The sequence below is a fragment of the Amia ocellicauda genome, chromosome 3 (assembly GCF_036373705.1).
Source record: "Amia ocellicauda isolate fAmiCal2 chromosome 3, fAmiCal2.hap1, whole genome shotgun sequence".
Classification (NCBI taxonomy): Eukaryota; Metazoa; Chordata; class Actinopteri; order Amiiformes; family Amiidae; genus Amia; species Amia ocellicauda.
The window spans coordinates 23,154,255-23,213,425 of record NC_089852.1 but is presented as its reverse complement, the minus strand read 5'-3'; the positions used below and the strand labels follow the sequence as shown (position 1 = coordinate 23,213,425).

The window sequence follows — 59,171 nt, the reverse complement described above, 5'->3', positions numbered from 1 at the left end:
ATTATACAGTCCATTCCCTCACCCCAACATCTCATTTCCTGCTTTACTACACATTTTTTTTCAATGCATGCACAGGGTGCAATTTTTTTCCCTGCTTCCTCCCATTTTTCAAGGGTCACGTCTTATTTTGAGCGCACAACTGACCTTCTCATTCATTTGTAGGCAGTGTCACGTCTGGCGCAGTAATATGCTGAGCCATATCAGTTCAGATAAGCACTTGGACGGAAAGACTCTGCCTTTCAAATCATGTGCGAATCAAGGCTTCAGTAGCCAAACAGGAATGAAATAGATAGGGGCAAAATAGAGGACAGCTTTCTTTACTGTCACTCCCGTCAGTCAAAGGTAATGGCTTTATTGGCCAAACTAAATGGTTATCCCAACCTAATCTTTCGCCTTTTGCCCCATGTCGATTGATCAACATGCATCAAGAACAGAATGCATTTCTTTCCATATACAGAGCCACCTTTTAATGTGTGATGAGCAGGTTATTTGGAAGAATGAAGGAAGGAGGTATGCAGTAGCATTAGAATCATAGAATAATTTCCACTTTGTATTTCCCGTGCCATTTGTTCTTGTCCCATGACATGTAGGTTGGCACAGGACGGTCCGTGTAAATGGCTGAGCTGTAGATTTGATTTGACTGAAGGTTACCTCATTTCATAAGCCTTCTGAATATGAGAGCAGCTGAGAATAAAAAAGATATCAGTCCTTCCGTTCACTCATTTTAAAGTTAATATCGGAAGTTGTAGTCTACTTCTCCATACTGTAGACCCCCACCCCCCCGGCTGGATTTATATTATATTGTATATTTTTAAGTACATATACTGGACTAACACACATTCCTCTGGGAAATCTGACATGACATTTAAAAAACAGTAATACATTAGAATTAATTGAAATTAAACCATAAAATTGCTTCCATTCAATTTCACCACACTCACTGCAAGAATGCCAGTTATGGCTTTGCTCTGGACCTCTCTGAAAGTTTTACTGTGTGGTTTTGTCTAAGATTCTCATTGCTCAATAGAATTGCTTCTGAATTGCCTTAAAAATATATAAATAAAATAAAATAGATCAGTCAGGAGCACCTCTAAATAGGGATATCATACTTCACTGGCTTTATGATAAAGAATTTGTAATCTGCTTTGGCTGGTAATGATAAAGATAGATTCTGATAGCGGGAGCAGATTGTGTATTGAGGAATTAATTACCTTTCACAGGAAAAATGAATGCAACCAGAAGGCAGGCAAAGTGGATTTTTATTTGATCTTTCCCTGAATTTCAACCAACATTGAACATCCAATGTGGAAATCATGCAAGGGATTTTCTACATCAGCGTTGCCCTGAAATACAGTTGGCAGATAACATTCCTAAATAAATGTAGGTTAATGAGTTATATTTATTCCATTGAATGAGCCACCGAATCCCACTGTTTCAAATAAAAATACCTTTCAATCACAACTGGATAGATAATGCTTACATAGCTAACTTTTTACTGTCATGGTCACACTTTACAATAAGGTACCATGATTCCTCATGAATTAATATATGAATAACACATCAGAACTCAGATGATGTTCATGATGTATTGATGTTTAAATCCTATGGTATTCATATATTAATTGATGAGGAATCATGGTACCTTATTGTAAAGTGTTACCCATGTAATAATAGTTTTAGTGTGGATTTAAGCATTTAAATCATGGGAATACAAGCTCATCCCAACTCCTCTACTTTTACCTCATATGTCCTTGACTGCAAAGTAAAAGGCAGGAAGTGTAGTGTGACACTGCATGAAGAATAATGACCTCCACCAGTCATTGGAAAGTGCTGTTAGATATCCCATGAGCACTCTGTACTCTGTACCAATATATGCTGAGATGGTCCAGAGAATCAGAAGTAAAACCTACCTTTTTACACATGGCTTTGTAATAGTCACAGGGACTGGTCATTTCTCCATACGACAGAGGCAGACCTTTGGAGAGGCGAAGGTGCTAGGAACACACAGCCCCTTAGCTCTGCTCCTTGTCTTCCAGTTCTCATCCCCACCTGACCTCTTCATCGGCCCATTGGACTCATTATTCGCTCATCTGGACCAAATGAACTTTGCCCCCCAGGTTCTGAAGCAAGTAATGATTTAAAGATACTTATAAACACTGTAGGAATATGCCTGTTGGGGATCACAGTGGCAGCACACTGATGTATAGCCCTGTAGAATGGAAGACTGCATTATAAAGTCTGTCTCCACTGAAGCACAGAGTTTTCTCTGCTATAAATGTAACGATACACAAGACATCATTCACTGGGCAGGCTTTAAAGAAACCTACAATTCCCCTTGGAATTAGATGTTTACTTACTCAAAAATATGCAGGGATGATTCTGTGGTAATCGGAATGATGCTCTTAATGTTATGCGTATTTCACAGATTCATAAATACAAGCCAAAAGGTTTCCCTAATGCTGTAAAATCCACTAATAAAACACACCAGTACTTCACTAATAACCCCTTTGGTGTTTGTCTGGCAGCCTCACAGTTTAGCAGTAGCAGGGTGTTAAAACATTTCCAGTCCCCCACAGCTGTGATATCTACAATTTACAGTACTGAGTGACTTTGATAGATACAGAGTTGGCAAAACTCTAAAGATTCGTCATCTCCACTCATCAACAGCGCAAATTCTCACAGATCGTATGCAGTGGCAAATATCTGATGGTGCAAAACCAGCAGATGTAGTAGAAAATGAATTATTTTTCAATCTTTGCTTGGGGTTCTGCAGGTGGAGCAAAACTAGAGGATGTAAATCTCTCTATATATCATTGTAAATTGATTTCATGGGCATGTTTGCCCAGGGTGAATAGAAAGGACCTAAAATTGCATTATTACTTTTTCTCGTTATGAATGTTTGTTTGTTTTTGTCAAAGGCAACTAATGACACCATGTAAAATGGATACCCGCAAATTGAACGGAAAAATCAACATCATTAGCATCTGTGATCTTATCATTGTTGGGATTAATCTGTCATAATACTCTTTCACACACACACACACACACACACACACACACACACACACACACAAAGTGCGAGGTGAGCTGTACAACCTAACCTGTACTGATGTCTCTTTAATGTACCATGAAGCTAAGCCATTGTAAATCGTTGCAGGGAGCTCTGTAAAAATTACAGGAACAAGATAGATTATGGGATGAAGAACCATTAGGAGTGGAAAACCTCTCCATGCTCAAATCACTTCTTTTCCTTTTTTTTTTTACTTTGGAAAGAAAAAATCTAATTTAAAAACCATTACACCAGTGTCCTTCAGAAATACCCTCTGATTTGCAGGGTTCACTTTGGGAGCTATTTGTTCAGTGTCACAGCCAGTGTAGGTGCTAGCACAACATTACCCAACAGGCTGGGGAAAAAAATAACAGCATGTACTGTCAGAGAAATCAATCAGATCAAACCTGGATCTCGGCCAAGTTACAAATCCAAAGAAAAGAAAAGTAAGGAAAGAGCCAGTGACTGTTTTTAAACACCGCTGTCGCCCTGAGCTCTTGCAAACAATTTCTTCAAAGTTTAAATGTGTAGAGGTCAGTACAGCAGCAGATGATGGAGTAGCAACTTAACTATACATACACTGGATGATCCAAAGGTTTTGCTCTGGATCGTAGCAAGATTTAATCCCAAGCATTCTCTCTGACTGTCATGAACCAGTCTGGCCCTGATTTAATCAGACTGCATGTCAAAGAGACTACATCACACCAGTGATGTTCAGTATCCATTCTTGGTGTACCACATTACTATTTTTGTTTTTTAAGTTGCTACATACAAGGAAACAATAGGAATCGTGTGGAGATATGTGTCACTGGAACCAGGGGTCTGCAGCCTTGGATGGCTGTGCCATCTTCTAGTATTCAGTCCAACTAGAACTCTGATTAATCTGGATAGCATTAACATTGTTTCGAGGTCTTTGATGGACTATGGCTTTTGGATCAAGGTGCACTAGCTATAAAATAATTTGCAGCCATTGAAGAACTATTACATGTTAAGTTAGTGGGTTAATAATACCAAAATAAGCACACTAGGAGCTGGGCGCTGGGAACAAAAGACAGAAGACACTGCAGCTCTCTGGGAATTGAATTTGAAACCCTTGGGTTTAAGCCAAACCAGTGAATGAACAAACTACAAACTACAAACAGTACATTTGATGCTTGTACACATGCCTTTTTGTTACAACCAGGGCAGAAGGTTTCTCTTAGCATGCATGGCAAAGGCGGTTTCCAGACACAGAGTGCAAACAATGAAAGAGATTTGTGTTTGTTCAGTGCTTACGTCTTAATTAAGAAACTGTTAAGGCAGGTAGATTAATTTAAACTAAAAAGCGTGTGGCAGAAGTCATGAACCCTGGCCCACAAGAGCCAAGGATATTTGTCTACCCATCTGAGCTCTTAATTAGATACCTGGAGCTTATTATTTGCTTAAGTGAATCAATGTAACCCCTTTACCCAGGTTTAAGCTGCTGATGATTTAAACAGACCTATAAAACCTAGTACACTGTGGCCATAGAGGACAAGCATCCAGTAGTAGACAAATTCTGGTCCATGTGGTGTTGTTTTTTAATCTCAAATAACAATGTGTTTTAGGTGACACACATGTATTCCAGATATGTCTGCGTGTTGCACACATTCAATCAGGACGCAGCCCATTGTTCACAGGTTCGGAGCAGCAGTGCCGATGTTAATGCACCCCTTATCTGGCTCTGTCATGCAACATGCAATGCATCTTAGTCTCTCGCATGGTTCATTGGCTTTCAACCAATGCGTCACTCTGGGTGTGAGTATTAGATCCACACCACAATGACTCTAACTTTTTAACCTTGCGTGCATTTCTGTGAGATGCTTCTGCAGAGTAGCACTGTCCCTGAGATTTTTCATCCTGTGTCTTCAAGTGGAAAGCAAAACTAAACAAACAAACCTCCCACCCAAAACTTACTAAACAAAACTGTGCTCTTTTCAAGTGCGGCTGCCTCTATCTGGATGAGGCAAGTGTCAAGTCGTGTTAAATCTGTATCTCTGTCAGAGCCCACTGACTGGGTCTTTGTCTAATGTACCAGCCACCTTAAATGACACTTTTGGACTGTATGGGCAACTTCTGCCAATTTATATTCAAAGAAGAAGTCTTAAACTGCAGAAACAGTCAGCTGTTGGCAGTGAGGGTATAGACCATACAAATGTCTCCCACTAAAACCTAGCAAATAACTGCTACCAACATGTCAACAGTGAAGGGGAGGTGAAATCGATACACCAATATAAAAAGGCTTCTTTTACATGTTGCTCACATCTACTGTGCCCACTAATCACAAACACTCTTTTGTGTGACTGCTATACAATTAAAAGAGGCCAGGTGTATTTTCGTGGCATATTATAATCGCACAGGATGCTTTAAGGGTTTGTTTTTTTCATTTCTTCTTCTTTTTCTTTTCCAGCTGTACTATTTGGCTGTGTTTTTCCACATTGTATCTTTGTGGTGGCCATTGTTTCCCTACACCTCATTGGAATACTAGATCAGTCAAATTGACAATTTCCCCTCACAGACTCACTTTAAAATATTTTTTATATTGATGTGTTAAAAAAACAAACCATAAAACTCTCTCATACCCATACTTTCTACCAGGGGCATTTCTAGACTTCAAGTTTTAGGGGGCTTCGAAACGATGTCCAAGATTGGGGGAGGGGGGGTCTATGGGGGTGCTGACGGTGTTTTTTCTAGTGTAAGAGTGGGGTGGAGGGGGTTGCTGACAGTATTTTGCAGAGTTACTTCTTCATTCTTGGATTCTTTTGTTCTATTATTTTTAGGGGGGCTGTGAGAAAATATAAGGGGCGGCTGACGGTGTTTTGTCGGACTGTGTGACCGTGCCGTTACTTCATAATCATATTATTTTTAGGGGGGCTGAAGCCTAGCGACGCCCCTGATTTCTACCCCTAGATGTAACCTAACCCTCAATATGTTCACTTGTTGCTCCCTATTGATATAGGGTTTTTGGAATGGGGAGAGGATGCGAAGCAAGAGTAAGAAATTACCAGTAAACCTTCTCCACTTGTTTACAGCACCATGGGAGATCTCAAAGAGCTACAACTTAGTCTTTTCATTTTCCTGTGAGCAACTTCAATGTCAGCACTACAGACACAATTTCTCCAGTGATAGGGGTTGCATCTGAAAAGGTACATTCTTTGTTGTAGAAGATATATATTTTTATTTATTGGTTTAATTGCAGCCTTTCTGACAAGAAATTGCTCCCTGTGAAGAACTGGAGTCCTTCTCGGTGGTTGAGAGAATTGTCAGCTTGGCTCAGAGGCATATGAGATATTGCTTGCCTCCACTGTCTCTTGCTATATTAAAGTATGCCTGCAGTGCCCATAGCCCTGCCTGCTCTACCATCTCTCTGGTGCTTTATTAATGTTCTTATCAATTACATACTTTATTATGCTCAGCTTAATCGATAGGCAATGCCATTAAAGGCACAGGATTCTGTATTATTCATGAGTACTTGGGGGAGACAGTTTAAAGATTGAAGACCGCCAATCTTAAATCAGAGTCTACGTCTGGAAAGCTTGTAGCCGAAGGGAAATAAAAATAATAATAATAAAAAAAACATAAGAAAGGTTATTACAGAACACATTAAAACGGTCTTGCTCATTTTGTTTTTTTATTTTTCAATCAACCATTTCCATTCAGGTTTTTTAATTCATAAACCAATTCCCCATAAATGTCTCTCTCACTGCAAAACATTCATTTCATTAATTAATTCATTGTATTTGTTTTAATATATATATAACTCCAGTAAGCAAACACATTAAATCCACAAAATGAAAGAGATGTGTTAGTCTGGAAATTAATTACATTAATTTGGACTCTTACCTGGAATGACAATGGAGTTACAATTAAGAAATAATGAAAAAGCCTTATATAAGATCTCTCCCCATTCTCTTCAGTGAATTGTCATGTAAATCTAATTATGCAATAACTTGAATCACGTCCACCATTTTCTAAGCCTGTATGATTTATATTATAGACATATGTATTTTTATTAAAATGTAGAACAAATACATTATTACTAATTTCAGGCCCGTGAATTTACCAATATTTCTTCACCCACAGTCAGGTATTTCTTGAAATTGTATGAACTGGAAAAATGCATTATTATTACAATTATTCATCATCATCATCATAATTTTGCATGTCTTAATTCAAGGTGACTGGCATTCAAAAAACACAATTATGTCCTAAAATTATTTCCCAAAGGAACTGCCAAAAAATACATTGTGTACAGAATGCCTTGACAGAAAACTGCAACATAAAGCAATTAACACTCTGTGCGATGGAGCATGACAATAACAATAATACAGTTCAAGATACAGTCACTCTGACAAATACAATTTCTCCTCATGCAGGTGTTATAGGGAGGCACAGTAGAGAATGTGTTCCCTTGTGTCTCAGTTGTCCAGGGAGTTGTATTGCGCTGTACTCCATGGGCTTTGCTAAGAAAAAAAACAGTTATCTGTGGGAAATGCAGCCGTGCAGTCTCCAGACAGCAACATTGCTTTAAACAGGCGCATTGTACCTTCAACTACTTGTGAACTACTCATGGATTTTCTGAGTTATTATTTTACTTTATTTTTAAAATTAGTTTTTTCTTGCAATGTGCTAAATAACAGTCTAAAGTTCAACATTACATTTCTCCTTTGCAAGGAAGGCAGTTTTTTTAAGGGTGGTAAAAAATCTCTTGGCTGTACCAGATCTGACCTTTGTTTATTTCTTCTGGAAGCTACCAAAGATCTCCCGAAGCAGGTAGTAGATATAACAGCGGCACTCAAGCCGCAATGCTTTCTTTCTCACCGAGTCCCAGCGGCCTTGGCAATCGATAGCTGATGTGAGCAGTGTGAAAACTTCACTGATGGGCTTCTGGTCCCAGTGGAGCAGCACTAGGCAATCATTAGGTTTCAGATGTGGCAAGGGCTGAGCCACTGGAGGATTAATCTATGTAATATATACAGCCTCACTGCTGGGCACACACAGACAGCTTGTGTATACCATACGGCGAGGTGTGGTAAAGTGAAAACTGGATATATGTTCCCCCTTTTGTCATAAATGTGGGCCATGTAAACAGCCAGTCCCTGGAGCTTAGGAAGTCTTTGAAGTACTTCTGTTAGAGCTGTGTCCTGTCTGCTCCTTAAAGCTGGAAAGGAAGCTCATACGTGTTAAATATATGAGGTGAATGTGTGGGTGGAAAATGAGTGATGCTTCTATGATATCTAGTATGTATGCACAACCATTATTGTTTTTATACTGATTCTCATTAAACAAAAAGACAACTCCAAGAAAAACATAAATTTAAATGCATACAGTGAGGGAAAAAAGTATTTGATCCCCTGCTGATTTTGTACGTCTGCCCACTGACAAAGAAATGATCAGTCTATTATTTTAATGGTAGGTGTATTTTAACAGTGAGAGACAGAATAACAAAAATAAAATCCAGAAAAATGCATTTCAAAAAAGTTATAAATTGATTTGCATGTTAATGAGGGAAATAAGTATTTGACTCCTTCGACTTAGTACTTGGTGGCAAAACCCTTGTTGGCAATCACAGAGGTCAGACGTTTCTTGTAGTTGGCCACCAGGTTTGCACACATCCCAGGAGGGATTTTGTCCCACTCCTCTTTGCAGATCCTCTCCAAGTCATTAAGGTTTCGAGGCTGACGTTTGGCAACTCGAACCTTCAGCTCCCTCCACAGATTTCCTATGGGATTAAGGTCTGGAGACTGGCTAGGCCACTCCAGGACCTCAATGTGCTTCTTCTTGAGCCACTCCTTTGTTGCCTTTTGGGTCATTGTCATGCTGGAATACCCATCTACGACCCATTTTCAATGCCTGAGGGAAAGAGGTTCTCACCCAAGATTTGACGGTACATGGCCCCGTCCATCGTCCCTTTGAAACGGTGCAGTTGTCCTGTCCCCTTAGCAGAAAAACAACCCCAAAGCATAATGTTTCCACCTCCATGTTTGACGGTGGGGATGGTGTTCTTGGGGTCATTCCTCTTCCTTCAAACACGGCGAGTTGAGTTGATGCCAAAGAGCTCGATTTTGGTCTCATCTGACCACAACACTTTCACCCAGTTCTCTTCTGAATCATTCAGATGTTCATTGGCAAACTTCAGACAGGCCTGTACATGTGCTTTCTTGAGCAGGGGGACCTTGCGGGCGCTGCAGGATTTCAGTCCTTCATGGCGTAGTGTGTTACCAATTGTTTTCTTGGTGACTATGGTCCCAGCTGTCTTGAGATCATTAACACGATCCTCCCGTGTAGTTCTGGGCTGATTCCTCACCGTTCTCATGATCATTGAAACTCCACGAGGTGAGATCTTGCATGGAGCCCCAGACCGAGGGAGACTGACAGTTATTTTGTGTTTCTTCCATTTGCGAATAATCGCACCAACTGTTGTCACCTTCTCACCAAGCTGCATGGCGATGGTCTTGTAGCCCATTCCAGCCTTGTGTAGGTCTACAATCTTGTCCCTGACATCCTTGGACAGCTCTTTGGTCTTGGCCATGGTGGAGAGTTTGGAATCTGATTGATTGATTGCTTCTGTGGACAGGTGTCTTTTATACAGGTAACGGTAATTAATTCCTTTAAGAGAGTGCTCCTAATCTCAGCTCGTTACCTGTATAAAAGACACCTGGGAGCCAGAAATCTTGCTGATTGATAGGGGATCAAATACTTATTTCCTTCATTAACATGCAAATCAATGTATAACTTTTTTGAAATGCGTTTTTCTGGATTTTTTTGTTGTTATTCTGTCTCTCACTGTTAAAATACACCTACCATTAAAATTATAGACTGATCATTTCTTTGTCATTGGGCAAACGTACAAAATCAGCAAGGTATCAAATACTTTTTCCCTCACTGTACATACATGACAGGGGCGTCATGCAGCTAAATGTTTTGGCGGGGCACAGTCGGAAAACAAATTACAATTGTTACAAGTGGTTGGTATTTAATGCTTTTAACTACACCTATAGGGTATCTCATGTTATTTAAAGTGTACTTTAATGTACTGCTCTACATACATATTCAATAGTATTGCTCTTCTGTTCTTATTGTATTATAGCCAGCGGTATTTCTGATACCAAAGTGTAAGTAAGGGTAGGCGTATAAATTTTGTTGAGTGGGACCCATTCGTATATATTCATCTATTGCCAGTTGATCTTTTGACATGATTAAACTTGTCTGTTTCTGATTGAAAAAAAAATCCTTAAAAATTGTATTGTATTACTGTATTGTACAAATTACAAGAAAAATCTGGTAAATAAATATTATCGCAACTGAGCTTTTTAGTTCCTCTTGAAAGCATTAGTAAAGCATTTATTTGGTCTTGTACTATTTCTGTTTTGTTTTTTTCTCCGTCACCCTTGTTAAACACCCTACACAATAATCACCACCTCCTACCTTTCTGAACCTCACTGGGGCTGGTACTACTGATTCTACAACTGGCTTCAGGGGAGACTTCAGTCACAGGGGCTATTTTATAAAAACTGTAATATACCGCTCTGCATTCTTGCTCAACATACTATCTTTTTGTTTTCAAGAGGAAAAGGTCTAAAACAAACAACAATAATAAAGTTGAGTCACATTTACATGTATTTCTGCAGCTCCACACAGTTGCATATTACATTGTACTAATTGCAAAAGTACAGTCCCCTCGAGATTTATTGATAACCATTTCAGTGTAACAAAAAGTTGGTTTTAGCAACAACAAAAAAGTGTACAGTGAGTAAGATTTTTGGGATAAATACATGCAAAAATATAACACTGTTCAGGGTATGAATCATTTTTAACCTCGTTTTTGAACAAATATGGAAGTATGTTGGACAAATATATGTTTGATATATTGACATTACTGAATGATGTAGGGGCTGTCACTAAATTGCATACTGTAGCTGGAGTGGCGAGAAATCATATTTGCTGAAATGTTTCTACATAGTTTTGCCAAACAATCATATTCAAATTTTAAATAATTTGTAGGAGCATGTGCCCCCCCCACCCCATGCCCCAGTAGCATGACGCCACTGCATACATGTATACATTCATTAATACACATGCTGTCACAGTGGTTTTCAGTGCTGCCTCACAGCTTTTTGGACCAGGGTTTGATTCTGACCTTGGGTGTTTGCTTGTGTGGAGTTTGCAATTTCTACCTGTTCTGCAGTGGTTCTCTTTGTTTTAGCTCCAACATCCCAGAGATGCTGCTTAGGTTGGCAACTCAAAATTGCCCTGAGTGTGAGTTTCTCACCAACCTGTCGGACCAATGTTTTGAGTTATGGTTGCCGGATCATCTGCAAATGGGGAGCCCTTCATCCAGCAGTGGATTGATAAAGGCTGATATCAATTAATATACATTAACTTCCAGGACAAGAAAATTACACTTTCACTTGTCTTACTTTGAACTTTGAGAGAAAGAGAGAGACACAAACATAAATAATGGGAGTTACATTTAGAAAAAAGCTCCCAAATAATTTAGGACACATTTCAAGACAAAAATAAACATGGTTCGCAAGGGGGCTGTGTGTTTCTGGTGTCTGTTACTGATTGGCTTTTGGGTAAGGCACTCTCCAAAGAACAAAACGACTTACTTTCACATTAGTACTTCATCTTTTCACATTCTGGGTACCAACCAGGGCTAAAAATAGAGCCACAGCAAAACTGTATCACTTAATTCTCGCTCATCATTCAGTGTTAATGGGAAAAGTTTGAATAATGAAAGAACAGGCCGCTACATGTAAAGTGCCAATTACTCAGCACTAGATTCAGCACTCGACTTTATTGTAACCTCTTTCTTCTATTTTTATTTTTTTCCCCTGTGTTGTCATGTCATGTGTGTGCCATTTGCTGTGGTTCTTAATATTCATGCAATTATACGGAAACTTAATTGACTTAATGCCCCCTAAGAATGAGGAGTTCATCATTGTTAATCTGCCTGTACAAAATACACAAGTTGTTCTATTTTTTCTATTGTTCTGTCTTGACAAGATGTGTATTCATCTTTGGTGATTTTCTGCATAAAACAGGGACTATTACACTGGATAATAATAACAATATAAAAAATATATATTGTTATCAATAATATTAATACAACTACTACTAATAATAAGAATATATATAATACATAAGAAAGAACATGAGAAAGTTTACAAACGAGAGGAGGGGATTCAACCCATCATGCTCGTTTGAGAATAAGCACATATGTTTGGGTTTTAAACAAAACAAGCAGAAAAACATCAATAGAAAAAAGGTCATCAGTGACAAAAAGCCAGCAGTTTTGCTTTAATGAAGGTACTTCGGCAATCTTCAAAAGTAGTACACTTGGTAAATGAAACATACAGATGATGTGCTCAGACCCTCAATAAGTCCCATAAAAAACACAATCCATATTTTAAAGGTCTATGGGCAAGACTTCAAACACTTCCTTCAACCAGACCACAGTCAAATAATTTGTGATGATCCAAATTCTTTGGCAGTCTTCTTTTGCAATACTGATAGTTAACTTGGTATTATGTCTGCTTAGGTGGTAGCACTGTATTGCAGTTTTTGTGTTGGTACATGTGCTGTCTGTGTTGCACAGATCTGGGATTGGAAAACTTTTAAGGATCTGCTAATGGGCTGTGAATGTATACGCCTTTGATGTGAAGTGGCAGTTGTGGATGAGTGAAGATTAATCTTTTAGAGGCTCCTGGTTGAGTAGACGGCTTAACATTGTCTGCCTCTGTAATGAAACAGAATTATTGACAGTGCGCATTACGACAGAAAATGTAGAGTGTAATGAATTACAAAAAAGCCCTGCCTTCCCAGAAGACCTCTGTTGCGCTGGTGAAAAGAATTGTTGCAGTCTCTGTAAAGATTTTCTGCCATCATGGATGCCATCACGTTTATATAAAAAAATATTTCCAACCCAATAGCTGAGCAGGATTGTAACTGTGGGCATCACTCAAGATTCTATTAAAATTAAAATGTCTGTGTGGTACTTACTGATCTCTGATCTGAGACACTTTGGATTTGAAATTAAAAAAGCACTTCAGATACATTGTTATTTGAAGCAGTTTTTTTTGTTTTACTTCTCTAAATTCTCTAAATGGATGTTATTTGTTCATGTCGCAGAAGCTCCCTGTGGTCTCAGCTGGTAAATTTCTCCTATCCCCAGACTCAAACCTGCAATGTTTCAGGCTTTGGCCTGTCCTTTTAACTGACACTAACTATTATAATCACACACATACACATACACACACACACACACACACAAAAACATATAATAATTTAATTGCATCCAAGCCCAAACAGTTAAATGTGAGAAATGTCTATGCCATTTTAGGCAGGAAAAAGCTACAGCCAGCAGAGAGGATCAGATGACAAAATGGTCAGGTAATGTGAACCTACCTTCCAGCATGGATTCTTCAAGATTGCTTTTAGTGTGAGAAGGGCCAGCAAATGAACTGCAGTGCCACCTAACACAGCACATTCATATTTATTCTGTGTGACAGCTTTTTGGATGGAGGTTGATAGGCCAACTGAATAATACACTCCCCCCCCCCCAAAAAAAAGACAAAATATCCAAGATCACGCTGTCATCAAACTGGAGGCAGGACAGCTTTGTCACATTATATTCCAGCCAAAGGGGCTGAATAGAGAGCAATTTGAGAAAAACTTGCATCTGAGCAACAAGCACAGAAAGTTAAACAGGTTCATATTTTCAGGACTTTCCTCAAGCACCCTGAAGTTCTGAAAGCACTTCTTAAGGAGATACTCCATTTTATCTTTCCTCCATCTTTCCAAGGGCTTTTTCCCCCCCTCTTATCATAACAGCAGCTGTACCTTTTGGTTAAAGTGTCCTTGGCACTGATTCAGCGTGTTTTCCTTCAATTTCATATGCTCTTCCACCAACTGTTGGGCTGAACTGAGCCTGAACACTATGTTGCTATGGGGTTCCTGCATTCGGGGATAAAGCACTGTCTATTTGTACCTTCTTCTGCAACCATGGTGAAATGAAGCCTGCCACTTACAGACAAAAGCGTAAACTAGCCTTGATTGGTCTTATATATATGTGCCATATTATACATACCATGGACAACACTGCTTCCCAGTCACAAATTGATGCACTAATGTATTGATGAGTTTCACAGTGGTATAAAACCTCATCCTTTACAAACCTCGTTGATTCACACTCGAGATCCACAGTGAAAAGATTATCCGCATGATGTGCAATTGATTTTGCTTATTAATCTTGGAAGAGCACTCTTAAGTAAATTGGCATTTTCATCAATAGGTCTGTACAGAGATCTCTGGGGATGAGCGTCTCTAGCAGTAACCTTTATCCACAGATAACAGGCAACTCATTTTGAAGATGTAGTTAAAAAATAAATAAATACATTGCTTTTGAAATGGATTACAATGAAGTGTTAAAGTGCCAAGTCTTCCAACAGGACTGGCTTGACTGAAGCTGTTGCTTAAGAGAAGAAAAGTCCAAATCAATTGATCTGGATGCTGCCCAAGAAAGCCTTGCTGCCTGCTTTTCCTCTCCTGACTCACGAGAATTCAAAGAGCCAAGCCGCCGGAAGAAATACAAGTTGGCTTGTTTAATGGAGCCAATCTTTTCCCTTGAATGAAATGTCAGTTATGCTTCAGCTATTACATTGTCTTTACTAAAAGCAAGAGCTGCTTTCACACTAGAAAGTTGAACCCGAGGCTACCCCTGGTCAAAAATCAAGCGTTTTCACATTGCCATTTTCAACCCAAGATGAATCTCTGAAGCTTGGGGTAAACTTGCCCCTGTTAGAGACTAGGGATGAGATTTCTAACCCGGTACGAAATGCTCACCTCGGTCTGGAAACCATTAATGTGAATTGTCACCTGTGTATTGTATTGCAAGACCAATGTGAACACAAGCAGGTCTGAACTCATGGGTGAGTTACTCTGGGGCCACTCAACCCAGGATTAGATGGTGTATTGTGAAAACAGCTTTAGAACCAGTTAATTTTAGAGGTAAGGAACTGTCTTGGGGCCCCAAGCTCAGGGTATTCCTAAAACATATATCTAACAAAAGAAAGAAAGAGAAACTTTGGTAAGAAAATAACTATGTTAGATGACTAGCTATCTCAGGAAAAGAGAGGGGTGGCAGCCCCCCCCGTTCCCCCATTCCCCCATTCCCCCATTCCCCCCCGTTGTAGGGATGTGTGAGTTATGCCTATGGAAAGACTTTGAGACAGTTGTTGTTAATCCCCCTTTTTTATTAGTTCCCATATCAGGTCATAAGGTGTGAAAAGTCTAGAAGACAAAAAATGCATAGACATCACCTTTTGATATAAAGGTGCAGAGCTGCTTGGCTATGTGAATTTGATCTTTGCAGACAAACACGTCCTTGAAAAGTGCACTAGAAACTCTCAGAGACAGTCCCTGCAGACTTAGTTCATCTGATCAAATTTCTTGTCTGTATATGGGAACATGAAAGCAGCACAATGCTCCCTCCCCTGCAGCACTAATCTATCAGGCCTTCTGCTTCCACTCCTGTCCTGCAGAAATAAGAAACCCAATTGAGGAATTCCACATTTATGAATCTGTCAGTCAATGTCTTGGGCAACTGTAGTCCTCCTAGATATTTAAATGATAGCTTGAGCATGACAAACTACAATTTGTCTTTTATTAATTTATGTATTTCTCTGCAGAAATGGAGAGTGTGCTTTTTGTTTAAAGGAAACACCTTAGAGGAATAGATTTCAAAGTAAAAGGGAAAAAAACACTGATGCAGTTACATTTGGCCACTCCTCATTCACAGCTCTCCTCCTTTTGAGCTGAATAAGATAATTAAATTGGTTTTGCTGTGTACAATTTTCAGATTACAATTTACCCATATGATTGTACAGGTATTAATGAATTAATGAAAACATTTAATAATTTAACTAGGTAACACTATGTTTAATGCCTAATTTCATCCAGCAATTACATTGCTCTTACATCTAAATTTTGAACACAGGCTGACAGTTTTCCAAGGCTTGAACTTGGAACCTTCTGCTAACAGTCTCTTTCCCTGAACCACTGGGGCACGTAGTCTTTGCACAGCTTATATGGGAGGGTGAAATGTGCCGTCTTTGACTGTGAAGGCAAGAAGTCCAGAGAGAGGCTGCGAGAGAGGAGACAAGGTGAATGATAAAGTAAAGAAAAAGCCCCATTCACAACAAAGAGCAATGGTGCAGATATCACTGTTTGAAGCACCTCCTGATATAGAACATCATAGGATTGAATATAGGTCATTAGAAATCTTATATTCTGTAATTAATCTACCATGCTCGCCACATTTAACTCAACTGTAGGAAGCAAACACTGACTGACTCTCATGAAAGTAAGAGCCAGCAACCTTCCTTCCATCCATCGAACGCATTATCTCTACAACATTAAAAATAACGACAGTATCCTAATTTAGTATTCAAAACAAAGCTGATTTAATTAGGTGACCATAGAGAAATAAATAAATGCATTAAATGTGTCCCTCTGACAAAGATGGTCCATTTGATTAACAGTTTATTATTTAATCCAGTTCTTTATTAGGTGTTTGAACACTAACCGGAACAATGGTTTTGTGATCAGGACACAGATGTTCAAACAGAAGGAGAACTCCCTTTATGGGCACTGGAGTGTTTGCAACCTTTTAAAACAAACACTGTATGCTCGAGATTAAAGCTATTTTGTAGTGTGTGTTATTCAGTGGTTCAGTTTTTTGAGTGGGATTTGCATATCAAAGCAAGCCCACGGTGTACAGCCTACTGCAGATTTAGTTTTTGTATTGTTGGGATATTTTATTTTGATAGACCAGACAAAGGAAAAATAACAACTTCCGCAGACATGTCCATTGTTATTGATATTGAGCTGTTGGAGTGGTGTGTGCGCAAATATTTTTGCAATAGGAGGAGAAGGCTTTCTGTGCATGAAATGACGCAATGGACAGTCATCAATAACAGGACCACTTTAAAGCTGTATTGGATCATTCAATTTTACATTCCCTGATGCACTGAAAATGGTTCAGTCTGGTGAATGAAGTTAACAGGTATCTGGATTAATATTACACGGGTATAGTCACAGAGGGAGGGGAATTCTTCTTAACCAAATTATAATCTCAAAGAACGAATCTCTCGCCATTAAATTCCCCAGCAGAAAATGTAAAACGGTCATGCATTGCTTGTAATGAAACTAGCTTTTTTCCTTGTATCATCAGGATTTTGGGCATTGACCACAGTATATGGCAGGGATCTTACAGACATGGTTGAGATGGTTAGTGTAACTCAGGTAAAGGAGGTCGCTGACCGTGAAACAAACAACACTGTCACTCACTGAACAGGAGTTTGGTCCACTTGTGTCTTTTAACAGCTGGCCGTATCGCACCAATTAAACTAAAGTGTAATATGCGCAAAATTATTTCAACTTTCAGCAAAGTGACTCAGAAGAAAGGTGAACAAGTCTGAACTGTGTCCAGCACCAGTGTTGGCTTGTTTTATCACCACCTTTGTAGTGCACACCACATAAACTGCTCTACAATGGGAGTCTTATGTATTTGTTTTCGGTATTTGAAGTAGGAAAAAGCCAATAGTGGATGTGTTTGAAAGCCGTGGCACATTACACATTACACATGCACAGACAAGGAGCCATCAGATGTTCCTTCAAAACCCCAAGATGACCACCATCAGGAGGCCAGTTTGGTTTTGGATATGGATGACTGCTGTTAGATCACATAATAGACACATTATTAAAGACCAAGTGGCAGGATTCAGAAAAATATGACTTTATACTTCCTCCATTTCAGTAAAAAATGTGTTGTTTTTCTCTTTAGTCCCTTTTTATTAAACTCACTGTGTGAACTGTGTTTGGGATAGTAGTGGGGAAGAGGGGAGAAATGGTGTAAGAGAATCAGGCATCACTCATGCAGTTGAAAGTAAACAAATATTAATAACAATTGGCATGTGTATATATACAGTACACAGAAAATTGCAGATGGACAACTGTTGGAAATACCTAGTAACCTACAGTGCCTTGCAAAAGTATTCACCCCCCTTGGCATTTTTCCTATTTGGTTGCATTACAACCTGTAATTTAAATGGATTTTTATTTGGATTTAATGTAATGGACATACACAACATAGTCCAAATTGGTGAAGTGAAATGAAAAAAATAACTTGTTGTAAAAAATTCTAAAAAAATAAAAACCAAAAAGTGGTGCATGCATATGTATTCACCCCCTTTGCTATGAAGCTCCTAAATAAGATCTGGTACAACCAATTACCTTCAGAAGTCACATAATTAGTTAAATAAAGTCCACCTGTGTGCAAATGGCACATGACCTCATAATATATACACCTGTTCTGAAAGACCCCACCACTGAGAAAGGGGCACCACCAAGCAAGCAGCACCATTAAGACCAAGGAGCTCTCCAAACAGGTTAGGGACAAAGTTGCGGAGAAGTACAGATCAGGACTGGGTTATAAAAAAGTATCAGAAACTTTGAACATCCCACAGAGCACCATTAAATCCATTATTAAAAAATTTAAAGAATATGGCACCACAACAAACCTGCCAAGAGGAATAGGCAAGGAGGACATTAATCAGAGAGGTAACAAAGAGACCAAAGATAACCTGAAGGAGCTGCAAAGCTCCACAGTGGAGACTGAAGTATCTGTCCATAGGACCACTCCACAGAGCTGGGCTTTACGGAAAGGTGGCAAGAAAAATGCCATTGCTTAAAGAAAAAAATAAGCAAACACATTTGCTGTTCGCCAAAGACTTCCCAAACATATGGAAGAAGGTACTCTGCTCAGATGAGACTTAAATTGAGCTTTTTGGCCATCAAGGAAAACCCTATGTCTGGCGCAAATCCAACACCCCGAGAACACCATCCCCACAGTGAAGCATGGTGGTGGCAGCATCATGCTGTGGGGATGTTTTTCATTGGCAGGGACTGGGAAACTGGTCAGAATTGAAGGAATGATGGATGGCACTAAATACAGGGAAATTCTTGAGGGAAACCTGTTTCAGTCTTCTAGAGATTTGAGACTGGGATGGAGGTTCACCTTCCAGCAGGACAATGACACTAAGCATACTGCTAAAGCAACACTTGAGTGGTTTAAGGAGAAACCTATAAATGTCTTGGAATGGCCTAGTCAAAGCCCAGACCTCAATCCAATTGAGAATCTGTGTTTATGACTTAAAGATTGCTGTACACCAGCGGAACCCATCCAACTTGAAGGAGCTGGAGCAGTTTTGCCTTGAAGAGCGGTCATAAATCCCACGGGCTAGATGTGCCAAGCTTATTGAGATGTACCCCAAGAGACTTGCAGCTGCAATTGCTTCAAAAGTTGGCTCTACAAAGTATTTGCTTTGGGGTGGTGAATAGTTATGCATCATTATTTATTTTTTGTTTCACAATTCACAATTTCACAACAAATATTTTGCATCTTCAATGTGGTAGGCTTGTTGTGTAAATCAACTGATAGAAACCCCCAAAAAATCCAGGTTGTAAGGCAACAAAATAGGAAAAACACCAAGGGGGTGAATACTTTTGCAAGGCACTGTAATTCTGGAAAAGAGGCCTCATGGGAGGTGATCCTTATGGTGAATTAGACTGCAAATCATCCACACATAAAGTTTAATTGCTGTTTTTTTTTATGCATAGATACATATTTTAAATTTCTGGCCCTTACTGTACCACTTTGACAATGTCACAGTTAATTACAGCCCTCTTATAATGTACAGCATCAGGGCTATCCTGGGCAAAATACACTGATTGCCATTTTTTCCCTGTGTTTAAAATCTGTCATTGATGTCCTGTGCAATCATCCATGAATCATTGGCCGCCCAAGCGAATGGGAGGCTGGAGGAAGGGTGACAGCTGAGACTCCAGTTGGAGGAGGACACTTCTTTTTGACGGGTTCTATTTTCAGTTGGCCCCCATAGTTTATGACATTTGCTTGAAATCCTTTCTTTTACAGTAGTAGTTGGCAGGTACAAAATTACTTGGGGTGCCTTTATCAAGGTTGAATAAGAAAAGTCAATATGGTAAAGTGTAATAAAGCACTGTGAGGCTTTGTCAGAGATTGGAATGACACTCAAACTTATCAATATCCACACAGAAAATGTCACCAATCAGCACTTAGGCCTCAATAGCTTATGTATGATAGAGATGTGGGTACAAATACTTTCAAGGTCACATTCGCCTGTATTTGTCAAGGTGACACCTTCTACTCACACCTCTATGAATTCAGCTGCATCTAACCCCAATGGAGATGATATTAAAAGCCTTTAAAAGTGTCAGTTTGACAGCGGATGAAAAGATTATAAACAACTGTCGACTGAGTTCTTGCTATAGGAATTGTGATTAGGAAGTCTTACTTCCTTAAGGAAGAGGGCTGAATTGGAGCTAAAATCTGGTCTGAAGATCATGTGTCATATTTACTTTTGTCCACATTCTTGAGCTTACTAAATGTGATATGGATTGTGTATGCTAATCTTTGATAAAGGAACACACCTGCCTTGTGCTTGTTGCAATGGAGGGCCTAATGTAGATGATCAAAAAGATCACATGTATGGATGAGCTGGGTGAAAATGGGCCAATGCTCATTTGAATACAGGCAGACTGTGTTAAAAAAAAAAAAAGAAATCAACACCAGTCATGGATTCACACTGCTTCCAATCAAGTCCTGCTGTCTAGCAGGTTGTGTAAACATGTTTCTTCTTCTATTTGCCAGATTGTGAACAAACCTGATAAAAAGCCAATCAGGGCAGTCCCCCCCACCCCACCCCCTGCGACAATGCCTCCAAGATGTTGCAATTACAGCCTAAAGACAGGTTATTCATTCTCAGGATGTATCACCCATTCAGCAGCACTGAGTAATTTGGTACTCAAAAAGCCAAGGCTATACATTGCATTCTGAAAGAGGAAACTCTTAAACCGACAATGGGCAACTGGACCAATATTTAAAAAAACTTGCTATGATACTACAGCATTGTATACAATTGGGAACAGACTTCACAATGTTCTGGTAGTAGCTATAGCAACAATAATTACTCAAAGCTCTTTTGCTTTTAAGATATTGTGAAACTTTACCCACAAGTGGAGGCTTACTTGTTGAGAATCCTTTGATTCTTTGAACAATTTGGAAAACACTTATTTCTCAGTCAGTTTGAATATCTGATGCTATTTTTTTGGTTTCCTTTGTTTTCAGTACCATAGCTTTAGATTTACAATTACTTTATGAGGGCATCCTTGCCCAAAAGTATTTTCCAAATTCATAGGATTGCCTACCATCACCCACTACACTGCTACAGCACTGATTTTGAAAAGGAAAAATTGCAGTGCAGCTTCACACTTCATTTTAATGCCACCCACACACTTGAGTAATTTTACAGGAGAAGGACCATCAGGCAGATTATGTCTGTGGTACCAGTGGGGGAAAGTAGCTTATGAGGCACAGCGAAAGCGATGTGAAAAGGCCAAAATATAATTTAAAAAAGAGTGCAGTATGCAAGGCAGTCATTATTCATGTTCACAGATCGCATTAGTACTTCTGGACATCGGCCTGCTCTCTGAAGTTGAAATTGGTACAGCACTGGAGAAATGCAGAGTGGATTTAATTAAGAAGGGCATCTTAACTCAAAGGTCTGGTGAAGATGTTTTATACACAACGCCAGCAATCCATTCGGGGAACATGCCTGCCATTAATTCTAATTTCTTGTTCCCACTATTGATTCTGGCCAATGGCCCTTACCGGAGAAAACAAACTTTCCTGGACAATTACTGATAGCGTGAACCCTCAGCTCAAATCACTTACATCCGCAAGCTTTGCAATCCAGTGTGATAATTAATCACCATTTGTTTTCATTGTGTTTACCTAATTGTGTTTCATTGTAGTCTTGCAGGATTGGTGACAGCAGTTTAATTTATATTTTTTGCTTGTAAGCTCTATGTCGAAAATTATACACACACACAAACACGCATACACACAAATGTCCCATCAGAACTGATCTTTTGACTGGAATTGTCAAAGTGAAGTGAAGAACAGAATAGAACAGAAGCAGGATTGTTTAAATCTATTTTGATTCAGAAACAATGTGAAACAGAGAAATTAAATCTTTTAAGATGCTAAAGTTGGTTGCCAGGTCTGTAAGTCTACAATTTCATAGTATTTCTTTAGTAGTCATATAAGACCCCTGTCAAGCAAAATCTGAAGGGTTCACAGTTATATTACTAAAGAGATGCTAACCCAGGTTTAGGCTTAAATACACAGCCCAGATCATCACTTTAATCCCATGCAGCAATATCATGTGGAAGACAACATGTGAATCATGAAAGCATTGTGAAGCAGTAGGTCACCGCTTGTTAAAACTGAGTTTTGTTTCTTTCGTTTCATTTTTTTTTTAAAGCAACCATGCCTCCCTCCCTCCAAAAGACTCTCAAGCTGCAAAGGACCTGCTATGAGGCCTAATGTGTTTGAAACCATGGCAACAAGCAGGATGGACAGCTGCCACATGTCGCAGACTGTCTCTGAGAGAGCATCGTCTTGCCTTGGTGGCTCGTACCCTGGGATTTCTGTGGAGCGGAGGAGCTTTTCAAGAGATGCAGAATAATGAGCTTAGCAGTTTGACACTGAGCAACGATGACCTACCAAATTCCAATCAGTTCTTCAACGCTTCACAAACAAGGGCCTTTGACCTTATCGGAACTATTTTGTTTCTTACAACAGGAGGAATATTGTAAGTGCCACAGGGCAGTATCCCGGCCATTGTGCTCCTCCAGTTGTTAGTAATCTATAGATCCGAGCGACTGATCGTGTTGTTTTCAGGAATGATGCCAGTGGCTCAGCATTCACATTTGTTTAGTTAATTTGTCTTCCTTCAAATGTAGACGTTCCTTCTGCTTCTGCCATTTGCATTTGATATGCTCCTCTGCTGCATCTGTTCACAGTGTAGTCTGTACACAAAAAACATATTGTGATGCTGACAAACCTATATTAAAATTATCCAAGATTCGATTCACATGTATAGGTTTGGTTGTATTGAAACACACTTTCACACTCACCTCTCATATGAGATACGTCGAATTTTCAGTATCACAACTGGAATTACAGTTAGTCTGGAAAATATGCAGGTCGGATTTGTGTGTTCCCAGCCTTGTTTTTGTGTTTAGGTTTTTCCACACTTCTATATGGCCGACAGAGCACACAACAGCAAAGCCTTAACTCAATATATAAGTATATCTGCAAATCAATGTGCATTAGTATGACTTCCTCCCCTAAAGACGAAGGACTTTCACAATCAATTGTAATAGAACCTTTGTGCTAAAATGTGCTATTGAACTTTGTGCAGCTGTCTTGGCCTGTGCTCAAAAATGCCCTTTGTCTAAGACTCAAATTTTGTCTCTTTCTGTCACCTACTGTCACCACAAGCTTATTCACCTGCAGGTCATTAGAAAGGCACCGCCATTCGAAAACTGTACTTAAGTGAGCTTTGTCTTTGTGTTGTTGGTTTCCTTGCAAAGTTGTCATGGCCACAAATTTGTCATAGCTCTGGGATGTTGGGATGTTTGGAGCTCAGTGGTTGATTTTGGCATCCCAGGTGTGACAAATGCTATATGGGTGAGCCTGCAGGGCCAATGATGGTTGTGGGTTCCATAGGGTTGAATTTTGCGGTATTAACATCTCCCCCAAAGTGTCTGTTGCTACCTCTCCCCTTCCAATGAAGAGAAAGGAGACAGCTAAGGAGGAAGGCAAAAGACTAAGAACACACTCTTCCTGTTTAAAAGCACTATATTATATTGTATATTCAACCTCAGTTTTTCCTCCTTATAGAAATGACCAATTGAGAGGACAAACTTTCAGCAATAGAGCAATAGAGTCAAGGAATTGCTTTAGTCGCTGGTCTAACACATGAGGTGTACTTAATAATATAGCTTTCATTTGAGAAACTCAGAGTATTTATTTTGTTAAATCAAATTAAACAGATGTATGTTGAAAGAATCGAAAGGTCTCGCTCACTCTCACGCTCTGCTTCCATTATATAAAGGTTTGTGATACAATTTCTTCCTCATTCCACACCTGTGCTTACCCTCGGAAACTGCCGTGGCATTTCTCTTTTTAAATAGAAAACAAAAGTCTATTTATCAGCTCATTACTCTGCGCTGCTGGAAACTCTCTCAACATTTTTTTTCCTTTTAACGAAAATCCCATTAAATATTCATTATTTTTTTCTTCTGTGAAGTCAGCCAACATTGCTGAAAGGTATGTCAGGAGACATACATTAGCATTCTTCTTGCTCCCTTTCCTTCAGTATGCCGAATTAGTATTGTTTTTTGGTGACAATGCTACTGATGTAACAGGGGAGCCATCTGAAATTATTCTCTACGTTTTATAAATAATTTCCTTATTTGCAGTAGTTCTGGCTATTGTGAGCTGTTGTGAGACTATGTAGTCCCCATAGAATCACATTATACGTGGCGGACTAAAACGAAACAAAACAAAACAAAGCTACCCCCAAAAAACTAAATCCCTAGAGAGGAGAATGCAAATTGAAGAGTACCAGAACATTATTCAGAATTCTTTCCCTCAGCTCTTCGCTGTCTCGTTTCCCTTGCTGTCTCAGTCTGGAATACACCTGAATGTGGAATCACAACTTAAAGTATTAATAATAAGAAATATTAACTCTCACAGTTTCATGTCATACATCATAATGTTTTCAAACCATGTACACCTAATCATGCTGTTTTGACAAACTGGCCCTACTGATCAATCTGATTCTGAAGAAACAGGACAAAAGCAAAACAGGATTAATTTTCACCCTTATGGTTGTGTTCTTGCAATACGAACATCACAAGGTGTCCTTTATGTATGAATAGGTGTTGACTCATCAAGTTGATTTTAAACTGACTCGCTAAAGAAAACTACCTAAACAATTCAGATGTATTCCATGCAATTTTGCCCACATCAAGAGTGTGTGATGTAAAGAACTTGTGGTATAATTACACATAGGGTGACTACCCCTGTATGCATGAGGAACCAAGGAAAAGGCTTAGGTTTTTAATTTGCTTTGCCTGTTACCGGCAGTGTCATGGGATCTTTGGGAGTAGAGCAACCAAACACAACAGAGAGTCGACTCACGTGATGTGCCGGAGCGCAGGTCAATATTCCTATTCCAGTAAGCAATTTCCAAAGCCTGCTTCACAGTTCACAGAAGCGCTGTAATTGAAAAATGAAACATTGTGAAGCAAATGCTGCTCAGCAGGTCTGGGTGTCTGTCAAGGACTGAAGCCTCTCCCTCAGCACCTTGATGGCCTACCTAACTGGTCTGAACCCACAGAGTTAATGTCTGCTGTAGGAAAAATGACTGAAATGAAATTATAGTTTTTTAACTGTTAGAGGACCACATATCACCGTGATGATCAGCAGTGTTGCTGGTAAAATAGATTTCGCACTGTGATTGAAATAAGAAAAACATTACAATTATATGAACTCCATAAAGCGGCAGGTAATGACAGCTTACTGCCCGGTTTAATTATTGATTTATTTGATTAAATAATACTGCTGTTACTAATCCATATGCTAAGCTAGGTGGAAGAAAATACACACACACACACACACACACATACACTCACCTAAAGGATTATTAGGAACACCATACTAATACTGTGTTTGACCCCCTTTCGCCTTCAGAACTGCCTTAATTCTACGTGGCATTGATTCAACAAGGTGCTGAAAGCATTCTTTAGAAATGTTGGCCCATATTGATAGGATAGCATCTTGCAGTTGATGGAGATTTGTGGGATGCACATCCAGGGCACGAAGCTCCCGTTCCACCACATCCCAAAGATGCTCTATTGGGTTGAGATCTGGTGACTGTGGGGGCCAGTTTAGTACAGTGAACTCATTGTCATGTTCAAGAAACCAATTTGAAATGATTCGACCTTTGTGACATGGTGCATTATCCTGCTGGAAGTAGCCATCAGAGGATGGGTACATGGTGGTCATAAAGGGATGGACATGATCAGAAACAATGCTCAGGTAGGCCGTGGCATTTAAACGATGCCCAATTGGCACTAAGGGGCCTAAAGTGTGCCAAGAAAACATCCCCCACACCATTACACCACCACCACCAGCCTGCACAGTGGTAACAAGGCATGATGGATCCATGTTCTCATTCTGTTTACGCCAAATTCTGACTCTACCATCTGAATGTCTCAACAGAAATCGAGACTCATCAGACCAGGCAACATTTTTCCAGTCTTCAACTGTCCAATTTTGGAGAGCTTGTGCAAATTGTAGCCTCTTTTTCCTATTTGTAGTGGAGATGAGTGGTACCCGGTGGGGTCTTCTTCTGTTGTAGCCCATCCGCCTCAAGGTTGTACATGTTGTGGCTTCACAAATGCTTTGCTGCATACCTCGGTTGTAACGAGTGGTTATTTCAGTCAAAGTTGCTCTTCTATCAGCTTGAATCAGTTGGCCCATTCTCCTCTGACCTCTAGCATCAACAAGGCATTTTTGCCCACAGTACTGCCGCATACTGGATGTTTTTCCCTTTTCACACCATTCTTTGTAAACCCTAGAAATGGTTGTGCGTGAAAATCCCAGTAACTGAGCAGATTGTGAAATACTCAGACCGGCCCGTCTGGCACCAACAACCATGCCACGCTCAAAATTGCTTAAATCACCTTTCTTTCCCATTCAGACATTCAGTTTGGAGTTCAGGAGATTGTCTTGACTAGGACCACACCCCTAAATGCATTGAAGCAACTGCCATGTGATTGGTTGGTTAGATAATTGCATTAATGAGAAATTGAACAGGTGTTCCTAATAATCCTTTAGGTGAGTGTGTATATATATATATATATATATATATTGTGAAACCCGGACTCTCCCGTTACTGTCGTATCACCGTCTGTCCGAAGGGAGGCAGAAAAACAGGCTGTGCCGACCAAAGACACAGGATGGTCCACTGACTACACAGCTAAACAAACCAAACCGTGAACTCAAACCCAACACTACCGGCACAACGCTGTGCGTGCTTGTTCTCTAGCCCACCCTTCCTTAATGGGAGGCTGAAGCCTCCTTATATATCAGGTGGCTGGGGTTGATTGACCTTAATTGCTCAATAACCCCAACCACCTGCAGTCCATGAGCAGACAGGGAGGGACAATTAACCCCCTCCCTGCCACACTCCTCCCCTCCACCGGTGTTTCACGTCCCAGGTTTGTTTTTTTTAACCTCTACTTCTGTCACAATATATATATATATATATATATGTAATATTCATAGTCATGTACTCTTTCTCATTTTTTAAACAGTCTAGCATTGCAATTGGTTTAAGTGATAGGAAAAACCTGAACTCTGCTACAGTTGTACTTTTTACAGTTTTACTTTTCTTTTCTCTTCCCAAATATTGTCTCCAGATGCAGTTCCTGGCTCTTGCCTTCGGTCAGGGAGAGTTTCCACGCAGTTGAAGGGCTCATTCCATCCCCTGTTGAACTGAATGATTGTTAAATGCCTCTAAAGTATAGTCCAGTCTAAGCAATCTTCACCGCATTGTAGTTTGGACAGGTGGAGATACTTGACAGCTTCCCACTTTTGACACCCAATGAGTGAGACTCTACCGCCTCTGACCCCTGGGAATCCGAGTCTCAGATCATAACCAATCCAGGAGCTGGAAACTCAGAGATGGAGGATAGCCTGAAGACAGCATGTCAAGAGCAGTGCCGTTTCTCCCTTGTGGATGTCACACTTAATTTACAGTGGAGAGGAATCCAGCAACCTCTGCTTAGAACTACATTAATAGCTGTGTGTAGAGGTGCTGCAGGAGAACACCCAACTGTGTCTGGATTTTGGATTTGCAATGAAGCCACTCAAGTTGTTCAAACCTGACTGTTTTGAAGTTCACTCATAATCTAAAACCTGTAGGTGTATATATGGGTTCTGCTGTCTTAGAGTGGCCAAGAAATACCCAAAACTCTGCCTATGTAATTGATCTGATGTCGTTTTGAATCATCAGCTTTTATTTGTGCCTCTGTTTGATTTGCACAAGATTGAACTTTTCAGGTTCTGTTCCTGCAGCAAGAAGGCTGTTCCTTGGAAGGTGGAGAGAATGAAAATGACAGCAACCACATTTGTGTGGCCTCTTGGCTAGACCTACCCAATACACTTTTCTGCAGAAAACACCAGCGACTCCCATGCTCCCTTACTTGTGGTAATGATTGATTTGAATGACACACTTCTCCCTCACTTCCTACTGGGTCTCCTACTCTTCATTCCAGTCTAATGACTGGATCCCAGTGAATATGACTTCATGACAGGAAGAAGAAGGAAAAAAGAGACCTTTTAATACTGAGACCAATTTCTAGAGGAAACCGTTTATAGCTGTCAAGAAAATGAATTAAAACAGACAATTATAATATGTTATGCAACCAGTCTGGCATAGACTTCATCCCTTCCCTAATTAGTGAGAATTTTAGGTCTATTTTCCACATTTGAAATAAAAATATATGTGTCTCTTAGGTTTCCAATGGACTGAAAAGGTCACCAAATGAAAAGGAGGAATGAGACTGGGTTCAAAGTTAATTTGGCCAATCAGCCAGCCCCAGGCTACAGACCCACTCCAGCAATGAACTCACTGGGGCACGGCAGTGAGAGACGTGGTTTCATAGTGAGAGGGGAAGGAGAGGAACGGCACGTGCTCTGGGTAGCTCCAGCCTTTCAGTGGTAGTTAACAATGCAGGAGACAGCCTGCTGCGATGCCCGCCCGCCCTTCTGCGTATCATTACTGATCCTCATCAGCACAAGGAGCGACAGCGGCCTGGAGAAATCAGTCATCATCGTTGCCTCTAGATTGGCAGTCAGTTCTTATAACACGCCGGAGGAAATGATGCGTATAAAATAAAAGTATAAAAAGAAAAAAGGCTGCATGTCTAGGCAGTGTGCTACACAAGGCAATGTGCTGCGGTTACTATTATTATTATTATTATTATTATTATTATTATTATTATTATTTACTTATAAAAAGGATAGCAAACAGAACAACCATGTCTGACAGCCTGTGTGGAGCGTGTTTAATCAACAGGGCTGTTACTGTTACCCAAGGTGTACACAGCAATTGGCAAACAATTTGGACAGCTTATTATTACCTGCAAAGTTACTATGACCTGAGGAAACTTTAGAAAAGAAAATATGTGAAGTTTTCCATTCATAGGTTATTCTCAGTGTTACAAACACCAAAGGCCTTGTCAATATCAAGCTGTTTATATTGTTTAAAAACACCCCGTTCCACAGCTGACATATTTTAAGAGCTAAAGTCATAGGCAAATAAGTAGGCTACATGTAACGCATATATGCTTACCACTATTCTCCTGTGTCCTTGTGCTCGAGGCTTGCCTACAGCTCATGTTCACTCAGAGGCTGTGCAATGCACCTTTATTTCACATTATCACTGATGTCTGACAATCTACTGACAAGACTGGCTTGGGAATAGGAACCAGTATTTTGGCGAGTTAAAAGCTACGAGGAGTCTTTGTTTCTGAAAGATCAATTCTAAATTTGTTCTATTATTTGTGTAAGCCTGATTTTTTACGAGCAAGTTTTACAGCCCCTTTGGCATGTGGAGTGCAGCTTGCATAACTGATAACTACTGTAGTTACTCAAAGAAAAGGGAGCTGTAAATGATGCAGGACATTTCAGGTTGCCATCCTAGTTTATAAGTCTGTGAATAATATAACATGTCCCCCCCTCTTAAAAATACAATGTCAATTCTGGTCTTTAACCAGAGCTAAAGCTAAACCATTATTGACACAATAAATACAACCCTTAGAACAAAACAGAGCAGACACCAACACAGCCATGGTTTTGGGCATCACACTCACTGGGCCTCACTCAGTGTGGGGAAACTGGGAAGTTTCACTGTGACAGTGGGGTTCATTTGAACCTGGCAGGTTTTTAGTACAATGAGTCAGCGTGGGGTCTTCATACACTGAGCCTTGTGTCAGGAGTGCACTGAAGTGAAAGGTTAATGCTAATTAAACCAGATTGTCCTTCACAATGCCCTGCAAATGAAAAGGTAGATGTGGCAGGTGAAAAACAAATGCGGGAAATCTAATTTCGCCATTGATCCTGACAATTGCTCTCTGTGTTCAATACCATAAGTACAGTCAAGCTGGCAAGAACTGAGCTCCTTCTTGTTCTCCATTAACGTGTCATGAAAACAATGCACCCCGTGGCGTTCCATAATGCCACTGCGGAATGATGACATGCTCAGACGACAAGTTATTTAACTGAGTAACAGCGGGTGTTGAAGTGCAATTAGAGGCTTTCTTTGCCTGTTTTGAGACTCCATTCACAGACAAATAAACAAATAAAAACACGTCATACAGATGTCTTCAGTTAAAGCACTGATTTTTTTTTTTCTTTCTTCCTCATTGTTTTGTGTCATTGCGACAGGGTATCTGTAGTGAAAGGGTTAATGGTAAAGCAGGTAGTCAAAGCTGAATCCTAAACCAGCCCTTTTGCATACACAAATATAATTCAGCATGTCAACGATGGTTATGTGTCTTCAGATTGTGTGCAAGTTAAAAAAGTAACCAGACTTTGCAGACACTCACTCTTCTGTTTCTTGGCTGTACAATACACTCAGGTCTTCCATACCAATGGTACCATTTAAGTTAAGGAAACAAAGCCTTTTTTACACTTTACAAGATTGGAGATCTTTTAGACAAGTCTGAATACCCAACTGATCACCACAAAGGGACTGGCAAGGAAAATAATATAATTGACAACATCTGAGTAAAATGCATCTCATGACAAGTTACAAATGGTAAATGTTATTATCTTCCTCTGTCAAATAAATAAACATGAATAAATCATTGTAGATGTTCTTTTTTTCCAAGATCAAAATGTACCCTTTATAAATTGTATTTTTTCTTTCATTTTTTTTCTTTCTTCTGGTTATTTATATAATCAATTCCAACGATCCAGCAAATTGTTCCAATTGTTCCAGGGGAAGATGTTTCAGTGCCTACGATTCTGTTTAAAGAAACATACTACAGCTCTTTTCTGACATGTGCTTTAAATGCATTTGGCCTTCGGTTCCTTCCGCATTGTGCGTTTCTCTGCGTCAACACTTCTTGTTCAAATGTGGAGCTCCTCTGAAAGGAAGCATGTGCGTTTCATAATTAGCCTTTCAGAACACAACGGAACTAAAGGCCATTCATAAATCTCTTTAATACCTCTTAATGCATTAGAAATTAAATTAATGGCACGCTAATGACTAGAGAATACATCACCAAAGTGATACAAATGTGCACACGAACGCGGACTGTTCAAACACAATCAAATATTTCAGTTTTGAAGATGTTTATAGGCACCCTGTTTTATAGCTGGGAAAGAGGCATACGAGAATAAGAGCTGAAGACAGGAGAGGTTAAATGATTTTTCAGCTCATTGACTCAACGCAATGTAATAAGGGACAACTTCCACAAGCGATAAACAATAAAACTGAACCGAAAGCAAACCGTAATTATCTTACCCCACTGAGCAAAAACAGTGTGATGGAGTTATGCTGTTGGTAAAAATGGGATCAGGTGGCAGCATGTAACCAAGTCTTGTAATAAAATGCATGTTTCTAAGTGTGTATTCAGGATTTTTTTTTTTTGGTTGGTTGTCTTTTTCATATTCCCAGATTAGAGAGAATGGTAACTCACTCAGCTGGGCAATATCTAATTCTCACACAGTATCTTTATGGACAAGGGGGCATAGCCTGTCACTAAAAGTCTGTTCTAGTCAATATCCCACTCAAATCCCAATATTTACATTACACTGTTCTACCGCCCACACCAATGTGTGTACAGTCTGCACACACTGCGTATTTCACACAGGTTAGTGTTCTGCTGCAGTGTCTGCTCCTCATCCACCTGTGACCTATGTCCCCTTGGCAACCTCCTCCATTCATTAATGGAAGCGAGCCTGAAACAAAAGACCATTTTGTGTGGAAGGTGTTAATCTTCACAGCCCTCCATTCAGTCGCTTTCCCAGATTAAATCAGAACACTGTGTAAATAACACCGGAACCACATCAACAGGGAAGCTCGTGTTTCAGAATTCCATTAAAAAAAACAATATTTTCCACTGTTTCTGAATTTGTTCTTTCTTTCATCTGCTCTGAAAGCCCCAGGGGTTGCATGTTAAGTCTGAGTAAGTCTATATTTGTTTTTAATTGGCTTTGTCGAAACTTCAGGCAGAATGTGTGTCGTCTCTGTTCGGTAATGGCATTTCGTAACCATAGCTGGTCCAGTTTGTTATATGAAAGCTTCTTTGTAATACATTTCAATAATGTCTTATTTATTTTCTTGTTTTTTGGTGGGGGTGGGGATTATGTGAGATAAGCCACTTTACAAAGACCTCAAATCAAATTTCTTGTTCAGCTGCTTCACTGTTTAGCTTGAGAGACAGTTCTATTAAGCAAGTGTCCATATTGGGAGTGGAATCCAACATGCCTTGGACAAATTTGATGTAGTGCCAGTGTTGACCTAGATTGGGCTCCCATTCATTCATAGACGCCAATTGAAAGCTCAAAGGGGAAACCAAGTCAGTTTTGTTAAAAGTCTAATCTTTACAGGATTAAGCTGTGGTTTTCTGATGTGGCCCCTTGAGACTGATTTTTACATCTCTAGCTGTCTGATCACATTGACACTTACTGAAAAGCATCATAGGATCTAAACTTGACAGAAGAGCTTTGGTCAACTTTACCGACCTCCTGCAGCAGGTAGAAATCTCATTCTGTCACTTCCCCTAATATTCAGAACGTCATTAGCGGACTCGTCCTGAGAACTTATCTATGTGGGGATAAGACCCTGTCAAAATTGACGGAGGGCTGTCAAAGACAATAAGACTCCTGGAACACTAGTTATTAGCAAATGCTGCTGGTAGCAAGTGTAGGCTGAAGTGCACTAAGCCTCAGAGAAATCTTCCCAGGGCTGAGTCAACAGGAGAATTTGAATCAGAAACGAGTAGACAGCCAGTCCTGGTTTCATCAGCATAAGATTCAACTTCTAAAGTAGGGGGCTGTGGATTGCATATACCGTGGTGAGATGTTACTAAACCCTATGATTTAACTCTTGAGGGAAATGCATTTAAGAGTCATATGGTTACTCACACAAACTCCTTCTAATCAAAACTGGCGATGGTGCTGGTCAGCTTGGCAACACAAACATTCACCAAGAAAACTACACTTTTAACACTAGCAACGATGTGGGGGACACCAGTAGTTAAAAACACGTTCCCAGTTTTTATGGCATTTCTGCTTTTATCCATTGCTTTCACAACTGCCTACAAAGAGAAATGCAATCATACACTTTTTGGCGTTCAATTTTCTGTGATTAATGGCGGCTCAGACAAATTTCACTTGATACCTTTGGAGACAAAAGGTTAATACATTTATTTAGACCCTTCTGTGCCCTTATGGATTCATTGCTGGCAATTTATGAAGATGTCACAAGAAGCTGTTATTCTCTTAGTGAGTGAAAATTGATGCACAGATGCCAGTAAACATATTCAAGTTTGGAAACCAAAACATAGATGCTAACCTATGTGTGTGTATATATATATATATATATATAAATATATATATATATATATATATATATATATATATATATATAGACTTAGGTTAACATCTATATTTTGGTTTCACATTAATATCTTCTGAAGTGGCGATGTCAGCAATAGTAAAAATCTAAGACAAGTAATAAGAAATCTTTGTATCATTGAGTGTCTGATTCAAAACACTTTTCTTGTCACATAATCATATAAAGTCACAGTCAAACTAAAAGCAGAGAAAAGTTCTGAAAGGTTCAAATATTTGTTTTATTTTGCTGGGTTATTATTGTAACCACATTTTTTTTTCTTCCTTCAGGCTCTCAAAACAGACACCATTAAACCTCCTATGCCTTTTCATTCTAAATAAAAAAAAAAATTACAAAATGAAAAAAAAAATCAAAACATCAAGCTTAGTTAACTTTTGGAAGTAAAGGCAAATTATGTTGTAAATTAAAATGTCCGGTTGAAAAATCTATGGAAATCTGCAAGAAATCGAATTTAAACAAAAGAAAATCTGCTTACCACTCTGCATCTCTTCTGTTTCTCCTTGTCACAACAAACTCATTAGCCCGCAAGAAACAAGGCATGTAAAACCTACACATGCACCAATTATTCCTTATATCGGGAGAAGTGAATCGGGAAAACAGAAAATTCAGCAACGGGGGATTGCCTACGGACAAAACAAACCTGTGTCTGTGACATGCACACAGGCATGAAAGAAAAAGCTGTGCTAGAAGAATTAAACAGAGGCCTTTCCCGTGTGCTGATGTCTTGTTTTCTGTTTTTCTCTTTGCTTGTTTTTCGTTAAGCGAAATAAATCACAGTCGTCTCCGTAAAAACTGTCACGTGAGCGAGTCTACAAAAGCACGCTACCGTTTTAAGTCAGACGATCGGAGTTCATTTTGCGCAACTTGGCAGGCAGGTTGTCTTCCGGCCTAGCCCCCCCGCTGGGCACGATGGATGTTTTTTGCAAGTCGCCGGTGGACTGCGTCATGGGCTCCGAACCCACTTTCAGGGCCTTGAGTGGCAGTCTTTCTTCTACTTCGCCATGGTTGGGCATCGAGCTAATCCTCTGCAATTTCAGAGGGAGGTCCCCCGTGCTGCAGGCCTTCTCCGGGTTGTTGGAGCTCATCCGCAGCACTTTCTTTTGCAGGTCATCCTTGCCAGAGCTCATCCTCTGTAGTTTGCTGGGCAGCCTGCTGGCTCGCTCCTCGATGGTGTCGATGCAGTCCACTGAGAAGACCCGCTCTCTCCGGCTCCTGCACTCGTTCAGCATGGGGGTGGTGACGGGGGAGGGCAGCAAGATCTTCTCCTCATGCTCCTTGACGCTGTATGGGGGGGTGGGCACCTCGAAGGTGGCGTGGAACTGGGAGTAGTCCACTCGGAAGAAGCCCTCCTCCAGGGACATGACCGGCAGGAATCGGTGGCCCCAGAGGACTTCGTCTTCAGTGTACGAGGTCCGCGCCTGGCACGTCATTCCTGTGGGAAACAAACCAGAGACTTTTAGCAGATCTTACTTGTACTGAATGCCTCTTATCTGAATTAAGCTTTGCATAGATAAACAGGGTTATTTCAAAGTTTTTTACAAATATATCTCTATGTGTGTGTATGTATGTATGTATGTATGTATGTATGTATGTATGTATAATTATATGTAAAGAGCTTTGTGTATCTGTTTTAATCAATTTGAGAAATTGATTAAATATCACAATAGTGAATATCTGTGTACACTTGATTATTGTGAAGAATGGGGGTTCCACAGTTATCAGTTGGGTAACCTACTGATGGGAACAGGGATATTGGGGATTGAACCTAAACAACTATATAAACAACTGATTTGGTTAATCCTCTTGAACTATCAAACTTATAAGACTGTGAATTCAATCATTCATTCTTGCTGAGATTTCATTTTTTGAATCCTATGACAAGATAAAGATTCTTTCATTTTGTCTGTCTACCTACAATAGCTTCATTCAAAAACATTCACCTAAATAGAACTAAAATCCCATTGAAATGCAGAAAAATAAATCAATGTTGTTGACACTTTTTTCTTTAAATGTGAAACATGGCTATTTCTCAGTATTTCTCCCTGCATCAAATGTCTTTTATTGTTTGCTCTGGCACACATTCGGTACCTATCAAGCAGCTGTCACTCTGGATAAATGATCACGGCTATAAAAATCACAGACCACGTGATATAATTTTGGTCTGCTACATTCAGGGATGAAGTTTACATTGTGCTTTCTAGCTTAAGTGCCATGGTGTTAAAAAAGGAAGTAGGCTAACATTCATGAAACAAAATATGGTACAAAGTGTTACAAATAAAATGTTTTTATTCTGGTCAAGAAATATGTGCTATTGTCATTTATGAATACATTTCTGATAAAAATAAATAAAACAAAAGTAGTTGAACTATTTGTGAGACAAATATGAGACCCTTCAGCAAATTAAACCAATGCACATAATCCTCACGTCTCTTTAAAACAGCTAGAAGGTGAGAAATTAACTAAAAATAAAATATGTTAGACATTGAGTCACATTAAACCATTATTCTAGAAGTATGATTAAGAAAGGGAGAATTTATATGACCAAATATGAACCCTCACAAAAGAAAATGCATCAGTGGTTGTGTAGCTTGGAAGTCTTTGTACAGAAGAAATCTTTTGCTCCGATCACACCTTCTCCAAGACTCCTGCCACTATAGGAAAAGCATCCTTGAGCTTAATACAGCAAGACATTTCCTGCCTCTACAAAGTTGCAAAGTGCCTGTTGTAAAAGGTTTCACAACAGGAGTCTGGCCGTTTATTTTTGGATTCCTACCTGAATCCAGTGTGGCAGAAGACCAAGCCCTGCTTTGTCATCTCGTCAGTCTCTTAGAAATGTTAGAGGATGAACTCGACAGGAGAGCAAGACTGACGATTGCAACCAAATGATTAGGACTGCACAGACAGCAATAGACTATTTTCATACCAATCGATAGCAGTCAGTTGTTGTTTCCGTGAACTAGTCCACGTGGCCCCATAATTCTGCAATCCCGTTTACACTGATTGCTTGTAGTTAATATACTCAGTGAGAGCCATCTGTATACAGTGAGGGAAAAAAGTATTTGATCCCCTGCTGATTTTGTACGTTTGCCCACTGACAAAGAAATGATAAGTCTATAATTTTAATGGTAGGTGTATTTTAACAGTGAGAGACAGAATAACAACAAAAAAATTCAGAAAAAAACGCATTTCAAGAAAGTTATAAATTGATTTGCACGTTAATGAGGGAAATAAGTATTTGATCCCCTATCAATCAGCAAGATTTCTGGCTCCCAGGTGTCTTTTATACAGGTAACGAGCTGAGATTAGGAGCACTCTCTTAAAGGGAGCGCTCCTAATCTCAGCTCGTTACCTGTATAAAAGACACCTGTCCACAGAAGCAATCAATCAATCAGATTCCAAACTCTCCACCATGGCCAAGACCAAAGAGCTGTCCAAGGATGTCAGGGACAAGATTGTAGACCTACACAAGGCTGGAATGGGCTACAAGACCATCGCCAAGCAGCTTGGTGAGAAGGTGACAACAGTTGGTGCGATTATTCGCAAATGGAAGAAACACAAAATAACTGTCAGTCTCCATCGGTCTGGGGCTCCATGCAAGATCTCACCTCGTGGAGCTTCAATGATCATGAGAACGGTGAGGAATCAGCCCAGAACTACACGGGAGGATCTTGTTAATGATCTCAAGGCAGCTGGGACCATAGTCACCAAGAAAACAATTGGTAACACACTACGCCATGAAGGACTGAAATCCTGCAGCGCCCGCAAGGCCACCTGCTCAAGAAAGCACATGTACAGGCCCGTCTGAAGTTTGCAATGAACATCTGAATTATTCAGAGGAGAACTGGGTGAAAGTGTTGTGGTCAGATGAGACCAAAATCGAGCTCTTTGGCATCAACTCAACTCGCCGTGTTTGGAGGAGGAGGAATGACCCCAAGAACACCATCCCCACCGTCAAACATGGAGGTGGAAACATTATGCTTTGGGGTGTTTTTCTGCTAAGGGGACAGGACAACTGCACCGCATCAAAGGGACGATGGATGGGGCCATGTACCGTCAAATCTTGGGTGAGAACCTCCTTCCCTCAGCCAGGGCATTGAAAATGGGTCGTGGATGGGTATTCCAGCATGACAATGACCCAAAACACACAGCCAAGGCAACAAAGGAGTGGCTCAAGAAGAAGCACATTAAGGTCCTGGAGTGGCCTATCCAGTCTCCAGACCTTAATCCCATAGGAAATCTGTGGAGGGAGCTGAAGGTTCGAGTTGCCAAACGTCAGCCTCGAAACCTTAATGACTTGGAGAGGATCTGCAAAGAGGAGTGGGACAAAATCCCGCCTGAGATGTGTGCAAACCTGGTGGCCAACTACAAGAAACGTCTGACCTCTGCGATTGCCAACAAGGGTTTTGCCACCAAGTACTAAGTCGAAGGGGTCAAATACTTATTTCCCTCATTAACATGCAAATCAATTTATAACTTTTTTGAAATGCGTTTTTCTGGATTTTTTGTTGTTGTTATTCTGTCTCTCACTGTTAAAATACACCTACCATTAAAATTACAGACTGATAATTTCTTTGTCAGTGGGCAAACGTACAAAATCAGCAATGGATCAAATACTTTTTCCCTCACTGTATTAGTTTACATCTGAGTCCCCCTCATTTACTTTAGCAGGCTGTTTGGGGCCTATGTTGTTTATGTTTTCCCATCTCTCTGTGGGGTCTACAGCAAATTGATGAGGTCTTTTCACAGTTCTTGATTATTTTCTACATCTGTTTGCTCTAGAGATCGCAAAGCACAATGATACTTTCCGTACCTAATAAGGTTCTATATTGAATGCTTTCAGAACCTCCGCTGACACATAATTCTGCTTAACTGAGTTAGGGCTTTGTTGGTGCCTTATTATTCAATTTAACATGAGGGATTTAACACCTGCTTTGCCTTTAAAACCTCACCAGGTATTCATACTAAAATCCTATTGTGTCAGGGGAGTCACTGCAACAAAAATGGGGTCTTTCTGGCAGCTGTGTCTTTTGGCTGTAATAAGCTATTTGAGACTCATTCTGAAGAGGTCTTTTTCCATTGGAATAACTCAGCCTTTTAAACCCAGGAACCTCTATGAAGTTGATCACTTTAAACCTGCTGAATGTCCTATACGTGTCTGTCTCACAACTTATAGCACCACCAGGATGGATTAAGCATTGCTTACATTCTGAAAATGAAGCAGATTCAATAATCATCTCCTTCAGCAAAGCATATCAGGAAGACTATGTCTTGACTGACATCATTTAATAAGGAAGGATGGAGAAAATCATAATGCATTGAGTGCAATCATGTTCAATGATTAGGTCCTGCTCCGTGGCTAGAGCAATAGCACTGTTAATACTTGTCAGTCACAAAACCATACAGTAGAGAAGCGGAGGTCATTTAGTTGGGGCAATTGCCAAGTTCCTACAACATAAATATTGAATTGGAGCAAGCCTAGCTATGAATGTTATATATAGAACCTAAGGAGAGTTATTAAAAAGAAACGGCCATTCCAACCCTCATGTTCAACCAGCTGTTATTAACTTCTTGTTCACACAACTTTGTTTGACTCTAGAGACACCGTAACATTTTTATTGGATGGTCATTAATTTAAGTTGGTTTTCATATTGATTAACCTACACAGGTGTACAGCAATCTCCACAAGCTCCTTCTGCCAGTACATAGAAACTAAATCAGCAAATGCTGGGCAAAGAGGAATTTAATATTAATGAAGAACCATTGTCAAATATTCATTGTTTTTGTTTAGCTAAAAGAAAAACAAAACCATTGGAAAGTAGGGACATGCCCTATTGGGCAATAAAGCCCAACTCAAAAGGTAATTTTCCAAAAAAATGAAAACAATGTTTTGATGGCCGTGTAAAACGAGAAAAGCAAATCCCTAATTTGAGTGCAATGATTATGAAGTGTGCCCCACTGAAATGTGGGAAGCACATTAAAGCATAGTACTGTCTCGTGCTGGTGTTTGTTTTCAAAGGAAACATGAAAACTGCCGTTATAAAATGATGCGTTGCGTTGGGCAGCCAAATGAGACTGTGAGTAGGAATAGCTGGTGCGATTGTCCCTTTAAAGCAATCACAAAGAGGTTCAGTCTTTTGAAATTGATAAAGCACTTCTGACTCAACAATACAGATGTTATCTTGCAGGCATGTTTCTTAACATGAGGATTTCTCAACAATAGCCTTGTCAGATGCCACGGGCAACAACTCTGTTACTGTTCATTGATTGGTCACATACAGACACTGGTCTGGTTGCTGCTGAGAGTGGGGAGGTAATGATGGAGTGCAAGTAGACAAGATGTGTTGAATTTGGGGAATATTAAAGTTTAGTTAGTTATTCCTTACAATTCTGTTTTCCCCTGGGTTCTGAATATTGCACAAATCCCCTACACCCAGGGAAGTTTAGGCAGCTTCTGAGATTGGATATGATTTTTGTTTCAATCTGTGGTCTGAAGCCAACTGTATACACTATATCAATAGTGTTACAGAATCACAGTCAGAATAGCTGATGCAAAATGTAAAAACTTTGATTGCTTGCACTTGATTTCATTCACACCAAAAAATGCAGGGGATTTAAAAAAAAAATTAAACCTAAAGTTTTGTACAGAGTTACTGAATAGAGAATTGTGACAAACACATGCATTATCAGAAAACAGTGATGGATGTGAAGAGAGAATAAATAAAATTGTAACATACAGAAATTGTCTGCTGTCGATCTCGGTAATGGTCAATCCTGATAATAAAAATGAGTGCTCAATTTTGGAACGTGGAATATTACCTGCACAGGAGGCCCTGGGAACACCAGAGAGGAAGAGCGTTTTATGAATTGACCATGCATGGGCCTAATGCTCACTGTGGAGTCATGTCTGATTGTGTGTTTTGCACACATTATCTTAGCAGGGTGACACAACATCCCGTACTGGTTCTCTCAGCTCAGAATAACTGGGACATACCAATCCATAGTGTGGGAAAGGAGAAGAGGCAGTTGAACAGCAATTATATAACAGGCATGCAAATCCTTTGACTCTAAGACAAGACTGTTTGATGTCTTATGCGTGCACTCTCTCCCTCTCTCTCTCAGCACAACTCATTTGTTAATGCTTGTAGGTATCCCTGTCAGATTAAGGTCTCTTGTCCATTCGTCATTAACTGAGCACACATTACTTATTACATGGTGCTATGAATAATGTATCAGGGCAAGAGACAGAGCACGATTGCTCTAGCTAATGACAGTGGATCCTGTTCAATCCTAGCTGCCGTGGCGTGAATTTCAAAGGGACTCCACCAATCTCACCATGGTAAACACAAAGCACACAGAGTTTCCAAAAAGCATATCATGCCATAGGTTCTGAATTCAAACTAGGGAGAAAACAACAACATGGACCTCACATGGTGTTTTCTTCTGTCAGAACCGTGTTTGTACAACTGTCCAAGAAATGGGTCACTGCTCCTCTGTGCTGTGCCATTTCAGGCACGCTATAATTGCCAGTATAGTGTTAAAAGTACCAATGTATTTTTAACGCTTACTATTTTATCTTGGCAGATGTAGGCTGGGGGTCTTCAGCAGCACTGTGATACAGAACCTCACTGCACAACAGAATGAAATCTGTTTAATTAGTGAAAAGAAAAACTCCAGAAGCTGCTGCTGTACTCGGTAACTCGGTCCCCTTTGCAATGTTTCAATCATGCAGACAGAAGTAGGGAAGCCATTTTTATCAGCCCTTGTTTTGCATTGAGGAATGCAAAGGGCTGTCCATTTATAACAGAGTTATAACAACACCATGGGCTCCACTTACTGCAGACTTGTTCCACACGTCTTTGGTTCCACAGATACGAAGGAAGAAAATGCTGGGTGGGGTGAGAAAAACAGAGAGAAGAAGGAGAAAAGAAAGCCTTACCTGTAGTCTCCACAATGCCTTCCAGGATGACGACAATCTCAAACTGCTCATTCATGAGGGACCTCTGGGAGAGGTCGAAGAACGGGCTCTTGGGGTTAATTTCGTGGCAGATCGTGAGCGGGGAGACGAGGAACAACTGGTCAGCTCCTGTCCCGAAACCCACATCCAACTCACACTGATCCAGTGGCAGAAACTCTCCTTCTGGGGTCTGCCTGGACTGCAAGACACAAAGACCCCCCAGTCAGAGCCAAAAAGACTTCAGAGGCTAAGAGTTTGCACACCACATAGTCCGGGCCTGATTTTCCAAACTTGGTCAATTATTTACTCATAATCAAGACCTACATTTTGCAATTCATTCATGGTTTTTCAACTATTTAGAGTGAGATCCAAGTAACGCTAGAGAAGGTACATTCTGCCCTTACTCATTAATATATCCTTCGACTCCTTGGGAAAATCAGACCCCTCGTTGGTGGTTCCAGCACTTTCAGTATTGTAGTCTATGCTCTCCAAGTCTCTCCAGGATTTACTGCGCCAGAGCTCTCGCTGTCGCACATTTGTTACGTGAAGACAAAGTAACTGCCAGGATTCAAACTGCTGACAGTCAATCTGCTGGTGCATAAGTATTTAATTGCCGACGATAACGGCTGCACCCTGCTGCTTCACACGGATCAGAAGTCAGGCGAAAGTTATAATTTATTGCTTTATTTTGGGCTTGTTTGCTGCCTATCGCAAAGCCTTGCCAATGGAATTACATGGAGTGCTGCTAGTAATTCAGTCATCATTGACAACCTAAAGCTCCACTTATAGTGTGATTACAAAAGAACCGCCCCCCCAACCCCGTCGTTTTTTTTTCTCAATTTATAAAATTCAGTCTTCCTCTGTACAAATGAAGCAAACGGAGACTTCAGGATTATATGGCACAAATCTCTTGGATCTCTTACAAAAATAAATATCATGAATTTAATCAGGAAAAGAGTGCAATGTTGTACATTAGCAAACATATAGGTTTTAAACATTTTCTCCTGCTGAAAGGAAAATGTTGACTATTCTTGTAAACAGCTGGTAGTAAAGGTGGATTTTTCACCTTCCTTTACTTAATGGTTATCATTCCTTACTGCTGAATGTGATTGTGTGTCTGTTTTAGTCTGTAAACTGTGGGATAGCATAGCAGAGGCACATATTTACAGAGTAACAGACGGCAAAAGGCTAATAACTCAACCATTTAAAAACACGTCAGGTTGTAAAAAAACAACAACAAAAACATACAATAATTTTAGATGTATAAAGCTATAGTTTCCTGAGTGCAGCTATTTGCTCCTGAAAACATGCACTCTCGATACCAACATGGCACTAGTGGAGTAACTGCGAATCACAGTCCACCTGGCAATCAGGCTGATTAATTGCATAGTGCTTATAACACAGATCAGGGTCACAACAGGGTCATTACATTACTCTCTCCAGACTTGCATCATTTCTCCGACAGCTCAATAGCCTGATTTAAAAGCCAACTCAGGTACAGCTGACTCGAAATCGTTAAGCCCTGAATTGCAAATGCCAGGCGTTCTGGACTATTTATCCCCATGGCAGTTTGTTTTCCCACTCATGGAGACCATGCTTTGTTGGAGTAATTGATTATTTTTTATTTATGTCACTCAATCCTGAAGCCTTCTTTTTTTTTCTTCCCTCTACAAATACATCCTAGGTGTCCAAGAAGCAGTAAAGCCAGGATTATTACAGCAATATAGGAATGACAGCCTTATATGGATGAGCACACACCATTTAAAAACAGCTCAAAAGTTGAACAGCTATTCCTTGCTGTGCCACATGACCCAGTATGCAGTATTACAGCTTTTCTACGTTTGACGTGGGTTTTTACGTTCTTCTCTAGAGCGTAAAGAGCCTTCTTAGTTGGGAGATATAATCATGTAACCTCATAAGGAACATAATTATTGCAAGTGCCTCATTTCACTCTTTTAAAATCACCACAGGTGAGGTGTCCAGAGGCTATGAGTTGATTAATCCAATTAAGACTTGAGTTGAGCCACTCACTGGCAACAAGGTTGTTAGGGGCATAAAGGAGTCGAAGAGGATGGTTGTTTGTGACTTTTAACTGAATTAAAGATGTGAAATACTTTAACCAAATAAACAGTATTTTAACTGAATTAAAGATGTAAGAGCAACCGAGTACAACAGTAACTGCAAGCAGCTTCTCTGTACACAAATGCAGTACCTCAAGAACACGATTCAAAAATACATTCACTCGACAGATGAGTGAGTCAGCAGGTAGACAATGCTAGTGGTAGTGGTGGCAGAGAGAGGGGCGGGAGGACTGTATTGCACTTGGGTCGCATATTTCTTTCAACCTGCCTGGTTCAGTGAGGAATTTGATTTATTTTTGGATTTATGGAGATTTATTTTTCATATTTTGGCAAGCAAATCGGAATATATATCTGCATGGATCTATTTGCCAAAAGACAAGGAGCTCCAGCCATGGGCAGTATCTCTTTTGAATAAAAACTCTGTTCTTCATGAACATTTTGTGTTTAACACCAGAAAAAGACATCATACAAACAAACAAAAAGTTGGTCCAAGCCTTATAAGAATTATTTTGAAAGCAAGGAGTGAAATGGATACTAACCAGGCCAGCAAAGGCCTCATTATAGTCCAGCAGAACCCACAAATGTTATAGGCATCTTTGAGGTGTCAATAGTTAAAGTTAAAGACCTGAGGGGAATGCTAATTGTATGCTCAGATGGAATTTCAACCAGGAAGACCCCTAGGAATCCAGAGAAGTTGTGGGAAGATGTCAGTGATTTATGGCTTGACTATTGGTGACTATTTGGTGACACTTTTCTGCTGCTGCCTTGAAAGACTAGCCGCAATTCTGTCATTGCCCCTGTTAGCAGAGACATAGTTATTAATTGATTTATTTTTCATCCTCTTTAGTCCTGCCACATCACTGCATGGCTACCATCAATGGTTTTGCCTTTGGGAAGGACGGGACACATTAGTCATGTCAGGAAAAGTAAATCATTCTTCAACAACTACAGGATAACCATACTAAAGAGGATAAAGCCAAAGCTGAAATTACACACACACTAAAGGCCTCCACCTAGAGCACAGGTAGTCCAGATTCCACTTTGAATCTGTCTATATGATTGGCTCCCTGCGACTATGATCTCCCAAGGGGCAACTCACAACTGGGCAACTCACAACTGACCCAACACTTTTCTACGCTGGGTTGGTTCAAAGCCAGGCAGATTTGCGATGGCACACCTGACAACAGCAACCATCTCAGCTGACTGAGTCTTGTATATTATCAGTTAAACTTTTAAAGATCTGATGCCCTAGTCCTGCTGTGGGTGCTGTGGCCTTGCAGTGTGAGAACAAGCCTGATAGGGTACAAATTAGAGGACACACATATATCTCCCACACACTATTAAATCAGGGTGGTAAAAGCAAGTCACATTGCCTTATTATTTCCAATTTCAAACAGCAGGCATCAAAACAAAAACAACAGAGCAACACGCGTTCAGCTGCAGTTGAGCATCAATACTCAGAAACCCTGCAGCATCTACTCTATACAGGCATTAAAAGTGTCACTATGAAAGCTGTTCGGTTTGTCAGTTGCCATCAGTCCATTATAAGGGCTCTGTGTGTAACTGTCGGTGCCCTGGAAAGGCGTTTTATTCCAAAGACACTGAGCTCTGAAGACGCTGAGCAGGGATGGACTGGAAGTCTTCGATCTTCAAAGACAGCTTCCATCTGTAAAAGAAAAGCTGGCGGCAGGGAAAGAAATCCCCCAGGGTTTCTGAGCGACAAAAGGCAAGCGAGAAAGCTATGAAGCTAAAAAAATCGAAACATTAGCTTGCTGTAATCCCAACCAAGGATCAAGGTGCTGTTTTGTTGTCCTGTATTTTCACGGTGTGCAACAATCTCTCAACTACCAAAGCGGAACAATTTCAAAGCCTGTGAACTGCAGACAACCGTTGAAATTGTCCCAGGAACAGTGGTTCTGCTGAAGATTATACTGGGACCGTAACAAGCAGATTAGGTGGGAAATTTACTGTCGATTTCACCCCCAGATAATAATACCCCATGATTGTGTGTACCATTTGGCATCCCTTCTCATTCTCTGTGACCTAACTAACGACTGTGTGATCCACTCAGCTTTCCTGCAAAAAGCATTAAACTCTCAGGAGACGTAATTGTGGGTTCTCAAAGGCCGGATCTTCTGCAATTGTATTTATGAGTTTGAATGGAATGGAAAACAAAAATACCACTGTGGAGAGCCTTTGATCATACCTTCTAAGCCTGTTCTTAACAGATTTCTTTCCTTGAACCTTATAGTTAATTATTTGCGGAGACAGAGTGAGGGGGCACAGAGCAATTTTGTTGGCACCAGCTCAATCCACTGCACAAATCCTTGAGTCAATACTTCTTATTCCCCTGCCAATAGAACCCTGAAACCAATTTGCTTTTGATTGTGCTGCCAGTCACTTAAAGTTACAATGCCCGACAATTATATTCAATTTATATGCCAAAACAGAGAATCACATGATTTCAAGATGATAGGTGTTAAGGTCATAGAAGAACAAGCCCAAATCTCTGTTCGAGTTTACTTGCAATTCGCTACTGAAAGAGGTTTGGTTTCTTAACAGGAGGCGTTTCTCTCCGAATCATCGTTCACTAGAACTACAATGAGCCTCTACTGATATCTTGGGGAAAAATAAGTCAATTTCAGTACCCCAAATATATATTAATATATACAATATATAGAGAAATTCTACATCTACTCTTGTTTATTGTAATCCAGTCCTAGCTATGGGAACAAATCAATTTGACTGGTTGCCCAAAATTCCAAGTTTCAATGCATATGCCTCATAAAGACAATGTGGATCTTATCTTGTAGAAGATGTTATTTCACTGCCTCACGGGCCTTTTTGAATTGCCAGTAGCTGATGTTGATTCCAAGTACCAAGAATCGGTCCCTTTATTAGTATACAGATACTTAATCATAAAAAAATGTTTTTCCTGATTTAAAACTTATATAAACTTCAGAAGCCATGCTTTGAGACAGATAAAGGGACCTGAAACTTGTTGCTGGGTTTAACAGCATACATATCTAATTGTACACACAGTCCCAAGTGTGATATCTTGCTGCATAAACGGTTGTCAGCAGCTGTCTGAAAACAGCAATACATTACTTTTTTAGTTAGTTTCCTTCTCTCAAGAGAGCAAAGACATGCCATGGAAACCAGTCCTGAAGTGAGAAACTGTTTGAGAGTAGTGGAAATGCATTAATGCTACCTTGTGTGAAGTCTTAGTAACATACCCTGATGGAAAACTCTCTCTCCTAGTCTCATTTAAGTCCAAAACTAGGACTATTTTATTAAACATGATTATCAAACATGACAGATTAGACATTTTATTATGCAAACTTCAAAATCTTACACTTTCCCTGTTTTCCATCCTCACATCCTATCTGTTGCTCCGAATCTAATTGCGGATGTATGGCATCGCATGGCTACAAATGCTTTGTTTTCAATGTTTATCTCCATTAGCCAGGCCTAGCCCTATCTCAGACATTCTGACAAAATGCCCAAACATCTTTATTTCAGTTCCAGTAAAATCAGTGTTGGAAATGCCAGTTGGAGTTCAGTGGCCTTCAGGAGATTCTTCCAATTTTCTCTGCAACAGAGATGATCACACTCCCAAATAATCCAGCTCATGCAAATGTTTTGTTCAGATTTTTTGGTCAGTTATACAGGATAGATAAAGGGGATTATTTTGGTTCATCCTCATATCCAGGTGTGAACATGGTGTAGCTGCAACTCTGGAATAACTCTGACTGCAAACCAACTTGCAGATTGCTTTTCCGTTTCGTGTCCCAGGCAGGATCGGAAAACATCTGTGAACGTGGTAAATCAGTTTTTTTGATTCCCATATAACACAAAACATTGACTTATTGCATTATTTTTGATGGAATTGATAAAACCTCCTATATTTATTTTCATAGTTGGCTTCATAATGGGTAATATTGAGATGGCATCATCTATATATCATGTGCTATTACAACTCAATTATTTGCTTTTGACACAAACTCACTCACACACATACACAGATTGCTCTAATCTTCTGAATGCCTGTATCTATTTTAATTAATGTACATGTGGTTTAAACTAAACAAAAAAAAATCTACACCCTGGATGGAAACTTGCCTACAGGGTTGATTTAGGAAAATAACTAAGAGACAGATTCATGACTCAGGAGGCCAATACCCAGAAAGCAGCACATTGTGCCTTTTGAGGTTATTGGTCCATGAGAGCATCATGTATAAAATAAGAATGTGGATTCAAATAATAAAAAAAAACACAAACGAGGTAAACAATTTTAACAAGATTTAATTTCACAATGGGAAGGACACATGGGTACCCATTAATGTGAAATTAGTTTGGTGTGTCACACTGAGTGGGAGGCCTTGACAGAAACTCCTGGAAGGACTTTAATAAAATCAAACAGCCCTGCAACCGTGTACACCCAAACACAAGAACGCACTAATCCAATCAGCGTGACACCAAGTACTCCCAAAGCAAACACTAATGCAGATGCATTATTAACACCTGAGCGTCCATTAGCATAAGCCTTTCATAATGCCCTTTGCAAAGCACTTCCCCATCTCATCCGTGGGGATATTAAATTTCAGTGCCACGTGGTTTTGAATGTCAAGGCTCTGCATGGCACAATCTGTTATTGGAGAACAAAGGCGGTTCAAAAACACACTGCAGCCTGAGTCAAAATAATATTCTGAAAATACTGACAAAATGGGTTTGGCTCTAATCTACAGTGGATGGTTCCCTTTTTGAGATATTTCCTAAACAGCCCAGCAGTCCAGTTCTAAGTGGTCTTGCACTAGCTACAAATGGAAACAGGAAACTGTTCTCATTGCCTAACAGTCTGATCCATTTCAGGGTTTCTGAACTGCAGGTTCTTGGAGAAATGGAACCGATGAAGCAGAAAAGCAATATTTTTAATATTATTTCCACTTTAGAGGTTCGTCTATGCAAACAGACTAAAATGGAGTAACAAGCTTGAAATATCCAGAACCTGATGTTGGCTTATGCAACAGCCTGAAACTCTTAAAAACTTAAATTGATCAATCTGGTTTCGTGGGGATTGTTTTTCTGGTACAACAAAAATAGAAATGGATATTCTCCCCATGTCAGCTTTTGCACGTATTCCAATATTCGGTTGTTAAACCGTTTTAAATTCTCTTTGTACCTGTAATATGAACAAGGTTTAAACTGACATGTTACACTGACTAGTTTGAGATGTGGCGTTTTAGCAACTGTCATTTTGATTAAATGATTAATGTGTAAATCAGAGAGTTAATTCAAGTTGAAAGGTATATAAGCTTTCAGCATACAATTTAAAGCATTAAAACTGGCAATACAAAAGCGATAAAAAAATGTTTTTGTTTATTTATTTATTTTAAATTGAGCTTTCTCTCTCATTTTTTTTTCTCAGTATGTTCCGTTATTGTTCCTGTTCTGGTTGACTTGATATGCAAGGTGCTGTAAACCAGAGGTTATTGTTATTCTTGCTGTACACAACAGCTTCCATAATTCAATGAATATTTATGAGGCTGGTGTAGCAGTACTAACGCACTATACATGAGTGTAATAGCTTGTAATTAACTTAGACAGTTAGGAGAATTACTGACCCAAGAAGTGTTGATAGAAACCAACTGGTCTTTCCAGGGGATTGGCTGAGGAATACACAGATACATAGAGAGGTAATTCCCATACACAACATTGATTAGGTTCTAAGTCAGTTGGTAAATTAGTACATAATCATTACACAATTATTTCAATAATTCATCGTATACACAATTTCAAGCTGCAAGTATATGTATGTTGGGTACATTAATTCACTGCAGAGCAGAAATACTACAGCTACGGAGTCTGTGATCAGTGTGTCCAAGTCTGCTTCAGATTTCTGTGATTTCAGCTCCTCACAGGTATATATAGACTTCCATACTTATATACTGATAACTTTACATAAGTATATTTACATTATATATATATATATATATATATATATATATATATATATATATATATATATATATACACACATATACATATATTTATATATATATATATACATATATTTACATATATATATACATATATTTACATATATATATATATATACATATATTTACATATATATATATATACACTCACCTAAAGGATTATTAGGAACACCATACTAATACTGTGTTTGACCCCCTTTCGCCTTCAGAACTGCCTTAATTCTACGTGGCATTGATTCAACAAGGTGCTGAAAGCATTCTTTAGAAATGTTGGCCCATATTGATAGGATAGCATCTTGCAGTTGATGGAGATTTGTGGGATGCACATCCAGGGCACGAAGCTCCCGTTCCACCACATCCCAAAGATGCTCTATTGGGTTGAGATCTGGTGACTGTGGGGGCCAGTTTAGTACAGTGAACTCATTGTCATGTTACAGAAACCAATTTGAAATGATTGGACCTTTGTGACATGGTGCATTATCCTGCTGGAAGTAGCCATCAGAGGATGGGTACATGGTGGTCATAAAGGGATGGACATGGTCAGAAACAATGCTCAGGTAGGCCGTGGCATTTAAACGATGCCCAATTGGCACTAAGGGGCCTAAAGTGTGCCAAGAAAACATCCCCCACACCATTACACCACCACCACCAGCCTGCACAGTGGTAACAAGGCATGATGGATCCATGTTCTCATTCTGTTTACGCCAAATTCTGACTCTACCATCTGAATGTCTCAACAGAAATCGAGACTCATCAGACCAGGCAACATTTTTCCAGTCTTCAACTGTCCAATTTTGGTGAGCTTGTGCAAGTTGTAGCCTCTTTTTCCTATTTGTAGTGGAGATGAGTGGTACCCGGTGGGGTCTTCTGCTGTTGTAGCCCATCCGCCTCAAGGTTGTACATGTTGTGGCTTCACAAATGCTTTGCTGCATACCTCGGTTGTAACGAGTGGTTATTTCAGTCAAAGTTGCTCTTCTATCAGCTTGAATCAGTCGGCCCATTCTCCTCTGACCTCTAGCATCAACAAGGCATTTTCGCCCACAGGACTGCCGCATACTGGATGTTTTTCCCTTTTCACACCATTCTTTGTAAACCCTAGAAATGGTTGTGCGTGAAAATCCCAGTAACTGAGCAGATTGTGAAATACTCAGACCGGCCCGTCTGGCACCAACAACCATGCCACGCTCAAAATTGCTTAAATCACCTTTCTTTCCCATTCAGACATTCAGTTTGGAGTTCAGGAGATTGTCTTGACCAGGACCACACCCCTAAATGCATTGAAGCAACTGCCTTGTGATTGGTTGGTTAGATAATTGCATTAATGAGAAATTGAACAGGTGTTCCTAATAATCCTTTAGGTGAGTGTATATTACATATTAGCGTCCCAATCAATGGAACTGGTCTCAGGCCACACAAGGCTAACTGAAGGTGACAACTTGTTGCTGTAGTCACGTGGCCCTATTAGTGGGTAGATACACAGCGTCGATCTGCACTTGCTCTTGTACCTCTCAGGGAATTCCACTTAAAATAGTGAAACATAGGCTGGGGGTGTAACTGAGCGTGACTAAACCCTGTTCCCCAAGGAGCAGAAAAGAGCAGCTGTTTGCTGTCAAAAGCATCTCCCCTGCCCCCTAGGTTCTTTCGCATTACAGGAAGAGTGTCTCTCCAACAATGGAAGATAATTCACTTGGTTCCCCCAAGCTGAGGTGTGACAGTTCAGTCACAAAATATTTCTAAAAGAAGAGAAACCAGGGTTGGGAAAGACAGCAAATCTAACGCCAGCAAAAGGCCTTAAGAACCATGGCTGACCAGTCTTTCATTCTAATTGCATTATTTCTATTAGAAACGAGGAAAGACATCAATCATCTCTAAGTTAGAGTACATATCTTCTTAAAATATATTCCATGCATGGGAGACCCTTGTTGCTGTTGGAAAAAGCTTAGGAAATATTAGTGTTTCCAAGATCTCCTTTCATTGTGAGGTTATTGTTTCCTGAAATCTTATATTACTTTCATTAAAGACAGTTTGCCCAAAAAGCTAATCTTCTTCAATATGAATGGCACTGCTGAGGAGGTTTAATACTTTCCAACTGAGCTGCCTATCTGAGTGTGTTCAGGCTTTTGGGTAAAAATTGCAAATGTGTATGTGTTGGTGGTTGCCTAAAGTACATTTTTCTGGACTCAAAAGTAAATCAGGTTGTGCTATCCAGCTTTAAAAAAAAAAAAAACTATAGCAAGGTAATGTTGGCAATAACCAACAGCAGAATAATTTTCAGTTTATATATATATTCTGTTTTACTGTTGTTGGTTGTTATTTTAGCAGGGCACCAAACTGTTGCTCTAATAAATAGCTGGCTTATCTGGTGTGGTTGTTATTGGTTTAAGCTCTGCCCTTTTACGACAGATCTGGCCTAAATTAAATTGCAGCTCAAAGAGCAGACCTGAGTACGTGATATATTGAGCAGATGCCCCCAGTAATTAAATAAGACAGTGGCTGCACATTCCGCCAGGGACAGTGACGTTCTATCTTTTATTAGACAAAAAGTAATAAGCGGATATCTTTCTGGATCTCTGTGCCTAAAGGTGTCTAATGATATACAAGGTTTTATACATGGTGAGTGAGTGGATGAAAGCTAGGATGGGTTTGTCGGACATAACTGCATCTTTAACACCTAGTGTGGCATGTATGTCACAAACATTTAACAGGCTGGGGAAAAATATACTATCCCAGTGAATTAGATCTCTGAATGTGATATGCATGTCACACCTGCTTCTAAAAGATTAAAAAAAACAGGAATATGTATTTAATCTTTTACATATTAATTTTTTCTATCAGCCAGTATATCTGTTTATCTGTCTAGCTATCTATCTATGTCTGTCTATCTATCTGTTTATCTATATCTATCTATATTATCTCTCTCCAGCCTGTCTTGTCTGTCCTACTTTATAAAGGTTTCTTTCCATTTGGAAAAAAAATACATTTGTAACAATGTGGGTTTAATCTGTTCTGAGAATAGTATACAAACCAACACATACATCAACAAACACAATTACACAGGTCCATAGAGAGAGAAAGAGAGCAGAGAAGCAACAGCACCACCATTGAGATCATGGCAGTATTACTCAGCACAAGCTGGAAGCAGGGAATCCACTCTCTGACTAGAAAAGGGCAGCTTCACATACAACAAAAAATACCTTGAATAATGGCCCGCCAACTGCAGTCTGTGTGGATGAATGATGCACCTCTGACATCACACAGCATGGGAACTATTTTTCCTATTAAAAATTACTTGTAGTTTGTATTGTGTTTGATATGTAGTATGCATGATGCATATTTGTTGTATATATAATATGCATATGCAATCTGTCGTCTTGATGGCAAAGTGAGGAACTGCAAAAAAACCAGTAAGAGCACAGCTGGCATTCTACTTCCCAGAGATCATTGCTTTCTTTCACTGGCCAAACTTGGACAAGGGTAGGGATAGATCAGTTAGGGGTGACATTAGTTAGCCACCTATCATTGACACCTGTGGCTGAGCTTGCAGTATTATCAGTGAGGGGTGTTTCAGTCCTCCATTCAACATCTTAGCCTTGCACTTTGTGCTTATCTAGAGTGTGAAAAATATTACACATTGTTTATACTGTGGCTCTTTTCAGTGGCTGTTGAATGTACATCCTCTTCCTTTGTTCAGTGCCGGTATAAGGGTGAGCCGAGCGGATTAAAAAATCCAAATTACAAACAAGCCGTCACTGTAATGAGCTCATAGAGTGGAATCATCCCTCTCTGAACGTGGGAGAGCATCCATGCCCCCCCTTTGGCGTATTTGTCGGTTGGCTAGTGAGGCTGTGTGGATCGGGGCACTGGGAGGTTTGCCAGAAAGGGGCTCAAACCACACAAGCCCTTGGGAGCAGACCCTAAGAGAGTAGCTGATCCTCCATCAAATTATTGGAGGTTGTGAACATAGGGCTGCTTTTTCGATCCCTGTATTGGCATTACAGGTGTGACAATCTTAGCCTGAATACACAGTGTACCTCTGAGATGAGGGCTATCCACAGGTTTTAAACAGGCAGCAAAGTATACAGTGAGGCCATGCATCGCTTAAAGGGGAAATGAAAAATCACCACACTCTCATTTGCTGGGAGTGTGGCTTATTTATTTTTTTGGTTTGTTTGATTAGGGCTATTAGTGCATATCATATTGGAAAGCTTTTATGCCCAGAATTTCCAGACATATTGTACACGTCATTAATTTGACTCATGGTCTATTCAATGTGCTGTGAAAATGAGAATATTCACTGCAATTCAGAAATAGATTAAAAAACAAAGCTATTTTAGGAATACGGTTTTCACATCACAATTTAGATACATGCCTTGAATACTGTTTTATATGTGCTTTTGGAAAAATGCTGTTGATGCTGCCAGCTTTGAAAAAAAATAAGAATTTTTCATATTTTACTTCTGTTTATTTTTTTTCTTACTTTTTTCTTTTTTTACATCAGATGACTGGAGTTTTTCTTTTCACTGCTATCAGCCTGATAAGTTTTAAAATATATGACTTACCAGTCCAACTCGATGACATTCAGGATGTCACCATGCATTCATGGTTCCTGTCTGTCTGTCTCTCGGTCTATCTGATGTTTCCTGCTGTCGAAATGCCAGCCACAGAGCCACTGCCATCATATCAAGATTTCGGGCATCACGACACAGATGGCAGCAGAAAACGTGAAAGGGACTGCATTGCAAGTCTAACTTTTAAGCTGCAATTCTTCAGGATGTGCACAAGGAACAGAAAAACAACTGTCATTTTACTTATACATCTAAAGCAACAGGCGCTGACGTTTATGTTATTTTCTTTGCAAGCCCTGCTATTTTCCCTTTCAGGAAGCACAATTAAAGATTGCAAACACTACATCTAAACTAGTGTGCTTCAGTTAATCTCCGCACCTGTGTCATCACGCAACAGGGGATTTTATCCAGCAATGTGTCATTAAGCAGTCCCCATTTCAAGCAATTACCTTATCATCTCTGACATTTGCTACATTGCAGAACCCAAACACTGTCCGATGGTGTCCTTTATAGATAAATACAATAGATAGATGGATTATACAGAGCTCATTTCCTACCAAAAAGGCAGATTGTGTTTTTATAAATGGAAAGGTCTCAATTTAAAGGGAACACACTGTCCATTGTCAATCATTGTCAATCAAAGTGCTTTTGAGTTTATTTATTTTGTTGGTAGAATGGGTGCTTCTTTCTGGACAGCTTCTGTAGGACATTCCGGATCATGCTGGCTCAAAACACCTTTTTATTACAGTACATTAATACACTAGTTACAGTATGTGACAGACAGAAGTTTTTCATGACATCTGAAAGGGTGGGGGTCATGCTGTATTTTGGAGGTAATTCCAATAAGTATTCTTCAAAATGTTTATTTTTTCTGCAAGATCTTCCTCATTCACTACCTCACACTGTCCTACGGGCAATTGCATGAATCAGTGGATACCGTCAACCCCAAAAGCTTTGCTTTCTGCAGTTCTGTCTGGTTTTTTTTTTTTTGCCTTTGTTTGTTTGGGGTGTCATGTAGTGATAGTGCCAAGTACTAGTGCCAGCTTTCTAAATAGCACTAAGCACTGGATGTGATGAGTAGCGCCTGATAAACAGGGACTGTGGAACAGCTTGAGTTACTTTGCTTCACACTACCTTATCTGCAACATGTATTGAGACCCACTTAACTGACCAACTGAATGGCACCCATCATCTATATTTATATGCCTGCTCACAGGATTAAAAGTGGACAGTCAGTTTGGGAGAAGACCTGAACATATCACTGATATGAAAGAGGAAAGACCATTATGAATTGTATAGAACCTAGCCACTGGTTGTATAAAACTTCTCTCATGTGACTGGTTTTTAATATTGTTTTTAATATTGTTTGACTTCCCTGTTTCATGAAAAGAGGGTTGGTGTGCTCATAGGCCATTCCACATTTGTCTCTTTGACTTTTGGAGATAAATTATAAATAAAAGTTGAATTCCCAGGAAACTAATTACACTATACAATATACTTAGGTATGAAAGGTATTTTCTGACCCATTAAGCTATATAAGGCTATAAAAAGACAGGTTATAAACCAGATGTGCCTTTTGGATGGCTGACACTGACAATCTTGACTTTTCTAGTGCAGGATACCAATTTCACTTTCTAAATCTCCCCATTGTGGTATCTTATTGCCCATGCTTACTGATGGAGAGAAGAACATGTATATCAACACCTCAGTCAGACAATCTGTGTAACAGTAATCATTTCATTACCTAGAATCCATCTATCTGTCAATACAATTCCCATTACAGATGCTGAGGTAATCGTACTCCGGTTTCTGGGATAGTGCTGGTGATGAATCTTTCTGTGTAGTGATTTTTCCATCACAATAATTGATAAATCACAGTCATTAAAATTACATCTATCTGTTCTTCTTGGGATAAACTGGTGAGCTTAACATGGTGCAGAACACATGCTCACATGATAATACAGGGCTTTACTTTTAGTGATTTATCTGTGATGCAACCAATATACAGCACTGTGCAAAAGGAATATTCCTTCACAGAAGTGCATTACCCCCATTGCTTTAAACAGTTTAAGAGTTAAAAGAAAAATAACCTGATACAATTAAAATAGGTTTAAAAGTTTAAAAAACTGTTGTATGTATGTATGTGTGTGTGTGTGTGTGTGTGTGTGTGTGTGTGTGTGTGTGTGTGTGTGTGTGTGTGTGTGTGTGTGTGTTGTTTTTAATTATTGCTTGGTGCATTTTATGCTTAAAATCAGTGAAACCAGATGCATTTTTGGAAAACCTTACAGCGAGTCTGAAACAAGAAAACTACAAGAACATAGTTGCATATCTGCTCCAATTTCAGGTTTCAACAGTAACCTAATTTTGCACAGAAATAAATAACACAAGAGACTGTTATTTAAAAATGATATACATTTTTTTTTACCTAGCATTATTATTTAATTTTTAAATGCTATACACATTAATCCACAGAAGATAAAAACGTGTATGAAACGAAAATACTGCTTTGTTTTACCAAATATGTCTACGTATTTTATGCATAGAAAAACGCACGTCCTAGTTTGTACACGTAAACTGAAACGGAAACGATTAATCGGTGATAATCTATCAAAACAATGTATTATTTTTAATTTTGTAGGCTGTACAAAACAACCTTCAACAACGCTACAGCTATGAGAAGCACTTGCTACAATTTCTGGATTAGATAATATGTGGTTTAACTTGCACCGACGTCTTGGAGAGTTTGTTAATAACAATGGGTTTGTTACAATAACACAAGTATGCTTAATTCGTGCAAGGCTGGAGACCACTGGGATACCACATGCACCCCCTCCTTACCTTTATGAGTTTGCAGCGGATCTGTGCAGACACCATGTGGCTGTTTCTCAGGTTGCCAACCCTGAACATGAGGCAGAGTTTGCCATCCCGCTGGGAAATGACCGCATCTTGGCTGAACATGAGCGTCTCGGCGCGTTTCTTGGGCTGGGACATCTTGATGAACATGCAGCCAATGAGGAAGGCGTCCACGATGGAGCCCAGGAGGGACTGAAACAGAAACAGGATGATGCCTTCGGGGCACTTCTCCGTGATGTAGCGGTAGCCGTAGCCGATGGTGGCCTCGGTCTCGATGAAGAACAAGAAAGCCGAGGGAAAGTTGTACACGTTGGCCACACAAGGGGTGTAAGACGTGTCGTGATCCTGTCTGAGGTCTCCTCGGATGTAGGCAATAACCCACCACATGGATGCCATCACCAGCCAGGCTATAGTGTATGTCAGTATGAAAATGAGGAGGTTCCATCTCCATTTGAGGTCCACCAAAGTCGTAAAAAGGTCCGAGAGATACCTGCTCGTCTCCCCTCCGAGGTTGCCATGCTGGACGTTGCAGCGGCCGTTCTTCTCCACGAATCTCTGGCGCTTCTTCTTGGCCGGCGCGGTGTACGTTGTGCCTCGGGAAGTGTTCACAACTTGATAGTCTTCTCCAAATTTCCTCCTTAAGGCTGACATGCCTTCGACGGGAGAACGGGGTGAGAAAGGGGGCAATTGAGCGCGGTTGTGTCCCGGGTCACGGCACCTTTCCCTGCAGTAAGAAAGACCTGTAGTTGCTAGATATTTCCCATTGGAACCGGCAGTAGATACTGTGTGCTGATATTGGTGGAAAGGCGAGTCATGGCACAGAGAGGCAGTCCAGTGCGCCTCAGGATTGAGAAATGTAACCAATCCAAATATTTCTCTCTCTCTCTCTAATTCTACTGCTCAACTGCAAACTTTAATCTCCAGACACAAGTAATGCTTTTTCTATGGTCCAGTGGTCTCTCTACCTCCTCTGGTAAGCTCAGATGTGCGGCTGGTGCGGAGCTCCAGGTGCGCTCTCCAGCTGAAGAGACATGGTGGGAGCTGCGGGGTGAGAAGACTACACTGCAAAGCAAATGCTATCACTCGCATCCAAGAGGGGCTGCGAGGACCGACTGAGGCGGGGTGGGGGTGTGTGTATGGAGGGGGTGGGGGGCTGCCTTGTGTCGGCTTTCAATCCAATCAGCGGAGAGCGCAGCCAATAAAGAGAGAGAGAGAGAGAGAGAGTGTGAGTGTGAGTGTGAGTGTTTCTCTCAGGGGAAGACGGTCGTCGTCTCCCGATGAATAAATGGAAGAGGGGACCCAGCCTTTGTAAATGACAGGGAATTGAAACGACACCTCGCCGCCAGTGTTTTCCCAGGCTTGCCCGACCGCAACAGTCAGGGAGCTCAGAGTACCAATAGGGGAATTAGACATCAATTCATTCTCTATGCACTATACTCTTTTTTTTTTATTTGTTCCCCTGTTTGTCGTCACTGTGTGCATTATTCTTGTAAAATCCATCAAATTATTATTAATAATTGTCACTTCTGTCTGTTCTGTTGCCGCCTGTCTCATTTGTATTGTGCTGTAATTGATTAATTAATTGACTCAATTAAGCATAGCGAAAGGAAAGCTCTGGTTTGTCTGTGCTGTTCTGTTTTGATGATCAAATAGTTCCTAATCGTTCTGCTTCTATACGCAATTGGCCATTGCACTGTGCACGATGCAGGCTGAATCTCATGCCTTATCATAATCCCTTTTTTTTTTTTGCTGTGCGCTTTTAGGAAGCCAAACATCCTGGCACTCTTATTTTTTCCTTGTCTATCTTCTTGCTAAAATATATTTTACAACCACAATTGTGAACTTGTGTGAGTAGTTAATTATATTGAGGTTTGGCTTTACTCGCTTGACTGAGGGAGCTACGGCTTGGCAGCCTCTTTAATTAATTTTATACTTTTCAATTACAGCGAATGAGCCGGAGCTGCTGCAAAGGCGGTGA

General features: G+C 40.0%; 1 protein-coding gene across 1 annotated transcript; it reads right to left on the bottom strand.

Moving 5' to 3' along the window:
- Positions 1-33,937: 33,937 nt before the first annotated feature.
- LOC136741790 (G protein-activated inward rectifier potassium channel 1) lies at positions 33,938-58,291 on the bottom strand. The gene is made up of 3 exons (XM_066698544.1): positions 57,179-58,291; positions 41,678-41,894; positions 33,938-35,173 (listed from the first exon to the last, which is right to left on the bottom strand). The coding sequence occupies exons 1-3, from the start codon at positions 57,842-57,844 to the stop codon at positions 34,572-34,574; spliced, it is 1,485 nt and encodes a 494-aa protein (XP_066554641.1). The 5' UTR covers positions 57,845-58,291; the 3' UTR covers positions 33,938-34,571.
- Between the last annotated feature and the right edge of the window lie 880 nt (positions 58,292-59,171).

What these genes read in the sequence shown, in the direction of transcription:
- LOC136741790 (XM_066698544.1), bottom strand. Translation starts at nt 57,844, where the DNA reads ATGTCAGCCTTAAGGAGGAAATTTGGAGAAGACTATCAAGTTGTGAAC. An exon ending in TCCGCTGCAAACTCATAAAG is followed by an intron (nt 41,895 to 57,178) that starts GTAAGGAGGGGG and finishes TGTGTCTTGCAG; the next exon opens with TCCAGGCAGACCCCAGAAGG. An exon ending in AGGCATTGTGGAGACTACAG is followed by an intron (nt 35,174 to 41,677) that starts GTAAGGCTTTCT and finishes TGTTTCCCACAG; the next exon opens with GAATGACGTGCCAGGCGCGG.